Source organism: Taudactylus pleione, unplaced genomic scaffold, assembly GCF_031769625.1.
Source record: "Taudactylus pleione unplaced genomic scaffold, aTauple2 ptg000481l, whole genome shotgun sequence".
NCBI lineage: Eukaryota > Metazoa > Chordata > Amphibia > Anura > Myobatrachidae > Taudactylus > Taudactylus pleione.
Window position 1 is genome coordinate 2,617,752 of NW_028284883.1, and position 72,089 is coordinate 2,689,840.

Consider the following 72,089-nt stretch of genomic DNA (forward strand, 5'->3'; position numbering starts at 1 on the left):
ACACACACACAGCGCATGTCTGCACTGTGCACAATCCCTGCACACAGCGGACCTTTTTACGCTGCATGCAGACGCACAACGCTTACATATAATCATAATTATACACGCACTCACAAAAGGTTCCTGCACATTATGGTTTATATTAAAGTTATTAATTATGATTTAAAATGAAATGTATTTGATATCTATGGTTTAGTACATGATAAGCAGACCATGTTTGGTACCATTCTAAATCACTGTTTATTTGCAGATCTCTGGTTCCATCGGCAAGGAGATTGTAACCTGCGTCTGCAAGTTATGGATTATAGAGAATTAGGTGTTAGAATGTACTTTGTATGTAGTGTCTATTGATTAGTTAAAACACACACAAAGACCCATTGGAGGGCTGAACTACCACTCTACAAACTGACCTATGAACTGCATCGTAACAGAAGAACCAAGAGCAAGAACCAAAGGGATTGTGCCAACTCGTTTCTATTGTACGGTTCACTCTCTGTAGTGTATATATTCAAGCGCTCTATGTCCAGTAGGTAGTCATCATATTCTTTTTGACGGAGGCTTCACGTTTGATGCCGGGAGATCGAGATCCAGAGCGCTTGCGTACGTATCGACTGTACCTTTGAATGTAATAATCCTTTGCGCTCATTGTCTAGATACAAGTGTGTATTACTCTTTTATTGTAATAACTTTTTGTGCTTTGGAACCACACTCAAAGTCTGGAAAGCAATTATTTCTTGTGCAACTTGCAACTCTAAATAGCGATATTTGGGTATAAAGGTTATTAGGAATTCATAGATGGGGGCTCATAGTTGGGAGGCCAAGCTACCATGAGGCCGCACGATAGTGACCGTCTCTCCTTTCACAACAAAGGGTGGAATAAGGCACCATATGCAGGGAAGAACGCATTGTGTTTGAAACCTGCACCATTTAGTTTTGTGAAACCGATATCCGCTATTGTGTGTGTTTTCAAGGAGCGCTGGCTAGAACCTGGGGCAGGGGAGAAAAGTTTTGTTTCTTTCATTGTCTGTCCCGTCGCTAAAGTGCAATTCGCATAATAGCGTATAAGTGTTTCCTGAATTGCTGCCATGTGTTTTCAAACAATAATTCTGATAGTATTTGTCATATTGATAGCGATTACATTGTTTAAGACCTCCGTATCATAATACCATACTAGTGAAAAGTTTATTTTCTGTGCAGAAAACTGAAAAAGTGTGTGTGAGCAGATGCGTGATTGCAACTTGAAAGATAGGGACTGTGTGTCGGGACCTATAGACAAGGTACCATGTGTTGGGCATAAAAGACCTGGTAGGTGTCTGACGAGGCAGCAAGTTATTCGGTATGTACACATAGCAGGGGTATTGCAGCAAGGACAGGGATTTTGTACCTTGAAGAAAACAGGTTTTCAAAATTCGGCCCCCAACTGTAGTCACAGAGCCCATTGATCAGTTAGGTTCACTGGAGACTGTGACTGGACCACACGGTTGGGCAGACCGTGATTGTGGCTTGGGGGGGGTAGTGGATGAAATTACTGAAAAGGGTAAGTGTTATTGAAACACTTAAATTCTAGCAGTGGAAAGTAGTCAAAAAGGGTGAGCTACCAGACAAGGGCTGAAAGGTGTCCAGAAAGACAGTCTAATTGTATAGGGCGTTATTCTGTACCCTGATTGTGCAAGCCATCCATAACGATTAGCTGGCCGGCTGTGTACAATGGGATAGGAGTGCGTGAACTTAGCTCTATTGAATTGTTCCCTGATCCACATACTAGCGAAATGTGCTTAGCGTTTTCCCAGATAGGTGCCAGGCTGATGCTGGGTATGGTGGATGATGTGCTGCTTTTGGAAGGACCGACAGGTTCGGCAAGGCATATAATGTATACTAAATATGGTGTGTATGCTACTGCGTACTGTAATGTATGGGTTAAGATGACCAAGGAGTGTGTAAAACCTTTTCCTAAGATTGGCAGCTTTGATGTGGAGGTATTGAATAATGTTAGGGATGGTATTTGTATGGTAAAATCCCTAAAGAAACATGTTAGGTATAATGACTGTTTGAAACTATGGCAGCATGAGAGGAACACGTGGTTAAGTGGCATGCTCGCACTGCTAAATAGTGTCACGAGCATGATGCAAAAGAGCGGGCATGCAACGCAAAACAGCACTGCGCAGGAACCACCAGGGAGCGCACCCGTGACACAAGTTAGCTTCAGCTTTGCGCAATCAGGGAACGGGAATGCACTGCGATGTAGCGTTGCCCAAGGTATTGCTTTTAGCGCATGCGCACCTCCGCCGCCGTATGCGGCAGCAGGCGATGGTACAGTCGATGCAAAAAAAATAAAAATGTAACAAGTAATATTTATTTTCTCCTGTGCTAAGACAGTTTAAGTTAATGTTTCTAGGGAAGAAAATGAATCCACGGTAAATTCAGCCATGACTGAATTTTTTTTTTTTTTCTAAGGTGGTTATTCATGTTAGGTGGAATGTATTGTATTTTAAGTGTATGCAGTTTTAATCATTGTGCAGTCATCTGTGGTTACAGTAAATGTTGAGATTGGGAATTCAATTCAGAATAATTTACCATACGCTAATAGGAACAGGGTTTTTTTTTTTTTCTTTGAAGTTACTTGGAAGTGTAAACAGTAGATGCTTTTGTTGTGTGCAAGAGGTCCACTTTTGAGTAAACCAAAATTGGGATTCTAAATTACAATAGATAAGTTAACATTCTAAGTTATAAGGTGGCCGTCTCAATAAGAATATCACTCCAGCGATGAATTCTCATAGTATTAATTATAAACTTACTTATGTTTATTTTTCTCTTTTTTTTGAAGAAATGGTAATCAAAAGGTATATTGTATTAACCCTATCTGTGCTGTCTATATCATATAGGCCACCCGGCAGCATATCTGCTGTGAAAATTGGTCATTAAAGTCAAACATGTACAATGCTTGTTTTGATGTACTAGGGGAATTCGTGGGTGATGGCAGCCAATGCAGATATGACTAATTTCTATATATTTGAAGCAAATGAATGTAGCTGGAAATTCATTTTTTTTGTGATGGTATTATTATTTAATTTTACATATCAGAATGTGATATATTTTTAGGGATTGTTCCAATGTGGGGTGTTCTGAGGATGTCACGGACATTATAATTGGCAAGTTTTGGGATGTTTGTTGTGAATAGCCATGGTTTATACCGGAGATGGAGAGCAGCACTAATGTGAATTGTGATTTGTATGGGTTTGCACGCAGTCTTGGAGGATAGGGATCTGTGTGATGTATAGAATTTCTGAGCACACACATGCAATACAGAGGTTTATGGTTTATTTGTGCTAAGATGATCTTGGTTTCCTGTGTAGAGTTTGAATGTACTGTGAATGAGAATTTTTCTGTGTGGAGTTTGCATGTACTGCATAGTTTTCTGTGTATGTAATTATATGTGCTCATCTGTGTGGAGTTTGTATGTACTTCTGAAAATTTCCTTGTAAATACAGCAGTTTATAGATTTATTTTAGGTTAAGAAATTCAGTTCTGAGTATGATTCGAAGGGTTGCGGAGATATGCATGGTACGGTATTTGAGATGATCCGGTTGCTGGATGTGTCTTGTCATGGAAATGGGGGTGGTTATGGCCCTGTGGAGGCTGACAGGTTTGGTTTATGGGAGGCTTTGATTGCTGTACACATGTGGTGCAACAAGGACGACCCGGTGTCTGGGGTCTGTGAAGATGCAGGATATCTGAGATACAGCGGTAAAAGCACTTATTGTTGTTATGTAGGGTATTTGGGTTCAGTTCTAACCCTTACGTCCTATAGAGGCATGTCTTTCATAGTTTGTATACACTCATAATATAGTACAGTTAAGTCAAGGATAGACTGTTGTAGTAATTAATAATATGAACCCGATTTAAGTATAAGGGCAAAAATAGCTATAAGATTCTTAAGAATATCTGAAATATCACGGGTCTCGTAATTTTTTGACGTGATGAATATTGCGGTAATTAGCAATTATTTTTTTTATTGGAGGCATTCTATTGTTATGCACATTTTTGAACAGCTTTTTTATATCAAAGGTGTGTTATATATGGATAAAAGGCTCGGCCAAAGGGTGGAGTCACGTGGGTCGCTCCTATGGATTCCTGGTTGGGACGCATCATGTGTAACAGCTGGGACTCTGTCTAGTTACAGTGGTAGAAGGCATAACTTATAGATAACATATTCTTGAGAATATCTGAGGAAGTTACGGGTTTGTGTATTCAACATGGCTGGAATTGTGGTGGTTAACAATTATTTTTTTCTCATAGAAGGTATTCTGTTATTTAAATATGTCTTTAAAAGATGTCTTGCAGGTTACTTGCTTTGGCAACGTAGTAGGAACTATGAGCAGACCATATGCAATGGTTGCCTGGTAACACCGGAAGTAGCAATTTTGGCGTGGTTAGAAAACCAGGTCTGTAAGACGAGTTCACCAATCCTGAATGGTTTGAGGACATCTCCATGCAACAGGCAGAGGGATATCACACAGATTACTAACACAGTCAATGTACATCATAACATCACACTAAAATGTGAATTTTTCCCTAGTTTAATCAGCTTGCAAAGGGAGGTATATGTGGTTAACCCATTTTTTCAGTTCTGTAACAAATATAGGTGACACCGGTGTGAAGCTTAAAATCAGGTGATGTATTGCTAAGCAGGGTGTGATTAATTAGATCATATGGCAGGTTGGCAATGAGTCCTGTAATAATCGTTCTACATTTTCTGGTAAGCAGTATGGTTGAAAAAGGCTAAACTGCAGGTAAAAATTGATAATTTAATTTAAGATACCACAGAATAATTGTTTTTCTATAGGTAAACCGGTCAGGTGGTAAGTATAGATGGCTATGACTGCGAGAAGCATGATGTTAAGATAGCACTACATGTAATATTATAGATAGCGGGAAACAATATGATATGCATAATGTTGGACATGAGATATTCCTTAGAAGTAGAGATATCATATGAAAAGCAGAGGTAAGGAAATCTAGGTTTGTCATTTCTGCAGTACATAAGGAGACATCTTTATGTTTTCTGATTACAGGTGGATTTAACCTTTATGCTTATAACAATGTTTACGGTATATGCCATAGTTCTCAATACTGTGTACAGGTAAAAGTATAATAATGTATATCGGAGAGAAGGGGGATTCTAAAATCCCCTGGTGGTAATAAGTAAGTATTGCAACCCCTGACCAAATTCATAGGAATTGGAAGATGGATGTACAAGGTTTGGTTTGTAGGATATTGGAAAGATTAATAACTAGACATAATGTGTATATCTCATGAAGTAATGTATGTGTTAAATGACATCGAAGCTGTTATAAGTGGTAACAGTTCATACGGAATGGTTTTAGAGATCTCCAGTGATTGTTGGTAGCAGATACAAACATGAAATCTTTGTGTATATATATCCCTGTAAAACCTAGTTAAATTGTGATGTAAGTATTATGGATAACTAAAGGGTGGAGGTTTCATCAACCAGAACAGGAGGATTGCCATAGATCATACAGATATAGATATGCAGCAAAATGTAAGTTTTCTTCTCAAAAACACCTGTTGTAATTTTGATGTTTTACCTCTTGTGACCAGGAGGGACACCCACAGGTCCTAGGAGGAGGAGTAGTAGAAGGAGAAATATACATCCATTTCCCAGCAGAGGTGGTAAGGCCTGCAATTACTAGGGGTTTTAGATAAGAAAATACATTTAAGGCTGTTTCAAGATTGGTTTTATATTTAAATCAGGTTTCACAGGATAATTTTCTGTTATTGCTAAATAAAATGGGTATATCTATTAACAGTTTGTATGTCTAGAATAGATAAGAATTAGTTACATATTGACATACATGTATGATTTATACTAACAATTCTTTATAGTTCCCCAGAACATCGGAATACAGGTCAAAGTGTATTTAGAATTTCCTAGATTAGGGATAATTGTTTGGAGATTTTCATTAAAAAGTAAGAAAGGAAAAGGCATTGTAGGATCTTGACTGCCACCTAGTGGAGAAAACGAGGTAAAGTTGAGTCTGTAAACACCCGTCAATGTCAATAGGTTGTGTTTTTTGAAAACTCTAATATGGAGCCGACAAAATTCTAAATTGTCACAGTGGGGGGGGAACCACTAATGCTCGTAGAATCTGTTTATCATCCATGTAGGCAAATCAACAGCAGGATATCTGAAGACTACAGACGGATCAGGTGGAAGACATCAGATTGGGTAGGAAAGATGGAGACATTCTAGAGGACTGATAACTCAAATTTCCTATTCTAGATGCTGACAAGGCCCAGCTGCAGACAGATGATATTCTTGGTAGATGACGAAGATAACCGGACGAGACACAGATTGGAAGAATTGAGATCCAGATCATCCAGAAGCGTGCCCTCACCCCATTGGGCAAAGATAACATAATAAGAACAATCATAAGGTTTTTTTTATTTTTAGAACTGTGAAAAATGACATTGTTATGATACTCTCCAAATTGAATTTTATCTTTTACCACCTGTATGATCAACATACATGAACACATATGCTAATATAGTGAAGGATTGCATTACAACCCCGACATTGAATGTGCCTACAGATAATAATATGTGAACAGGCAAAGTCATGTATAATAATAATTATTGTAAATGTTCCATTAAACCTACTAGATAATGTAGTCTCAATTCCCCCCCAACTTCCTTTATAGGTTCGATGAGATCCCACATCCTACCCATGGTCCCGTATGGATCCGCAGATGGCGTATAATGGTTGTTTTACACTCTTTAATTGCATTATCCACGTTCAATGTTCTAAATGGTGTGACTTCAAGAGTCACAACATTTAGAACATTGAATAATACATAATTATGCATGGCTACAAAAGGTTAAGAACAGTGTGCGATAGAGTCTTGTTTGCTATCAATGGGTGTTCTGTCAAAGCTGGATAATTGGCTGAGATAAGATCTTTGAAAATATCTGAAGACGCCATGTTTGCATTGTCTGCACAATGCCATCTGGCGTAGTCAGTATAATATCATTGTGCACAGGTGCTATTTGAGCATTGTGTACATATGCCGTGTTACTGCACACTGTTAAAGTCTTTACATAATAAATGCGCACAAATACACATATATAGTTAAAGACTTTATATATTCAGTGCTGACAGACAAGTTTTGTGGACATGTCTGGGACTAGTAATAGGAATACACAAAGATACTGTGAGGTGCAGATGAGTGTTTTGAATGAGCCATTGTCTTTATGTCTGACTATCATTGTATGCCTAGGGGAACTGGTATTTGCATTCTGGGTAGGCTAGAGAGGCCTTTGATTACATTGTGATTCAATCAAGTGTCTGCTGGCCATCACTGATAACTTAGTTCAGACAGAAGTAATATTAAATCATACCAGTTGCTGTATAATAAAGCTAATATATATATATATATATAAATCTACACACACTTAAGCAATCGCATGTGTATCCACAATGCGTGCACACATATACACAGTTGCTATTGTAAAAATAAACACACACAGCGCATGTCTGCGCTGTACACAACCCCTGCACACAGCACACCTTTTTACACTGCATGTAGACGCACAATGAATACATACATATAATCATAATTATACACGCACTGATAAAAGGTTCCTGCACATTATGGTTTATATTAAAGTTATTAATTATGATGTAAAATTAATGTATTTGATGTACCATTCTAAATCACTGTTTTTTTGCAGATCTCTAGTTCCATCGGCAAGGAGATTGCAACATGCATCTGCAAGTTATGGATTATAGAGAACTAGGTGTTAAAATGTACTTTGTATGTAGTGTCTATTGATTAGTTAAAACACACACAAAGAGCCATTGGAGGGCTGAACTATCACTGTACAAACTGACCTATGAACTGCATCGTAACAGAAGAACCAAGAACCAATGGGATTGTGTCAACTTGTTTCTATTGTACGGTTCACTCTCTGTAGGGTGTATATATTCAAGCGCTCTATGTCCAGTAGGTAATCATCATATTCTTTTTAACAGAGGCTTCACGGTTGATGCCGGGAGATCTGGATCCAGAGTGCTTGCGTACGTATCGACTGTACCTTTGAATGTAATAATCCTTTGCGCTCATTGTCTAGATAAAAGCGTGTATTACTCTTTTATTGTAATAATAACTTTTTGTGCTTTGGAACCACACTCAAAGTCTGGAAAGCAATTATTTCTTGTGCACTTGCAACTCTAAATAGCGATATTTGGGTATAAAGGTTATTAGGAATTCATAGTGGCAAGCCAATTTAAAGGTTTCCAGCAAAAAAGACTGGGATTGTTAGGGAAAATTGTAACTTGCAGGTTAATTGGATAGGAGAAAAAAAAATTCGCTTTTACGCACTTTAACATGCAAAAAAGGGTTCTCAGCTAATTGAATTCACCCATAGAATATATTAAATGAAATGTATTATGTTTGAATATTTTCAGATATTGGGTCTACAGTAATACCCCTTTCACACCACAACAAAAACTTGGGTTATTGCTGGGTCTACCCGGGTTGCAGCTCAGTGTAAAAGGGTCCATGAAAAATAACCTGGGTCAAGTGACCCAACAATCCAACCCAGGTTTCTACCAGGGTTGGACCCAGGATGGAGCCGGGTAATGGTGGTGTAAATGGTGCGACCCGGGTTATCTGACCTGGGTCATGCCTAAAATGAGCTGATTGGTGGTTGTGGAGCAGTCACCTCCCACTTTTTATGACCTCACAGGTGTAGCAGGGCAGACCTGGGTACAGTATGAACAGGGCTGACCTCGGAGTAACCCAGATCGAAGGTGCAGTGTAAATGGGTCTGACCTGGGTTGGAACCATGTCCAAAAACCCAGGTCGGACCTGAGGTTTTGGTGGAAAAGAGGTATAATTCACAGTTGGGAAGAGAGTAAGAAATAGCAAGTACTGTAACTTAGGGCATGATTCAGCAAGGATCGCGATTGCAAAGCTGCACTCTGGCATATACTGTAGTGTGTATTGCACGCAGACAGCTTTGCAACTGTGATCCTTGCAATCAGGGCTGTAGCTAGGGTATTGCGCCCGGTGCCATCGCACAGGGCACCACAGGTCAGGGGGCGCTGTCTGAGCCTGTCAAATTTCTGTTTATTATCATTCTTGCTTGTAGCTTCCTCTTATTTCATCCCCAGCATCTCCTGGCCTCCCCTATCTCTTCCCTGGCCCTTCCCCATGAAGCCATGTCCCTTTTTTGTTGGTGCATTATGTCCCTTTGAAAAATGAGGGGGCGCCAATGCGCTTTCTGGCACAGGGCACCAAAAGTGTAGTTACGGCTCTGCTTGCAATTATGCTAATGCAGCGGGAGGCATCACACATCCTGCTACATTATGTATCCAAACTGCATTGTCCAACGCAGCATCGGATACTCTGCGGACCATCGGCCGACTGGGGACCATATATTAAACTAAGAGGCCAGGAAATCTCTGTCAGCCGATAGAGATCCTGGCTACTTCCCTGAGCAGATTCCCGGTCACGGTAATCTGCGATCAGCAGTGCACTTGCGTGCACTACTGAATTAGGCCCTGTGTTCATGGACAAACCATGTTGCAATGCAAGGGGTGTAAATACATATAGGCATTGGGGCCCACCAGGGATTTCCCCTGTACCCCTCTAGGCCAGTCCAACCCTGCATACAGTGCATATGCAGAAGCAACTTTACACATTCATGTGTTTGTCCTATTCTTAGTTAGACAAGATAGGTCAGAGCTGTAATAAGCACGTTTTGGTAGGAACTGGGTAGTGGTAAAGCAATCGCACGAAACCACCCTGACCTGTGGACCTGTTATGGGTGTGAAGCAAAACCTCTATGTGATTCGGAGTTGTGCCTACAGGGTAGAGAAACCTGTTCCTGGTGGATTTCTTGCACCTAGCACAGGGCTTGAGCAAGTGCAATTACTAAAGATACTGCAGCAAAATACAGTCAATTGAGATGTTGTGACATAATTTTCCATTCCTGTGTGTATGACTCCACCAATCAACACAGTGCATTTCTGCACAGCAAAGCAACTGAGGTAGCAGTCACTGGGCGCGATTCACATTTTAATGTTGGTATTTAGTATATTTATGCAGCTTGAGTGATTGTTAGCCATAGCACATGCAAGTAAGTCACACCGTGCATGCGCAGCGATTGAATTGCGAATATGCTCTCATAGAGGATTCACTCTCAAAGTGATCGAAAGGTAGTTAGTGTTTGAGGAAGTAACGGGAATGATTAGAAAAACACAAGCATGCCATACCATTTAACACTGTCTTCTGGATATCCAAAAAATTAACCCCTTTTTTTATTTTTTCCTTGCAACAGGAGAGCCCTCTGTGTGTCTAGAGCCTCGCTGTGTCTGTGACAGGTCAGACTTAGAAAAAACAGGTTTGGTACTGCACAGAACCATATATTATTACAGCATTAATTTACAACCAACCATATTTAATTTTGTATTTAGAAATTGTGACATAACATGTTGATGGTGGTGCTCCCAAAGCCCAATATATAACATGTACAAAAAACAAAGAGCCAAGATGAGCTAGTTGTTGAGGCACTCTTAAATAAAATTTAATAAAATTTAATCTTTATTAATAATTATTAAAAAGCTGCTGATCTCATTTTAATGGAATAGATGGATACGGCAAAATAAATATTCAAAATAATTCCAGGTAATCGCGCTCCTATAAATTTTAAAATACTTATTCACATCATACAGGAGTTTTGTACCCATGGTGACCCTGAAATCAACATAAACCAAATCAAATGTAATCACTTATGTCCCTGCTATTATACACTTAGTCCCGTTCTGCTCCTAAATATTACCTACAACACCCAATATTCCCTGGTGGTCTCCCATGCAAGCACTAATCAGGCTCAATACTGTATAGCTTCCAAGATCAAACAAGATTGGGCATATTCAGTAAGGTATGGTTGTAGGACTATATAAACAGGAGATTGGGGGTCCTGGTGTAATACAGTTAAGGGCATTATGTAGGACTAACTCAATATGAGAAGTCCGCTTAGATTAACCAATGGACATCAATTTCAAACAAAGTATTGCACCAGCATACTTTGATTAATTAATAAACTGGTTATGTTACCTTCTGAAGTATGTATGTCATATTCATATAGCAATATAAACAGATGATCTAAATGCAGGTATAAGTAATATCAGTCAAATAGTGCCTGGGGATAATCATATCACATGTAAGCGGCATTTATATAGTAATCCTATGATTGTACATGGGTATGCAAATCCCATATGTTTCGGTAGGGATGATGCTAAGAGCACTTTAGCAGACACTAATATATATATATATATATATATATATATATAATAGTACATAGCATAATTTGTATTATTACCATGAAATACAGATGTACATTGAATGAGCCATCACATGTTCACAACACACTACGTGGTAATAAAAAAAGAAAGCAAAATGTATTGCTAGTGTCTGTTCCCCTAAATCACTGGGGCAAAGACTGGCCACCAATCAAGTCCTCATATAGAGATTGTACTAATCTGTATTCCCCTGGAATGTTTAATAAATTGCATACATTGTTGCAGAGTAATATAGTTGTACACAGTGTGTTTTGCTATTTTTACAATGGATACAAGTATGTCTCAAAATCATCGCAGAGTGATAATAAAAAAGAGCCAAATAAGTTATTCAAATCTATTCCCCTGAATAACAGGGGAAAGAAAGCTGGACATAAATCAAGTCCTCGTGTGCAATGAAAATATAACCATGTGAAATAACATCAAATCTACCCCAATTAAAAACAGGGGAGTTTACAGCAGTACATCCACTGTGCTGCCACAATAGTCAGATCATATGTGAGCCTGTGTAATCAGATTAAATGCAAAAAGAAGATAGGAAAAAATCTCGGGCGCTTCAATATCAAGCTGCAGCCTATTCAATAAAGATCTTTCCCCAAAAATCTAAAAGAATATCTTGTGATCTATCACAAGGTATGTACACACACCTAGAACTTACAGTCCTATCAAGCGGTGCAAAACGTATAAAGGTATCTTTAGTTTCAAACAGAATACTTGAAAGCAGAGAAGCGTACCAGTACTCACAAGACTGTAAGTTGTCCTCCACTTATAAAGGTATCTTTTCATTCCTCTATAATCAACAATGGGTATTGCAAAGTTTTTCCATAAAAAGAAATTTATTATAATGACAAATAATGTTAATTAAATAACATAAAAACATTTAAAACATACGTTTTGCACCGCTTGATAGGACTGTGACTTCTAGGTGTGTGTACATACCTTGTGATAGATCAACGATACCATTATAGGAGTGTACCCATCTCTATATTCAGTGAGTTGGGGTACGCCTCATCTTTCTCTTTCTTCAAATTAAGTCTCGAAGAAACATTGTATATCATAAATTGAAAGAACATCTCATATTGACGTCATATATATACACACTTTTTCCCTATATCTGTGGGACCTCTGGTAAAGACAAAGAGAGAACCTTAGGAGTGACGTCTATAACTTATTTATACGGATAAGTATATTTATTCTTTCCACCGTTCACAAAAGTACTATACACAAGCAGCGCCATTTTTTCAATATTTTTTGAACACTGTGTAATTAGATGCCTGCAAGAAAGCATGAGCCATAGGGCAGACAGGTCTCCAAATTATACTATAAGAGATCAGATTGCTGTGTCTCCATTCATGCGGAGTGTAATAAGCTGAACTGACGCGACAGCCAGACAGCAAGTATACATACGTATCAGGGTCACTGCACGGGGGTCTGGTCCATGCACTGACCGGACCTCCTATTGTGTGGAAGGACGGCCGTTTCACCTGGTTGGTGGCTTGATCACCTTTCCATTGTGGGTTCCTGTGCAGACTGTGCTTATAAGCCTGAGAAGAGTTTACTCAGAGAAAGAGGTTAGGGTGTGTCTGCACACATCATTAGGTGTGCTAAAATAGAACAGCTCCTATTTATTTGGACTGACAATATCATACATCTCACCAGAGTATGCTTATAATTATATAATTCTTGCATGTTTACATATGTCAGTTTAGAAAATCATAGTTAAAAAGGTCTCCAAGCACCCAATAAAATTACTTAAACACAATTTAGCAGTATAAGGTTCCCGTGGTTCATAATAAGCAAAAACAAATTGGGGGGTTTATAGAAAAAAGATAAAGAAATAGAACAAATTCATTACTGATAAGTGATGTTCAAAATATTCACTATAATCATATATATGATGTAAGAAAATGTCGCGTATTAACTGGTTATAGAGCAAAGGAATGAAAAAGGTTCTGAAAAGCAGGGTAATCCTGAAAACCTGCCCAGTTTTAAATGTAGATCACCACATGTTTACAAAACGAGAGGATAGATCATTTATATGATGTAAGAAAATGTTGCGTATTAACTGGTTATAGAGCAAAGGAATGAATTTAAGGTTCAGAAAAACAGGGTAATCCTGAAAACCTGAAAAGTTTTAAAGGTAGATCACCACATGTTTGCAAAACAAGAGGATAGTTTTTATAATACTAGAATAGAGAGTAGTGTTTAACATGGATTGCACTAGGCAGACAGAAGTGATAATGTGTCAAAACTCTATGATGAGTGGGACTTAAGCGTGTCCCTATAACACATAATGTCTGGATAACAGGGAACTCTCCAGTGTAAATATATATACTCACACATAAATAACCTACAGTATATATACACGCATATATAACAATGAAGGCTAGAAAAAAGTCCAGATCCAAAAGGACCTATATAATAAAGATATGTTAAACACACTTGTACAGGGATAGTGTCATAAGCGATACCTAGATTGAATATTAATCCGTGTATACTAAAACTCAGAAAAATACAGCAGCATAGCTATAGAAAAGAAAAATGAGTGAGGGGTTATAAGGTTGTGAAACATATTTTGTGATTTAAAACTCTCGTTAATACATATACTGTAGCCACTATTTATGAAAAAAAAGGGGGGGGAATACAAATCCCTAACCATGTGATAAAAGAATATCCTATTATGAGGAAACCACACATGGTCCTTAGTGAAATATGAGTGATGTGTGTGGTGTGATATAATGTGGGGTATCTTGTGAAAGTGTCAAAGAAATAGACAATATGTTTGAAGTAAGATACAGGTATAATTCCTATATACTTCCAACATTTGCAGCGTGTTGTGACCCAGATTGGATAATAATGTGAAAAAAAGAAAGTACTATATGTACAATGAAAAAATCTCCGGATGGCCATCCATTAGAGATCAGAACTTGATCCTCCCAACTGAAGAATTGTGTTAATAAATACAAATGTGACAAGTGTATTGATAAATATTAAAAGGGTGAAAAGTGAAGAATATTAATCCAAAACAAAAAAAGGGGGGAAAAAGTAAAAACCATAAAGAAGTTATATGTATGAGGTTAGAATGGCTTCAAAATTATCAAAAATTGACAGTTTCTAAATTTGTGTACAAAGCAATAAGATATTATTGGCTGAGAGTTATTGAAACTCAGGAATTGAGTATCATGTTATTGCACAATCACTGTTCACCCAAAAGGGCAAATCTTATCCTCTTGATTTTTTATAGAAATACACTGTCGTTAATGTACTCGTTCATGCCTTTTGGAGCAAGATCACCTAACTTAAATGTCCACTCATTCTCTCTCCTCATCAGTTCTTGTCATATCTCCTCTTCGAATACCTAGCTTGACTTTTTCTAGTCCAAAGATGCTTAGATATTTATGGTTCCCTTTATGATGAGTATAGAAATGGCATGCCACAGATGTTAGGGCCTGATTCAGACCCACTCGCAAGCGGCTGTCCGCTCGCAAGTGGGTCAATGTTGTGCACTGTGCATGCGCACGACGGCAGGAGCTCCGTCGTGCGCATGCGCCAGACGCGACGAGCGAAGGAAAGTCCTTCGCTCGTTGTGTCTGATCAAAGGGGGCGTGCTGTCGATGTTGATTGACAGCACGCCCCCTTTGGTGGGCATGCCGGGGGCGTGCCTCCCTGACGGGGGCATTCCCAAGGGAACGCCTACCGTCAGAAGCCGGCCCACTGACATCACTAGTGCCACTGATGTCAGTGGGAGTGATTTTGGCTCTGATAGAGCCAAAATCACTCCCGGCCTTGCGGTTGAAAACCTCAACCGCAGGCTCCTGCTCGCAGCTTCGATGGTCGCTATGGTCACGACCATCGCGGCCATCAAACTGCATGCTCGTATAGGCTGTGGGTGGTGACCCACAGCTATACGAGCGTCCAGGAGGATGCTCCAGAATTATGGAGGGCGGCCCTCATTCAGAGCGTGCGCTCTGCTCAGAGCGTACGGCTCTGAATGAGGGCCTTAGTTTTTTAAACTTAGTCAGATCAGATGGAGCATTCCTGATATTTCCTGCGTATTCTAAAGCTCTTTGTTTAGGTGGTCTGGAGGTCATGCCGACATATTTCATGTCGCAACTGCACATTATGCAGTAGATAGCTCCTGCTGTATCACAATTGATAAAATCCTTCAATTGGATTAATTGACCATAGTTGTCCACTATTTGATCATATTTTGATATATACTGGCATGCCTTACATGATCCGAATGGAAACAATCCTTTTATCAATTTATCTTTTTTTGGATGTCTGATAAAGTGGCTACTCACTAGGGTTTCCTTTAAATTCTTTGATCTACGCCATCCCATGGCGATTTTATTACCTAGTGTCATAGATAAGTCCTGGTCTAGATGTAAAATGGGCCAGTGTTTCTGAATTATGGCTTGGATTTCTCTCCATTCTCTGCAAAATCTTCCAATGAATCTTAACTCCTCTGATTTTGTTTTGGATTTCTTCCGTGAGTCCTCCGAAAATATTAAAGATTCCCTTGGGACAAGTGAGATACTCTTTAGGGCTTTCTTGATGCTCCTCTTGCTGTAATCCCTTTCTTGTTGCCTTTGAGTAAGTTCTATACTTTTTTCTAAGTAGACTTATATTTCTGAGCAGTTACATTTCAAATGAAGGAACTCACCTTTGGGCAAGTTCTCTACTGTGGGAGGAAAATGTGTGCTCATTTGGTGTAGGAGGCTATTAGTTGAACTGTCCTTCCGAAAAAGTTCTGTATGTAGTAAGCCTTCCTCTTATGTAGATTTTCAAGTCCAGGAATGGTACCCAAATTGGACTATAGTGGTGAGTTAATTTCACATTGATAGAATTTGAGTTGAGACTGTTGATAAAACATATAAGTGAGGTCTCATCCCCTTCCCATATCATCAAGATGTCATCGATGTAGCGCCACCATCCTACAACATATTGTGTATGTCGGTCCATGGTCTCACCAAATACTGTTTCCCACTCCCACCTGCCCAAGAAGAGGTTGGCATAAGTGGGGCCACATGCCACCCCCATCGCTGTCCCCCTTGTTTACAGGTAAAAGCGGTCACCAAAGGTGAAGTAATGCCCTTAACTATATCACACCAGGACGCCAAATCTCCTGTTTATATAGTCCTACAACCATACCTTACTGAATATGCCCAATCTTGTTTGATCTTGGAAGCTATACAGTATTGGGCCTGATTAGTACTTGGATGGGAGACCACCAGGGAACATTGGGTGTTGAAGGTAATATTTAGGAGCAGAATGGGACTAAGTGTATAATAGCAGGGACATAAGTAATTACATTTGATTTGGTTTGTGTTGACTTCAGGGTCACCACGGGTACAAAACTCCAGTATGATGTGAATAAGTAATTTAAAAGTTATAGGAGCATGATTACCTGGAATTATTATGAATATTTATTTCGCCGTATCCATCTATTCTATTAAAATGAGGAGATCCGCAGCTTTTTAATAATCAACAATTAAGGTTACATTTTATTAAATTTGATTTAAGAGTGCCCCAACAACTAGCCCTTCTTGGCTCTTTGTTTTTTGTACAGCTTAGACTTACTCAGAAGGCTGATGGCCATTCAATGTTTTCGATGTTTCCAGTTTTGTGCGTGAGTGACGGATGTGAGTTGATTTCAGTGGGTGTCTCTAAGTACTAGGCAGAGAAAGGCTCATTCAAATTATTTTCACAAGCACAAATCTGTGACAGATTGCAGCTGCAATGGAATTTGTATCCACATTTGCATCAGGCCCACTGTCTGCACTTTTACCAAAGCATATTTCTCCTAATATGGTAACCTGCAGCAGATGAGTGAAAGAGACCTAGGTGGACACTTTTAATTAAGTTTGAAACATTACAAATAATTCATGTGTATTATCAGCTCAGTAATACACTCCAACTTGTTCAATAACCAATGAGATTTCCTCATTGTGCAAGAAAATAATTAACAGGTGATACTAATCTTGTACTTTACTCTGAGCTGGACAAATATTTATACAATAAATGCATTTGATAAAGACCATGTAAAGGTCAGTATTGTGTACCGACCTCATAAGCGATGCGTCTCAGCGGGGTGCCGGCATCGGCAAGTGCATACACACTTGCCAATGCTGGGAGTGATGGCGCAAGAGCAGGGTCCAGCAGCATGGCCCCCGCTAACTATGTTGCCCTTTGGACCTGCATGCAGGTCCGATTGACGATGTCACTGACGATGTGTGGGAGCGCACATCGTCAGTGACATTAATGGCACTCACTACATGATGTGCCTGATATGTCATCTGATCCAGCCGTATTGTCTCCCACAATTAGGCCATGCCCCCCTAGTAATGGGACCTGGGCCAGCTCATTACGGCCTGGCTTATGGCAGCTGTTAACTATCCAAATCATAAGGGTGAATAGTTAATCCTGGTATGGATATAGGGGATCATTCAGACCCACTCGCGAGCAGCAGTACGCTCACAAGTGGGTTGATGGTCCCCACTGCGCATGCGCACGATGGAGGGAGCTCCGTCATGCGCATGCTAGAGACACAGCGAGCGAAGGACTTTCCATCGCTCCGGGTCTTGCACCAAAGGGGGCGTGCTGTCGATGTTGATTGACAGCACGCCCCCTTTGGTGGGCGTGCCAGGGGCGTGCCTGCCAGATGGAGGCGTTCCCATGGGAACGCCTACCATCTGAAGCCGGCCCCACTGACATCACTAGTGATGTCAGTGGGAGTGATTTTGGCTCTGATAGAGCCAAAATCACTCCTGGCCTTGCGGTTGAGAAACCCGACCACAGGGTTTTACTCGCAAGTCCGATGGTCGCGATGGTCAAGACCATCGCAACCATCTTGTTGCACGCTCGTATATGCTGTGGGTGGTGACCCACAGCTATACGAGCGTCCTGGAGGACGCTCCACATTAATGGAGGAGGGCCCTGATTCAGAGTGAGTGCTCTGGTCAGAGCGTCCGGCTCTGAATCAGGGCCATAGTTAGCAAGCAGGGTGACAGTGTTCTTTACTAGAAAATCCGGATGTGCAATGCTGGAAATCTGCTCCCCATAGGACTGAACTTAGACGACATAAAAAAATAAATATATTAATGTTCTACACATAATATTCAGAACAAATCTAAAAATGATATCAGAGAAATAGAAAATACACATTACTAATGGTACAATAACATATCATATGTAATGAAATATGTGACAATGAATAATTCAATGTACAGTATGTGCACAAATTGATACAATTTATTAAACTATACATCTGCAATAAGCTGCACATAGTAGTATACCTAATGTGTTCATGAGGATATTCAGCCAAAGTTGGCAAATATTAAACTAGAGGCCAACATCCTTGACACCAGAGCCGGCCCTAACCAATTTGGTGCCCTAGGCAAGATTTTGGCTTGTGGCCCCAGCAGATAATACCAGGCTCTCTCCTCACAGCACCCCTCTCGCCTCACAGCACACTGCTGTAACTAAAGAAAAAAAGAGACAGGTTTTAGGGGAAAGTTCCTTATACCCCCACCTCAGAAGGCATTTTATAGGGCACATTCTCCCCTGACAGCACCCCTCACCCATCACAGCACCCATCACCCAGCACAGTACCCCTCACACCACAGATTATAGCACCCCTCACCCAGCACCCCTCTTGCAGCACATCACCCCTCACACAACACAGATCCCAACACCCCTCTCTTAGCACAGCAACCCTCTCCCAGTAAAGCACCCCTCACCCAGCATAGATCACAGCACATCATCCATCAACCCTCTCCCAGCACAGTAATCCTCACAGCACAGATTACAGCACAACACCCAACACGACTCATCCAGTACAGTATAGATCACATCACAGCACCCATCACCCCCCACAGCACAGATTACAGCACAGCACCCATCACCCCTCACCTAGCACCACAACCCTCACAGCACAGATTACAACACAGCACCCAACTCTCCTCACCCAGTAAAACATCCCTCCACCAGCACAGCATAGATCACAGCACATCATCCATCACCCCTCTCCCAGCACAGTAATCCTCACTCAGCACCCCTCTCACAGCATAGCACCCTTCACAGTGCAGATTACAGCACAACACCCAACACGCCTCACCCAGTACAGTATAGATCACACCACAGCACCCATCACCCCCCACAGCACAGATTACAGCACATCACCCCTCACCTAGCACCACAACCCTCACAGCACAGATTACAACACAGCACCCAACTCACCTCACCCAGTACAGCATCCCTCCACCAGCACAGCACAGATTACAGCACAGCACCCATCTCTTCTCACCCAGCAACACACTCCTCACAGTGTAGATTACAGCACAGCACCCAACACACCTCACCCAGTACAGCACCTCTCACCCAGCACAGCACAGATCACAGCACAGCATCCATCACTAAACACCCCTCTCCCAGCACAGCATCCCTCACAGCATAGATTACAGCACCACAACTGTCACAGCACAGCAACCATCACCCCTCAGCCATCACAGCAGGTCACAGTACAGGCTGACCCACACACCCCACCCATTGCAAATAAGTTTGCAGGGCACTCATTTAGGTTGTTGTAGCACATCTAAGTAGAATGGTAACCGATGGTTGCAGATTGCTCCCTACCCCCTTCTATCCTGGTGAATATCATCATCACTAGTCCACACACTGGGTCCCTTCTTACCAATGTGGATAATGGAGTTCACCCATGCCCATAGCAGTGTCATATCCCCCCTGGGCCCCCACTCTCAATATGTTTCCCCCTACTACCCATAGCAGTGTCATTAGCACCCTGAGCCTTCACTCCCCATGTGTCTCTGCCTCCTGCCCTCCCCCCAATAGCAGTGTCATCAGCCCTGACCTACCAAACCTCCTTGTCTATGCCTCCCCTCCCCCCATAACAGTGTAATCAGCCCCCTGAGTCCCCTTCCCCCATAGCAGTATAATTAGCTCGCTGAGCCCCCACTCCCCATATGTCTTTGTCTCCCATTTCCTATAGCAGTGTCATCAGCCCCCACTCCCCATATTTATCAGCCTCCCCCTAATCCAGCTCTTATATATATCCTGTGTGGCTGGGACAGGATCCGGCAGGTCAACACATGTTGCCTGGCTTCCTCTGCAGCTGCTCAGCCTCAGACAGAAAGTCAAAGTAAACATAGTCCTGCCTGTCTGAGACTGAGCACCGGCTCTGTGTCCTGCTGCTGCAGCCTCCTGACCTCTCCTGGCTGACACGGATTGCGGAGATAGCAATCGGCACCCGAGCCAGCTCAAAGAAAAAGAAAATATGCAGCTGGCCCTAGGCTTGGGATGCCCCTAGACATTCCAGTTGCCCCTAGGCATTTGCCTATAATGCCTATGCCTAGGGCTGGCCCTGCTTGACACCCTACAATTGCCACATATTGACCCAAAGTTTGCACAGATACATATATTATAATAGTCAAACCATCTAAAGAAAGTGGGATTCAATTGAAAAAGGGGGGCTAATAGAGAAAGACCTCAGAATATTAGGTACAGTAGGGTGCCAGATGTATGATCAGGAAATGGGGTGATATCAAGGGAAGAGAAAAACGACTGTATCTATTGCCGAGTCATCCTGTTACTAATCACAAACAGAGAGAGTAACAGATGGAAATGAGCTACAGATATGTCCTCTTGCACCTTTGTCACTTGTGTGTCAAATCACGCTATGCGACTCCATAGGATTGCATGGTGCGAACGCAGTGCGCGGCATGGTGTACTGTGGTGCTTGTCATATGGCGTGATGACTGCGCATGTTTGCAGTGCGAGCGGCAAAGAAGCAAGAGGACACATCTGTAATATTGTGTAATCATGACGTTAATAACAGTGATGAGGGCAATGATGAGAATAAGGACTTCTTGAACTATGTGGATGATTAACACTGTTAGCATTAAACGATAATATACTGTACTTCATATGTCAATACAAGAATTAATTACTGGTCTATCACTGTATCTTCACCCGGTGAACTGTTCCCTTTGGCGAGTGTAAATCTGTAAAGTATTTCTAAGTGTTTTTTTTTTTTTGTTAATCCACCTATAAATTAACATTTTGCCTTAGCTGCATCCAGTATGTTTCTCATGCTTTAAGTATGCAGCAAGATACATTTATCAATGAGATGGTAGCTCTTGCTGGATCCTCCATGTGGTTTATTCTGCTTACTTCACTGCAGATAAATGCTGTGGTTTTATGTTTATATAATTACATACTGTAGTGTGTCTCAGCCCTTAGAAAATAGTGCAAATTTACAAATACTGTATACAATCTCAGTCAATATTTTCACAATCTGCCAGATTGCAGCCCCTTCTTACTGGGTCCAGATGGTCACTGGTCACTACTATTTGCTGGACCATAGCTCTCTCCAACATTGGTCAGTGGCAGCTGTTTTGGTGTCCCACATGGCTGTACTGGTGCATGGTTGCTGACATCTTGGATTCATTTAATTGGTTTGATGCTGAGAGTCTCAGCATCAAACCAATCCCATCTCCAGATCTTAGATCAGCTAAACAGCAGCAACCAATCGTGGATCTGCTGTTTTGGGGTGGGATATATAAATGGCTACGGACACTTCTTCTTTGCCTGGACTTCTTCTAGCACTTTGTGGTCACTAGCTCAATGGCATTTGGTAACTGGATATTCTCAAAGCTCATGTAGTTCCTGTGTTTTCTCCTAGAATCTTCTTGAAGACTTTTCCAGCATATCTGGTGTAGCATTAGGCATCTGGTTCTGGTTATTCTCAGAGCTTCAGTAGTTCCTATAACTATTCCTGGATTTCCCTTGCTGATTATTACCTGTAGAAAAACATATTTGGCCAAACATGTACAAAGAACCTCTATAGAAAACCATTCAAATTAGTAGTTTATTATATATTTTTTTGATATTTATTATTCTTAGTATTTAGAGTGTGCATCAGCTCCCCCCCTTTTTTCTTCATTAGAACTACCGATGTCAGCATATTAGCACCTCTTGTTATGTTGTAATTAGGAGGTGCAGCCCACCCCCTCCTATTTTCCTAAGTATGTGTGATTATTACCCGTGTCTCAGGTGCAGTCTTCCATTTCGCCACACTACGCTTGCAGTTACAGTAAGCAGCATCACTTGTGCATAGTCTTTCTACACTGCTACTGCAGTCCTGCTTTATAACCTGTGCAGAAGCCTGTGCTCATCAGTGTCTTTCCTATACTAGTGTATCTTCTGTTAACTTCTGCAGTGTTTCTTGTTCTAATAATTCTCATTACTATGGGCCACAGTGCTCCTGTGTTCTGGTACTGTTAGCATCCCACCTCACTGCAGTCAGTTCTTCTACTACCTTCAATTACTGCATCCGTTTGAAAGTGAAGTGGAGTGATCCCTCATCAATCGCATCCTTGCTAATCTGAAAGGATGCGACCTGTGAGTTCTATGCCATTAAGCTCATCCCACCTTGCAGCAGTTCCTGGTAAACACCAGGGGGCTCATTAGACTCTGCACCTCCAATCTAGTACAGGTTGAAACTCCCATATCCAAAATGCTTGGGACCAGGGGTATTTTGGATATCAGAATATTACGTATTTTTGAAGATTTGCATACTATAATGAAATATCTAGGGAAAGTGATCCAAATCTAAACACAGAATGCCTTTGTTTCATATATACCTTATCCACAAATTCTGAAAGTAATTTTAAACAATATTTTAATTTTGTGACTTAAATAAAGTTTGTGTACTTTGAACCATCAAAAAGCAAAGGTTTCACTATCTCAGTCATGCTAAAAAAATATTTTGGATCTGGATTCATCTTCTTGTTTTAGTTTTTGCTTTGGATCTGGATTTTTTTCTAAAAAAATATTGGAAAAAAGTAAAAAAAACAAAAAATACAGCTAAAATCATGTAATATTTGCAATCCAAAATCTGAAATTCAGATTTAAAATCTGAATTCTGATCTGCGATAAGATCAGAACCATGGTTCGGATTTCTCCGCATCTCCTCAGGAGATTATAACTGCAACTCAGAACTGTCCAGATTCATGAAATTCAGCTGGATTTGGATTTCTGGAGAATCAAACTGCTTATCTCTAGTTTTAGCAGTATTGATGGTTTTATTCCCATGTCTTCTCTTCACATATTTGCTTAACTGGATACGGTCGCTGGCCAGCCAGCCCCTGCCTACTTCTGACATCTTATATATAAAATTAATTGGTCTATTTGTTTGTTTGTCTGTCCAGTTATACATTTGGACACTCCTGCACCGATTGGGATAAAATCAATATGAGTGGTCCAGTTGGATCCTGGCCAGGTTTTAGGGGGTTTAGGTCCCAGTCGAACCTCCCGTTGGTGTATGCTGGTCAGTACGTTGACCCAGGGAGCCTGCTCTGAGCCTTCTACTAGATGGATTTGGATGAAAACTTCAGAGTGGTAACATTGGATCCCAATAACATACTAGGGGGTTAAGGTCCCAGTCGGAACTCCCATTGGTGTATGCTGAGCATAACTTTGACCCAGGGAGCCTGTTTTGGTCCTTCCACTGGATGGATTTGGATGACATCACATAATAAAACTTAATAACTTTAAATGTATACTCAGGCAATGCTGAGTACTTCAGCTAATCTGAAATATATGAATGGAATGTCCTGTAAACACAGTGCTATCAATGATTCCACAATACCTACAGCTATATTTCCTTTTGACCACAAATGTGGCCAATCCCCTCAGTGTTTACATTTCTCACTGTCACTCTTATTATATGTATTTGTTTGACTTTATACAGTTATTTCACGAGTGCTGTATACTATGTAACTGTAGGTGGTATCAGTCCATCTTCTTCTCCTCAATTCCATCTATGCATGGCTCATGCTTTATAGTCAGGGCTGGATTAATGGCCACATGGCTGAAAATGTTCAAGGGCATACAGTATACTGAGGAGGGGAGTAACTGTGACTAGTGCTGTGTGGGTGTGGCCAGAGCCAGATGTGCATGTACACCCCATACACTATCAGCCCCAATGTCTCAATAAATACATAAAATTGAAGAATTGCATAATTTTGGAAGAATACTACAAATTAAATGTTAAAACTTATTATGAAGGTCCTGTATATGTGGAGGCCTGGAGCTTTATCTCCATTCACCCCATTATTGATCTGGCCCTGCTTGTAGTCTTGAGTTGCTTATGGCACCTTTGCACCCTCTTAGTCCACCATTATATTACAATATGAAGCCATAATGATATTGTACTTTACATTCTTTAGTTACATATCTTGTGTCTGCAAGTGAAGCTTTTTTTCTAAGAATAACAAAGCCTATTTGATCACATGTATTATACTTATAGTTTTTCTAGTGCAAGCATGTTCTAGCAGAAGCGCTGTATTCTGCTATCAATAATAACGAGTGGATGTGATGACTCCTACATGCACTTGTCTGTAAGTCATGTATGTTAGCAGCTGCATACTAACTGCTTACAGTAGGTATATGACCACTTACAGCCTGTCACATTGATGTAATGCTTTTATTGTGAGTACTTGTTCTAATATAAAACTAAAATAAAGCACTGAAAAGATAACCTGTTTAGCTGTAGAATGGTCATGTCTTTTATCACTTTTAAGTTTATTGTTCGTTTGTTTACAATGAGGTTTGGGTACCTCTGTGATGTCTGATCTGGTATGTAACAGACACCTGAGTGTATTTTGTTCCTGCTGCTATTACTAGTTACTATTATTATTATTATTATTATTATCCTTTATTTATATGGTGCCACAAGTGTTCCGCAGTGCCTTACATAGTACGTAGAACTAATAAGTGAACAAGAATCAAGTAACTTACAGTACATTACAGTGCAGGACAAGGACACATTTTCTATACATTTGCTGCAATAGCGATTAAAGCACTCACAATAAGCCCCCGGGAGATGGCAGTGAAATGTTAGGTGCCCTTATGGGGAGTAAGGAGTAGAAGAAAATGTAAAGAGAAGCACATGAGGGAAGAGGTCTCTGCTCAGGAGAGCTTACATTCTAAAGTTGAGTATGTTCTCTTTACTTTCAAGGAACATCACTCAGGTTCTACTTTCCCATCATATCTATGGATGGGAATTGGCCCATGAAATATTGGAGACATTAATAGTTTCAAAAACTGTTTGCATGGCATAGATGATTTGTGGATTATGGGCCTGAGTCAAACCCAGTTGCAAGCACTGTGCGCTCGCAACCGGGTCGATGGTGGGCCAGTGCGCATGCGCACAACAGAGCCGGCTCCGTTGTGCGCATGCTCTAGACCCGGATAGCGATGGGCACTCCGTCGCTCTGGGTCTCGCACCAAAGGGGGCGAGCTGTCGATGTTGAGTGACAGCTCGCCCCCTTTGGTGGGCGGGCCGGTCGGGTGGCTGCCCAAACGGAGGCGTTCCCATGAGAATGCCTGTCATTTGGGGGCGGCCCCACTGACATCACAGTGGAGAGCTTCCGGCTCTGTTAGAGCCGAAAGCTCTCTGGGGCTTGAGGCCACGAGACCCTACCACAAAGGTCTCGTCTCAAGCCCTATGGTCACGATGGTCTTGACCATCGCGACCATCATCATGGCCACTCGCTATAGCTGTGGGTGGTCACAAACAGCTATGCGAGCGGCCAGGAGGCCGTTCTAAAAAAAAAAAAATGCCCTGATTCAGAGCGAGCGCTCTGTCAAAGCGTCCGGCTCTGAATCAGGGCCTATGATTGAGAGAAATAAATTGATAACATTAATGTTGTAATTGGATGTCCCATCTCTACTACAGAAACATTTAAGGGGAATGCCTTCCTCCCAGAACTGTGTGCTTTATACCTCCCAGTGACATAGAGACAATTAGCACATGGTTGGTCTGTTCTGCTGTTTCCTGAACAACTACTGCCTCTCCCGCTTCTGCTGACAGCCATTTATGGTGCCTGAAGCTCCTGCATGATAGAGTAGGTATACAATCATTTTCAGCACCCAGGAGGGGAAAAAGGGGTTCTGGACAAAAGTAAACTCCCCCTAAGAGTGCCCTTGTGGATATATGTGTTAGTAGGAAATCAAAATTCACAACCTACTTAAAATATCACATTTTAGGTATATAATGGAATCGGTATGAAATACCGGTGGCCGCATGGCCGGCAGTTCGATTCCCGGCAGCGGCAGCCCAACAGCGCTGGAAATCCCGACCGTCCTAACTAACCTAAACTAACCCCCCTAATCCTAACCCCCCCTCTAAGTGCCTAACCCTAACCACCCCCTTCCCCGCTGCCTAAACCTAAGTCCCCCGGGTGGGTGCCTAACCCTAAGTCCCCCCCAGGGTGCCTAACCCTAACCCTCACTCCCCCTTGCCTAACCCTAACCCTCCCGGGGGGTGCCTAACCCTAAGTTCCAACCAGGAGCGCTAAACCTAACACTCCCCCCCGCGGCTGTCTGCTCGCGGCACCTGGCATCCCTTTGATCAGGATGCCGGGCGCCTGTCTCCCGGCGTCGGGAAAATGACAGGTGTCTAGATATAGACGCCTGTCATTTAACCACGCCGGAATAAAGCAGTCTGGAAGCCTGCAGCCGGTTTCCCGATTGCATCCCATTTAAATCCACACAATATACAGTTTTATTATATACTTTTACAATTTTGAGTTATTCTAAACGAGGTTTAAATGTCATCTGATAATTAATGGGAACATTTGCAAAGCCAGTCATTCGAGGGGTAATATCATCTTCTGTGAATTGAGTCTCTGAAGTTAGCGTAAAATTCTGCAGGGTGGTTGTGAGGAAGAGAAACAGCTCCATGCGGGCCAGACCTTCACCAAGGCAAATCCGTTTACCTAAAATATAGAGAGCAACCATTTTCTTAACTAACATGTATGAATGTAAAATGAAAGCAGAAATATGATTGGTGCAGTTGTGTTACATAACTAGTACATTAAGATTATTTATATCACCATAGAATAAATGCACTTGTCATTTTGGTTGTTTTACACAGATCCACACATGATTCACAATGCAACAGATTAAATAAAGTTGTATTTATCTTCTGTAAATGACATGGCTTTAATAGTTAATCCCCCACATCCTATGACCTACAGTGTTTTCTCTTGCAAATGTAAACTAGTATTATATAGTAAACTGAAGATTAGTACGTGGAGATTATTTAGTGCCTTATATCTTAGTCATGTGAGATGGACACTGACAACCAGAATATTCCCTTATGGTAATGAAACCCTCAGAGGTGGAAAATATGTGAAACACAAATATTCTGGAAGTCTTTAAGGTCTTGAGCAGATATAGGCAACATTTAGCGTTAGTGCTCATAACCTGCCATATAATTAATCTGTGGTTTCTATACTTCTACTGAAAATAACATTGATGGTGATGGATCTAAAGTAGAATCCTCAGTGGTCTGTCACTGGGCTAGAGCTCGTTATGTGTGTCAGAACCCCTTTGTTGAGTGCTCATCAATATTTAGCTGCATAGAAATAACACGAGACCACCAGTTCTGTCTTCTAATTTTCTCTAGAATATATTTGTCTGGTATACAGATTTCTACAAGTATAGTGATCTTACAGTGTAACATACAGTATGTGATTCTTCAAAGTATAAACACTTATTGTTATGTTTTATCTATATTTCAAAGAGTTAAGCACACTTTAAGGAGTATCTCATGCTGTTATCTTGGGTATATTCCAATCTCTTGAGTCTATGAAGGTCACTAAAGCCTGTCTCTAGCTATTTCAGAATAAATATACTTATGAATAACTTTAAAGGCATACACCATCTTGTTACAAAATGGAGTCTCATGTGGGTAGTTTAAGATCAACTTTCTCAATGGTGAGCCAATGTTCTATTGCGTCCTAACATCTGTATTTTCTGCGGAATCCCATCAGATTTATCTTTTGTGAATCAGCTAATTGTAAACCCCGCCGTGAATCTTATGAAAAAACCTAAACTAACACTTAGTAAATATGTCCACTATCGGTATTTTCAAGGTTCCTGCCATGTAAATTTTCTACATTTTATGCTCAGAGGAAAATTGGAAATTAATAAAAAAATCCCCTGAAAGGGGGAAACAGTTTTTCTGGTTTGCACCATTATAAGTAGTGATGTGCGCCAACCCCCGTGTTTAGGTTTTGGCTTTGGTTTTGGATCTGGATTTGGCTTTGCAAAACCACAGTCAAGTTTTTTGGTTTTGGAACTGAATTTATTTAAAAAAAAATAGATAAAAAGTTTTAAAAACAGCTAAAATCATGTCATTTATGCAATTCAAAACCCGAAATTCGGATTTAAAATCCGAATTCCAAACTGCAAAAAGATCAGAACCGTGACCCGAATTTCCCAGATTCACGAAATTTGGGTGGATTCGGATTTCTGGAGAACCAAACCACACATCTCTAATAATAAGTATCTCAGGGACTGGTTGGGTGGAGAAAAAGCAAAAGTAAGTAAGATTTTCCGTTTTTATTTATAGTAGCTCACATAATTCCACACAAACTTAAGGGTCTGATCCTCAGTCAGATACATCTCTTTTCACAGAAGTAAACAGTGAGTCTTAGTATTCGGTGCACATGCTGAAGCTAATTTTCACATTTTTTATACAGTATCTTTGACCGATTCTGTTGTTCTGTCAGTTCATATATGACTCAGGACATATTAATGTGGGTATGTACAGTTGTGTCCTCTTCCATCTTTGATGGCGAACGTGTGCACGTATTTTGCCATGTAACTTGCCATGTATGCATGTGCCAGGGTACGCCAGGCCACAGTAGCATATGCAACATGCAATCCTATGGATCGTGGATGCAAATGCAGCGTGCATACCCAGTTGCGAGTACATGACTCGCGTCATAAGTGTCGCGATTTGCCACATCAGTGACAAATATACAATAGGACATATCTGTGCCATGAATTTGAAGAATGTAACATTATTTTGATGTTTTAAACGGAGAAGCAATTTTATATATTCCATGGTGTTGCATGATTTTGTTGCCAACAGCTTAGAATGTTGGAAAGTGTGTAGTGATAATAAGTAGCTAATGTACAATGCAAAAAAACTATTTATGTATTTTCTCTTCTATTATGGCCTTGTGTGTTGGAAATTGGCCAACTTTAATATTTTACTTAATTGAGAAAGTTGTGCTTTACCTGTGGAAAATGGCATAAAAGCATCATTCTTCTTAAAGCCCCCAGACTCATCGAGAAAGTGTCCAGGGTTGAATTTGTCTGGTGTGGTGAACTGGCTGGGGTCTCGCAGGACAGAACACAGCAGAGGATAAACATCAGTGCCCTGTATCCAGAAATGAGGGATGACAAAAATAAAGAAACAAATGATCAAAGGTCCTGATTCAGAGATTTGCGCTGCTGCCACCTCTGCTGCAAATTTGTATTCAGCGGCTATGAGCAAATATTTAAAAGTCACAGTCACCAAGACTTGTATTGTTACATCCACCAGCAGCTTCACAAATCCAAATTAATGTGTGTAAAGTCACAGCATTGGTCGCAGATAAGTCTATTATTGAAGCTACGAGGTAACTTAGAATCAGGGCCGCAATCAGGGGGGAAATTCCGGTACCAGAGTCCAGGAACCGGAGAGAAATGGTGGCCCAGGTGGCAGCAGTTTGATTTGTGGTGGGCTACAAGCTAACTGCAGGGAATAGGCACAGGATAGCTAGACATTGTGGGGGAATGACGCAGGGTAGGGAAGACTGGCTGGACTGGAGGGACACATGTCAATGCCATAGTCCATGTACTTGGTTGCAGCTGGCGCACTGACATCCAGCCAGGCATGGAGAAATAGTGCCAATGGAATTTCAAACTCGGTGCCGGCTGCAAGCCAATCAGAGCTTGTGGAATGGCAAATGATCAGGAGTGGCCGCAGCAGCTGCTCCAGGTTGGCTGTCCGCAAGCTGTGATTGGTTCATGGCCGCCACCATATTCAAAATGCCACTGTCATTTTTCTCCAGCACTAACAAGGTACATGTATTATGACATAGTTCCTGACCCTGACATGTGCACCCCCAGTCCAGCCAGTTTCTTTGCCCTGTGCCCCCTTTAAGTTCCAGTCTTCCTGCGCTTTGCCACCCCTCCACAATGTCTAGCCATCCCAAGTCCAACCCTGTCTTTCACTTCCCCTTTGTCTAGCCCTCCCAGCCCTGTGCCTCCCAGGTCCCACCCTCCCTGCCTTGCATCCCTGTCCTGTGACCATTCAGTTGCAGTACTCCCAGCCCTCTCATATACAGATATCACTGGTCTCCAATATACAGTCCCCACCACCCACCTTTCCCCTGTGCCCACCACTTTGAAAATGGTGTATTTAATATAAGAATTAGACACAATATAATATACACTAGCCCGTATAGCTAAACATCAAGTAGATAAAAAATTATAGTAGCACTATTACCAAAATAAATTCCACTATACAAGCACATGTAGAATCAAATAATTCAGCTTAATCTTTTTAGAAGGCAAGAAAGAATATATAGCAATATTGCAATTGCTTCAGAATCACAGTCCATGTACTTAATGCTGTGCATCGGTACATCTTAAGCAGGGGTTAAATATCTGTTGCATGTGTTAATAGCAGCAATGGGATGTAATCAGCTAAATGCTGATGCTATTATCCCGACAAGGGAGTTAAGATAGGCATTGAAATGCAGACTCCTATCTTAATCCCGACGCCGGAAAGTAGATGGACGGATGCCCGAACGAAGTAAGTCCGGGGCACCCATCCTCTTTGCGTGGAGAGGGAGGGTTAGGGTTAGGGCAGTTAGCAGGGCATGCATTAGGTTTTGGGGGAGAGGTTAGGGTTGGGCACTCCTGGGGGGGAGAGTTAGGGTCAGGCGCCACTGCAGGGGTTAGGTTTAGGCACTAAGGGTGGTGGGTTAGGTTTAGGTACTAAGGGGGGAGGGTTAGGTTTAGGCATGAAGGAGGGGGATTTAGGTTTATGAACTAACGGGAATGGTTATTGTGCGGGGTGGGGAGGGTTAGGCTACCAGAAGGGGCTAAGTATACTTATCCGAATCCTGTCGGGATACCAACCATCGGGATGCCGCTGTCGGTATTCTGACAGGAGGCATCCCGACAGCTAGCATATCATACAGATTCCGCAGCAATACGATTCCTGTTTGCAGCAACCCAGGTCACTTTCAGTGAACTGTCTTCCACAACCGGCTCAATGTGCCAAAATAGTGGAGAAGCATTCACAGTATCTCCCTTGGTGAGGAAATCAACAAGAAGCACACCAACACACTGTCACCATGACCTTCTTTGCTGATGGAGTTGTTTTGAATTTCTTTGAAGGTGGGGATGATGCATGTTTTCATGTCAGTAGATGCTTGCTTCATCTCGGGTATCACATGATGCACCCATGTTTCATCGCATGTAACAATAAACTGTAGTAACTATGCTCCCTACTCATGGTACTGCATCAAGTGCATGATAGACAGTGCCATCCTTTTGGTGAACATCTGTGATTTGCTTCAGTACCCAGCATGAACACTTTTTCCTGTCCCTCAGCTGCTCATGAACGATGTTGTGCACAGTACCCACTGATATGTTCAGTTTGTCAGCAATATCACTAACTCAAATGCGTCTGTCCTCCTAAATCAGCCCTTCAATTTGGCACAAATTGTCATCTGTAGGAGACATGCTTGGCGGGCCAAATCGCTGCTGATTTTGAATGTCTGCCCAGCCATTATCAAAAGCAGTGCATCAAACCTAAACCTGTTTCCATGACATGACGTTGTTACCGTACACCTTGACAAATTGGTGATGAATTTCAGCAGCTGATGGGCTCATTAGATGCAGAAATCTGATCATACTATGTTCCTCAATGTTCAACCATGTACTGTATATATATATATAGTATTGTGCAAAAGATTTAGGCAGGTTGGAAAAAAGTAAGAATGCTTTCAAAAGTAGAATTGTTAATAGTTTGTTTTTATCAATTAACAGAATGCAAAGTTAATGAACAGAAAATAAATCTAAATCAAATCAGAATATGGTGTGACCATCCTTTGCCTTCAAAACAGCATTAATTCTTCTAGGTACACTTACACACAGTTTTTGAAAGAACTCTGCAGGGAAGTTCTCCCAAACATCTTGGAGAACTAACCACAGATCTACTGTGGAAGTAGGCTTGCTTAAATCCTTCTGCCTATGACTCTGTGGGTGTCATATCATCACATCCAGGACTCCTTGTTCTTCTTTACACTGAAGACAGTTCTTATTGACATTGGCTATATGTTTGGGGGTCATTATCCTGTGCAGAATAATTTGGAGCATATCAGATGTCTCTCTGAAGGTACTGCATGATGGATAAGTACCTGTCATATTTCTCAGCATTGATGACACCATTAGTTATGACCAAATCCTCAAACTTGCAAGGAACCTCCACCATGCTTCATGGTGGCCTGAAGACACTCATTATTGTACCACTTTCCAGCCCTTTGGTGAACAAACTGCCTTCTGTTACAGTCAAATATTTAACATTTTGACTCATCAGTCCAGAGCACCTGCTGCCATTTTTCTACAACCTAGTTCCTATGTTTTTGTGCATAGTTGAGATGCTTGAACTTGTTTCCACATTGAAGGTATGGATTTTTTACCACAATTCTTCCATGGAGACCACTTCTGGCCAGACTGCTTCGAACAGTAGATTGTGTCACAAGCCACTGCTGCGTCTTATTGGACAACAGTGCTCCTGGCGGCTCTGTTGCTGAGAGACATGGACACCACGCTGCCAATCCATGAAGTCCTCCCATTTGGCTGCTCTGTCATCTCTGCCTGGACAGGATTGGATCCTCCTTTTTTTCTTTCCTGCTTGTGTGTTGCTCAGATGCTGGTGATAGCATATTACACATGTTTCCAGTTCTACAGTGTTTTTTTCTCTCCTTGTGTTACTCCAGTGTCTCCTGTCTCTGCAGCGTCTGAGTGGACTCAGCCAACACACCGCTCCTACCTCTGCTGCACTGTGTCTCCATTCATCTCAGCTGCCATACTACATCCCGGCGGAATCAGCCACACTGCAGCGTCCGAGTACTTTCAGCAACAAGAGCCCGGCTATCTCCGCTGCTCTTGTCTCCAGTCATCTCAGCTGCCGTGCTACATCCCAGCAGCAGCAATCGCACAGTAGCGTCTGAGTGCTCTTTGCCTTACACTTCAGCTACCTCCGCTACTCTGCATCTCCAAACATCCCTGCCAAGTATCTCCAGCCTTCAAGGCTGCAACTTGGCGGCAAGGTCACATTCCTGCCAAGCATCACTGGCCGAGAGGCTACAACTTGGCCACATCTCTGCCAAGCATTTCCAGCCCTCAAGGCTGCAACTTGGCCACAGGGCCACATACATGCAAAACATCAATCAGTCATCCAGGCTGCAATTGGACAATCTTTTCTGTTGACACCATTGCTTCATATAATTCTCAGCACTATTGCCTTCATCAAAGGTGAATCTCATAGAGGATTCATAACAGATGGGTGTACCTAGGTACCACTGGTTTCTGCAAGTTCTGAGCTGATGGCACTGCTGGACATCTTCCGATTTTGAAGGGAAGTAAGCATGATGGACTTTCATATGGTGCACTAAGTTTTCTTGGCCAACACTGCGTCTATGGTCCTCAAAGTTGCCCATTTCTTTGTGCTTCTTCAAAAGAGCTTTAACAGCACAACTTGAAACCCTGCACTGCTTTGACATCTTTGCCTGGGAGAGACCTTACAGATGCAGTTGTCACAAGCCACCGTGCTGCCAATTCTGTGTGGGGTGAACGCCGGGCAAGTGTTCACTGAAGTCTCCCCCTTCCTCCTGTTAGGATCTGTGGTTGCAGCATATTGTTTGCAGTTCCAGCCTTAGTTGCTACTGAGGCTCTTCACTAATTACTGCCTGTCTGTGTGCAGTATCAGATGCACACTAATTGATTCTCCAGTCTGTGGACAGCCCAGCTGCACAATAGTCTATCATTAGGGAGGCTTGCTCTGGTTGGGCCCTGTTTCTGTTAAATTCCAGCCAACCCTTCACTCCATGCCGGTGATAGCATTTCCCGAGTTTGCATTTGGACTCATTCTCCTGTTCGTCAGTCAAGTTCCAGAATCCTGTTTTGCTGTGTTTACCTGCTGCCGTTTTTCCATCCAGGCAGTCCAGCTCGCACGCTGTCTGCTAGTGCTGCTTGTGTCATCCTGGGGCACATGCCAGCATCCGACGGCTAGTGTCAACCCGGTTACATTGGCCGCAACTCAGCATCCAAAGTGCGCAGTCCAGCGCACCATCGCCAGTGTCAACCCAAAGACATTGGCTGCACCTCAGGGTACAAAGTGTGCAGTCTGGTGCACCATCGCTAGTGTCAACCTGGCGACATTGCCCACACCTCAGGGTCCAAAGTGCGCAGTCTGGTGCACCATCGCTAGTGTCAACCTGATGCCATTGCCCGCACCTCAGGGTACAAAGTGTGCAGTCTGGTGCACCATTGCTAGTGTCAACCTGGTGACATTGCCCGCACCTCAGGGTCCAAAGTGCGCAGTCTGGTGCACCATCGCTAGTGTCAACCTGACGACATTGCCCACACCTCAGGGTCCAAAGTGTGCAGTCTGGTGCACCATTGCTAGTGTCAACCTGGCGACATTGGCAGCACCTCAGCATCCAAAGTGCGCCACCATTGCCAGGGCCGCACCTCAGCATCTAAAGCGCGCAATCTGGCACACCACTGCCAGTGTCAACCCGGCAACATTGGTTTCATCTCAGCGTCTAAAGTGCACAATCCAGCACATCACCACCAGTGTCAACCCGGTGACACTGGCCACACCTCCACAACCTTGGGCATATTACACCAGAGACTTACCAGCCCTCAGGGCTGCCTCTACAGCCCAAAGCCTGCATCCAGCCATCAAGGCTGCCTCCACAGCCCAAAGGCTGCATCCCACCCCAAAGGCGGCATACCAGCCCTCAAGGCTGCTCCCACAGCCCAAAGGCTGCATCACATCCTTGGCCCTCGGGCCTCGACTTGTCAAGTCATATCCAGCCAAGATATACTAGCCCTGAAGGCTATTCCCTATAGACATGCCCAAGCCTTAACACTTGTGCCTTGTTGCTGTGCTCAGTCTTGTATGACCTATGACACGAAACTGTATTCTACAATCTCACATTTGCAGCAGAGCTTTTGCTGTTCCTTACCCAGTTTTAAACCTCCTACACAGCTGTTTCTGTTTTAGTTAATGACTGTCTTTCAACCTACAAATGAAAATGATCATTATCACCTGTTTGGTATGATTGACTAATCATACACCTGACTATAATACTACAAAATACCTGATTTTTAAATCTGAGTTCTGAACCGGCAACAGATCCAAACCGGGTCACAAAAGTGATTCCAAACCTTGATCAGGTTCTCCTCTGAAGCCCTAACTTTGGGTGTGTTTGTTCAGATTTCAGAAATCCAGACCTGCACATCTCTAGTAGTAGGAAGTCTTGTATATGCCACAGAGTATCCAACACAAAGTATTGTATACAGGGAAGAAGTAATGACATTGAATTAGAGGGGCAGATCTTGAGCAGAGTGAACAAATCAATGTGGGTGATATTTTTATTGTTGCAGCTCCCTGTAAGGAGGCAGCCCGCTGCACTTCCTTGCAAATGATAGTTTATACAATGTGTGTAAACCTGCTGGTACAGTTCCTGTCATTTTGTATTCGGAATATACCTTATTGTCTGCGTCCTTTTGTTGGAAGTGCTCCAGACTACCCTACATATGTTCTAATCATTTCTAGCCCTGTCATTTATCTGTAGATTTCAGCCTTTGAGCTATCTGGAGTCCATTCACCTCTGCTGCTATTACCACCTGCCAAGTAACTTCATCTCAGCTCTGCTCAGTGGATGTGTTTAATATATGTATCCAATGCTACCCCAGTTTATCCCCATGATCCACCCCTGAAAATCATATTGTCACAACCTGCTACAGGGGATTCAGCATGTATCCATCTCCTCCATCACAAACTGCGATCTCCTGTTAATTTATTTAAGCCCCTACTGTTTGGGACCTGGTGGCATCACAAGTACCGGTGAGTGCATCTATCGCTAAGGGAACAACGGACGGCTGTTATATGCAGATTTACTTCCTAGTATGACTATAGGGGGTAACATAGCAACCAGCCAGATTCTAATTAACATTTAACTAACACCTTCTAGAAGATAATAGCTAAAATCTGATTGGCTGCTATGGGCAATATCACTTCTAAACCTCACTTCTAAAAACTCTCACTTTAGTAAATTTACTCCTAGGGGTCTTATATAAATTATTCTGGGGTATCATACCAATTCCAATTTTCTGTATTCAATATTTAAAACTGCCCCACTTGCCTTTGGAATAGTGAATCCTCTGAATGTGGTGTCTTTGATGACTATGTGGGGAACATTTGTTGGGAGAACATCACTAAACCTCTGGATCTCGTGAATGACAGCGTCCGTGTATGGCATCTTGCTCCGGTCCTCGATGTTCGGACTTCGGTTTTGGCCTATCACACTATCTATTTCCTTCTGCAACTTATCTAGAACAAGTGTAAAAGGTGAAGAATTACATGTTTTATGTGTTTTGGCCTTTCTTGTCAAAGAAAAAAACAGACTAGAAATACACCTGTTTTGGTACAAACATTCTAATATATGACAGATTAAACCCTGTAAGCTAATTACCTGTAGTAAAATTAACAAAGCTATGACATGTTTTAATGTATTTTTCCTATAAATAATTCCTAAAGAAATTACCAATGTACAGTATTTCTAATATTAAATTCTGTTTAGACTTGTAATTGCAGGTATGTGGACATGACCATCATGTTGATTTAGGGCCTGATTCAGATTTGGGAACAAAGTAAAATATAGCAAGTAACTGTGCATCTTGATAAAACCATGCTGCACTGCAAATGGGGCAGATTTAAAATGTGCAGATAGACTTTAATTTAGGAGGGGTATGTCCAAACTGAAATTTTTATTGCAGTGTAAAATAAAGCTGTGCAGTATTTTTGGGCTACATGCCAAAGCAGCTGGTATTTACCCTACATGCAAAAAAAATATGTATTTGCCCCCTTTGTATTGCAACATGGTTTGCTATATCATACTATATTCCAAAATCTGAATCAGGCCTATAGTATTTTAAGAAAAGTAAAATATGCTTTATTTAAATGCATAATTGACTCAGTTATATATAGCTAATAAGGCTGATTATATACCTAGGTCTATTAAAATTCAACCTTTTATAACTTTGAAATGTGTCAATACAGGGAAAGACAAAATAAACATCAAACAAAAACTCAGTGGGACAAATGCCAATTATTAAGGGGACAAAATGTCATTCTGGTCCTAATAATGTCAATTGTATTAGTTATGCTCTATTCCCATACCCTTCACCTCTAAAATAGACTTTATTAAAATCCAGGTAGTCTAGTTCAGTAGTGAAGGTTTGGCCCTAAAGTGTTGTGATTAAAGACTTGCAACTGTGAGAAAACAGATTGATCTATGGAGCCTCAGAGACTGTTCCATTGAAGAAAAAAACACTGGTGCTGCTTAATAAGATTCATTCTTTTTTGCTTTACATGACCAAGCTATGGCCATCTCTGATCATGGTCTGAAGGCATTCATAAAAGAAGCATTCTACTACATCTGTGACTTCAAAGTGTACAGAATAAAAAAAGAAACTATGTACAAGGAGACCCTTAAAGCATGTTATACTGTAATCTTATGCCCAAGATTTCATTAGGAAAATGGCTCTGCAAGCAACTCATTGTTTAACTTCTTCTGCATGCCCCTATGTAGGATGCTTAGCTGGAAAACATTGTACAACTCCATACCTTATAAATGGTATACTTTCCTACAGTACCTGGACATAAGCAAGTTTGTGAGGAAGTACCATTTAGAGAGAGTTAAGCCCATATTGTGGAAATCAAAAGCTATTCATAGGTTCATGAGGAATAAAGACAAAATGCATTTTATTCCATTGCTCCCTGATGACACAGTGAAGACCATCAGATAAATTATGGCCTTCAGTAATCTTACCAATAGGCACAAAGACTTGTTATGGGTGTCAATACAGGGTTTGCTACATGTGCAAACATTGACATTGTTCCAGGTGACTTGACAGTGTGGAGACAACATTTGGGACTGTCTCCCCATACTTTTGGACACCCTTGAAAAATAAATCAGAGACAGTGTACCAGGAACAGCCTTTCATTAAACTTAATCCATAGTTTCTATCAGACATGGGACATCCAGAAGGACCTGAAATGTATGGTCTGTATTAAGGACATTTTGTGGCTTGCCAGGTATTGTCTTGCATTAAAAAGGGAGAAGAAGTCAGAAATGTTGCAGGCTGGTCTGCACTCTGCATTGAGACTTTGGAAAACAGTCCTTAAGAAAGAAGAGCACTAATAACACCTCCCCATCTCCCGTACCCGCCTCCCCAATCAAATGGATGAGTGTAAAATAGTTCCTGGATAGTAAATAATTGAATGTACTGTAGGTGGCTGGTGAAGCGATGAACATGGCATCTGGCATACGGAACACATGCTCTGGTTGCTCCACCCTTGCTACATCCCCATTCTCTTTTAGATATCAGGTTACAGATAACAAGAGGCACGTGTAACAGACTAACAATTCTTATTTCTTCTTAATGATTGTAATCTCCTCTCAAATACATATGTTGTCCGCAGGACCAAAATCTGCTCCACTCAATGTCACAATTCAAATTAGATATAAAAAAGTAGATGGGGCAGATTATTAGAAAAAAATGTCATGAAGAATAGATTAGTAAACATTTATTAAAAGTGGAGTTATATTTAAGTACCCCAATAGTTCATGTGTTATCTTTCAACAAAGAACATACTGACCGTATTAATCACAGTAATAACTAACCAAGCAAATTGCATTACACAATGAGTAATTCACAGATAACTAAATCTCAATCAAAGGCCATTACAAATCAATTTTTAACAGAGTAACTGTGTAGAGTGAGGGCCTGATTCATTACGGATCGCTATTGCGATCGCAGCTGCGATTCAGAACACAGACCCACCGTGAAAATATGCTAATGTTTGCAATTGAAATTCCATCACAGTCCAACATAAGGACGCCCACTTCCCCTTACTCACATCTGTAATACCTTGCAAGTCTGCACAACCATCAGTAACATAGAGTACCATCAGAACCTCATGCACAATTACAACAGGTCTGACTTTACCAGGGGTGTCTTTATAGAGGAGGGGGCCCATGTGTATTCCCCATCAGGGCCCCTCCTCTCACCCCGGCGATCGGCAGCCGACTGACTTGGCTGGCCAGCCACCGCATCATCAGTAGACTCTGGGCTCTAGAGAGCAGTTTGCCGGGGAAATGGCATGGCAGACATATTACCGGCAATTTCCTCACAGCGCATGCGCAAAACACCGGAAAACTGGCCGCAGCGACCATTTTCCGGCGTTTTAAGCAGCACTGAGACCCGACGCGGGACCTCGGAAAGGTAGGTTTTAGATAATATGGGTGCAGGGTGTGCGGCGCAGGCCCTCCCTGGACCCTGGGGCCCGTGTGCATAGCACACCCTGCACCCATTATAGATACGCCCCTGGACCTTACTCAGAATTTGCTAACCTCATCGCATGCAGTGAAAGCTCAAGCTGCGTATGCCATCTCAGTGGCTAATTAATGCACGCCCCTGTAATGGCGTTCAAGTGCACTGACACGCCTGCTTTTCACCGGCCACCCCTTCGTCAACACCCCCAAATGCTCAGTTCCTGTCAATCACTCTGAGATGGGTCACAGTGTGATCGCATTGGAGCCTTTGCACACTGTAATGCATATGCATGCGCATTACGCAACAATCGGCCATCTGCGTGCGTAATCGCATTTGCGTTCCTTGCTGAATCAGGCCCTGAGTTGGAAAATTATAAATTACACAACTTTCAGCTCAATCTCCAAAACATTCTGGATGACATATAACATACAAAACTATTGCTTCATTCACCTTGTATCTCTGGGTATTTCAGAAGAATGAGGATCCCATGTCTTAATGTTGAACTGACTGTCTCTGTCCCAGCAAAGAATAAGTTGAAAACTGTCGCCAGCAAGTTCTTCATGTTAAATTCAGAAATGGAGTTTTCATTTTCCTGATAGGGAAACATTTATTATAAAATGGTAAAAACATTATCAATGGATTTGATGTCATCCAGCTTTCATATCAGTATTAAAATTAGGAAATCTAAACTAAAACAAAATAAAGCTAACACAGTATCACTAAGCAGTGTTTCCAAGAGTCTATGGGGTCTATTTACTAAGCAGTGTTAGGAGACAGAGTGAAAAGTGATAAGAAAGTGATAAGGTGCCAGCCAATCAGCTCCCAACTGTCATTTTTCAAACACAGCCTGTGAGATGACGGGAGCTGATTGGCTGGCACTTATCACAGACTTATCACTTTTCACTCTGTCTCCTAACACTGCTTAGTAACTAGACCCCTATATGACTGATGTAGAAAGTGCAGCAAAATGGTCATGGTACATCTAACAAAATCTTACACAAAGTGGGCATGTTTTGCCAATATGCTGTGTCCAAGTTGCATTTCTCTTTCTCATTGAATGGTCAGCAAATATTCCAGTTTTAATACAGGAAGATGTCACTGATCCTTATAACTGAAATGCGCCCACATTGCAGACATCTTCACTTAAGGTGTACCAAAGGCATTTCTTCTTCAGCATCAATGTAAATGCTAAAACCTCACTCGTATAGAAGACACAACCCCCCCCCCCCCCATTGTATATGCAACAAAAACAAAAATGTTTAAAGCTCACTCATGAAGGTTTGCGGGAACACATCCTGTGTCCTGGAGGTGAAGAGAGCAACAAGTGTTAGCAAAGCGTTCCCATCAATAACAAGAGATTTGCTAGAACATTGGTGCATATGTATTCTCTCACTGTCCTGAATATGTGCAAACTGAATTTGTTCAATTTGCTTTCCAAAAATTGTCATAGAACTCATCCGACATGAGCCCCCGTATGTCAAATTTACATTAGAAATACCTTTTTCATTGCTACCTTAACAAAAACTAGGGTGTTTGTTTATTAGAGCTATGTGGTTCAGTTCCTCAGAAATCCAAATCCACCCGAATTTCGAGAATTCCTGACAGATCCGAGTTGCGGTTCTGATCTTCCCGTGAATCAGAATTTTTATTTTATTTCAGGTTTTGGTTTACATGATTTTAACTGTTTTAAAAAACTTTTTATCATTTTTTAAAAATAAAATACAGATTTAACATCAAAACACTTGAGGGTGGCAAAACCTAAACCAAAACACAAAGATGAATCCAGAACCAAAAACGAAAGCCAAAGCCAAAGCACGGGGTTCAGCACCCATCTTTAGTGTTTGTACTGTATATTACATGGAAGTAGTGATAGTTGCAAAATTATTTCTCCATTTGAGGCTTTTCCATTTGTGTGAGGCAGCCTGCTTACTTTCTTATCCTAATGCTAGTATCTACAAAATCCATCTGCATTTGGACAGGTATGTGGCTAAGAATTAGCGCCTGGATATTAGGAAAAAAGGCAAAAATAAAAATATTCCTAGGTAAATATCTTAAATAATCATTATCTTTAGATATTGTGTAATTTAACATTTCAGCAATATCCTACCAACAAAATAAATTAAAAAATAGGTGCCGTTCACCAAGAAGAAAAACAAATTTTTACTTTTCGTCTGCACTCTCTGGGCCTAATTATCAGGAATCTGAATGTGCCCAGGACCCGCTCTGTGCATGTGCAGAATACAGTGAGTCCTGAGTGATCGCATGCAGGCTCCCCTTATGCCTCTGTCTGATTGACAGGCAGAGGTGTTTACGGGGCGGTGCGGGGGCAGGGATGGCCTGCATTCCTGGAAATGGGGGCCTCATTCCTATTTTCCAGGAGTGGCAATGTCAGGATCTGCATCCATAGACGCAGATTCCTGTTCATGCATGCCGGCCATCCTGCAGAAGCTTAAGCTTACTCTGCTGGCCAGTGCCATTGCGATGACTATCCCATTCTGCAACCTCGATCGCAGCGCTGGGATCGTAGATGCGGAACGAGGTGTCAGACACCTCCTGCTGCATTTGCATTTTAGCAAGGATGGAATTGCCCTCTGTTTGGTACATTCACCTGAGTGCGAAGTACAAAGGGTAAAAGCAACTTGTTTTGAAAAGACAATGTAAGAAGAGGAGAAAGTAACTTAGGGCCTAATTCAGACCCGCTCGTGAGTGAAGGACGCTCGCAAGCGGGTCGATGGTGCCCGAATGCGCACGACGGAGGGAGCTCCGTCGTGTGCATGCGCGAGACCCGGCGAGCGTCGAGGAATCCGTCGCTCGGGGTCTCGCACCACAGGGGGCATGCTGTCGATGGTGAGTGACAGCATGCCCCCTTTGGTGGGCGTGCTGGGGGCGTGGCTGTCAGAGGGAGGCGTTCCTATGGGAACGCCTACCGTCTGGGGCCGGCCCCACTGACATCAGTAGTGATGTCAGTGGGAGTGATTTTGGCTCTGATAGAGCCAAAATCACTCCAGGGCTTGCGGCAGCGAGACCCTACCGCAGGGTCTCGTCGCAAGCCCGATGGTCGCGATGGTCTTGACCATCGCGACCATCATCATAGACGCTCGCTATAGCTGTGGGTGGTAACTCACAGCTATGCGAGCGCCCAAGGGGCCGCTCCATTTTTAGGGAGGAGGGCCCTGATTCAGAGCGAGCGCTCTGGTCAGAGCATTCGTCTCTGAATCAGGCCCTTAGAGTTCAGGATCACCTAGACAAGATAACAAGGAGGATGCAATGATGTCTTTATGTACAGTATGTCAATGTATCAATACAGTGCAGTACTCCAATATTACAAAGAAATGTAGCTTAACAATTGCCAGGTTAAATCAAAGTCATAGCTGGATTTAGGGCCTGATTGAGACCCATTCGCAATTTGCGAACGCTCGCTGGCTAAAAGGGGCCGGCTATTTAAATGAAGCATTCACACTGCGTCACGTCTAAAAGTCCACTAACTAATAGTGAGCGGCGGCAATGGACGTTCGCACCTGTATAAAGATGCCCCTTTGCCACTCACAACACATGTCATCTCCGGCAGTTGAAGGATTAATCGGGAACATCAAGAGGCTGCTCGCAGCGCTAGTGGTAGCTTTTTCCCACCACAACATTGCGAGCAGTTCAGGCTAAAATACACCCAAGTCACGTGTGTAATGTTGCTACTTTGCTAATTATGCACTCCCATTAAACTCCATTCTGACGGTCGGGCACGCCTGCATTCGCACATCCACTCCCCCGTTTACAAGCACTTTCCCCTGTTACCACCCAAAAATGGCACATTTTGTCTGCAGGCTACGGGCGAGCACTTTCCCATCGCATTGACCGGTTCGCGCACGCGCACTGTGGCTTATATACGCATTTTGCAAAAAATCGCTCATTGCGTGCGGCCGCTGCTTTGCGACTGGGTCTCAATCAGGCCCTTAGACCTCAATGGGCCCCAGGAAAAACACCTGTTTGGGCCCTCCTCCCTCAAACTATCCATAGCACTATATTGTCCTTAATACCTTAATCCAAGACTCTAAACTAACCCTAATACCCTACACAAACAGCTAAACTAACCGTAATACCCTATCCATAATACTCTAACACAAACACCTAAACTAACCCTAATACCCTAACACAAAGTGCTACACCAACTCTAATACCCCATCCCTAATACCCTAACCGCTACACCAACCCTAATTCCCTATACCTAATACCCTAACCCAAACCCCAAAACTAACCCTAACTCTTAACCCAAACTGCTACACCAACCCTAATACACTATCCCAAATACACAAACCACTAAAATAATACTAATACTCTAACCCTAAGATTTTCCCTCTTAGTACTATAAAGGTGGATGCCCTCCCCCATTACCCATTACATACAACACATAAGCCTGATCTGAATGAGCGCTAAGGATTAGAAGGTGGCTGCGAGGTGGCATCTGCAGTGAGGGCTATGGTGGACATGCACACTAATGTGTGTGACTGTGCTCAGCTTAGAGCAATGATGGTGATGAGTCATCACCGGATAATGGTGCCACCCCCACCCCCCACCACCACCACTATAGTATTTATCTTTTATGGTAGGTGAGGAGTGGAAGTATATTACAAGTACCATCATCCTGACTTGATGTACTAATAATCTTTTGATTATCATACTGCATATTACAATATACTTGTAATATAAGGCAATCCTGTCCACCCCCAAGATCCCACCTACCATAAAAAAATAAATTCTACATAATTTAATCTATATTAAAGATTAATTGAGAATATTACATTATAGAGTAATATTTACAGAGTACCCTACCCACCTGGCTGCTTTACTTCACTGTGAGCTGGGTCCACACTGTGTTACTCAGACTCAGCCAGTCTGCCTCTGTCTGTCTCTCTGCTCTTTGATGGGTGCTGCCTGCTGCTGGTGGCACTGGCAAGCCTAGCAGTGGCTGCTGTGCTGGGGTAGGGGCGGGCTGTGGATGGTGACCCTCCTCCCATACTATGCACAGCCTGTGACAGACAGTGCAGACAGCTGCGCCGCAGTATGACTTTGGGAGTGCGGGTGCACTGGTCTATGTAATATCATGACATCACGCTATACTTGCGCAGTGCTCCTCTAGGACAGTTTAGACTGGCTGGTTTTCTTGGGTGAGCCTCATGGTAAAATCCAGCCTTGATCACCAATCTTACCCATAGTGTGTTCATGGGATTAAAGAACACTCACCATGGTCTGACATTTGTAAGTATTTCGTTTTCCACCAGAAATCTCTCTCTTTGTTTTCACTCAAAGTCCCAACCTACTCAATTTCTCCTCTGGTCTATTACTTTATATGGTTCTTTGTACTAAGCCTCAGAGAGAGCTAAAGTAGATGGAGATAATGTACCAACTAATCAGCTCTTAACTATCACTTTACAGGCTGTGTTTGAAAAATGACCCTTGGGAGCTGATTGGTTGAAACTTTTTTTCCATACACTTTATCTCTTTCCAGCACTTAGTACATAGCCCCCATAATCTTAAAACCTTTGATCCACTAATACACAAAGTAGGGCATACTGACTTGTTGAAACCTTCCTAGTAGTCCATTGTTGTGCAGTGCCACGATGTCTATTGGCTACTTATTTAGAACAATAGGACATGACAGATATTAATTAAAGGGCCAGTGTATATAAATGAGAGGTTCCTCCCCACATTGACCTGGTCCATGATTTTATGATCTAAATGATGATTTTAGGAGTATTGTCTTTCTGCTCCTTATAATCCTCTTAGGCAGCTGGGGTACAGAATATTTATATATGGTTATAGCAAAGTTTGTGGAAACAGTTGTTTGGCTCAACCTGGCAGGGCCAGTACCATTAGGAGCCGCGCCCTGTGCTGACCGAGGTGTAGGTGCCCGTATTCTGAGTGCATGTCGGAGCTGCGTGTGGCCACAGAGGGGTGTGACCTAATTAGCATAGGCCACACCCACTAAATGGCATTATTTGGGGGCGTGTCCGCATGGCACACCTACCATGTAACGTCACGCTGCGCACAGCATCTATTCAGCTTCTATGTGATCCGGCACTGCGGTGGGGGTGCCCAACCTCCTGACCACGCACCAGAAAAGCGGGACTGTCCCACTGAAATCGGGATGTTGGGTGGGGTGCGCCCTCTATGGAGTGGCGTCCCTGTTTGACCGCACTGGTCGAGCATGCCTCGAGCCGGCCCTGCAACCTGGTGACATATTACCATATTGTATGACCCTCATAATCCCCACATGAGTCACATACTCGCCACCCATAAAGCCTACTTAGCCTGATGACAACAGCACATAGTAAAAGAAAGACAGTGCGATCCACAACTCTGGACAGAACATACCCCTTTATATATCCAGGGCTGTTAAAAGGGGATGGATTATCTTTCAATATGTTCCCAATCATGCTAACCTTCTTTTTGATTAAGCCACATCTTCTTTATAGTACAGACAGACCTACCATTTTGCATAATTACTCAACCTACCTTCCTGTAACTAGTTTTGTGCACTGTAATATACTTGCAGTTATGACTGGTTGCTCCCTTATTTAGGATTATACCATTAATGTCTGCAACTAATATTCTTATTTTAGCCAAAATATCCAGACTGTAAAACTGCAGTAAAGTGTTGACATTATTATAAAGAGTCTATAAACACCTGTTGCATTTTGATGATGAAGCAATCAATAAAGTCTCTGGGTGAACTTGGGTCCACTGTTGCCTGGTTCATTTTCACTCTCTCAGATACAAACTCCAGCAGTTTCTCAACGACTGCATTGTGTTTCTTGTGTGGTCCAGGAATATAGGACATTATTGTAGGAATTATTTCCTGCAACTGAATAGAAAGAGTATACATTGCTTTGTACAATCCTTTACAGAGTTGACACTAAACGGTAATTGTACTAAGTATTGTGTTGGTCCAACATTGCAATTACAGGTGTGTACGGCCATTTTTTAAAACTCAGAAATTTACTAAAGGCAAACACGGGTGTGATTTCATGATTCTCTCTGCAAAACACAGGTGAACTCAAAAAAAAAAAAAAATACACCAATCGGCCAAACTTGCAAGGACTTCAACAGACAAGAATACAACTCAGGAATTTACCAAGAATCATGATTATAATCACTGGTGTAAATTAAGGAAACTAGATTTTCAAATAGATCCCCTCCTGAGCAGCTTTTCTGCACAAACATACACAGATCAGTGTTATACGTATATATTTCTGTCCATTTTTAAGCATAGAAAGTGTTAAAATAAAAAAATGTTGTGGGCCCCCTGCTCAAGCATAACCAACGCCAGCCCATTGAGCTGGTGCTGGTTCAAAAAAATATTAGACACAGAAAATGTAGGGGTCCCATGTATTTCATGAAACAGCACTGGACTCTTGGCCCTGGTGCTGTTTGTTAAAATATGGTAAAAAAATGGTGTGGGGTCTCCCATATTTTTATGACCAGGCTCCACTAGCTGGGGTGTAATGCCACAGCCAGGGGACTGTTTCACAGGGTCCTCCAGCCAAATAATTCTCACCCCACTCTAGTCAGTCCGAGGAGTCGAGGGGAGGTGAGTAACCCCCCAATAAAGGGTTTCCCTTCTACTGGATACCTCAGGTCGGGGCCGAAGTCCAGTGCTATGCTCCACACCCCTGGCTGGTGGGTGTGGAGTTCATGGGATAAATGATGTTGTATAAACTAATATTTTTTTTTTCAAGTGGTCTACACAGTAGGTCCCAGCAAGCATCCCCTACATGGTAGCATTTGTGTTAAGTACCAACTTAAGGTCCCACTGGTGCCTGTAGTCCTTCTGTAAAAGAAATGTTAAAATAAACACAGTACACACACTGTTGAAAGTAAAATTTCATTACAACACTCACACTATGGGCATGATTCAGAGCCGCTCGTAAGCGGCCGCTCGTTCGCTCCGAGCGATGTTCGCACATCTGCGCATGCGTATGGGTTTTGTAACGCATGCATGAACCAGTCATTGCGGTTAAAAATCGTGTGCTCGCAAAATAGCCAAAGCCTGCTAATTTGAGTGACAGAAAGAGGCGTTTGTGGGTGGTAACAGGGGAAGGTGCTTGAAAATAGGGAGTGCAGATCTGAACGCAGGCGTGCCAAACGGTCAACACGGGCATTTTAAGGGTGTGCATAATTAACAAAGCAGCGTCATCGACCACGTCAGTTGGGTGTCTTTTAGCCAGAACTGCTCACATGATTGCGGTAGGAAAATCCAACCACAAGCACTGCGAGCAGTTCATACGCCTTTCGATGTACTCGATTAATCAAATAAATAGCGGAGATGACGTAGTATGCGAGCGGCCAGGGGGCGTTTTTTCAAAAATAGTGAGCGCATGTTTCGTTCGCTCGTTCAGACATAGAGGCGTCAACAGACCGCAAACAGCGAGCGCTTAATTTAAATAGCCAGCCCCTTTTTCTGAACGAGCGGCCGCAAATAGCGTCCAGCTCTGAATCAGGCCCTATGTCCCTACTATTTGGTCCTCTTGACCAGTAGAATCCCACTGTTTGGGAAATAAAATAATTCAAGTAACCCTTGATGCAGGTCGATCCTCTTATCCAGTATCATCCTGAGCAATAAAAATAACAGACCGAAAAATCACGAGCCATACTGCTGTTTCCCACAAGTGACAGGACCCACAAGGTTTCCTGCACTTTTAGGGCTGCCAGCTAATCAATGGCCATTACTATAGTAAGCGGCTGCTGATTGGCTGTAAGTGGACTAGCTATCAATCAACAGCCAGGTCAGAGGTGTCACTTACCTGGTTGACACCCAGTATGGCTGGACTGAGTTACTTTGTGCGCCGCAGGTGCGTGCTCATAAAAGTGGGTGTGGCATCACAGAAAGGGGGCATGGCCACACCCTGCAAAACCACTCCCCCTTGTGTGCCGATGTTGGGGGCATTATCACCTCCCATTCTCGGCACACAGCGGGCTTCCTCAGTGCTCCTTCATCTGCTAGGGCAGCCCACAGTCTCTCCCCTGCCCCTCTCCGTGCCCTAGCTTCACGGTGAGACTATCCGACAGTGTGACACCAAAATAGCAGAGCAGCTCTGCTATTTTGGTGTCACCCCCTCAGATGGTGTCATCCAGTGTGGCCCGCACCCCCCTAGTGATGACAGTGAGCCAAGCTGCTGCTTGGCTAACAGACATGCCAATCAGCTTGGTTCTGTTTCATGAAATACAGGGGACCCCTTTGTTTTTTTTTACCCCTGTAGTTTGTGAACCAGCACCTGCTTAAAGAGCCGGATGTTGGTTATACTCGGTAAGGGGGGGGGGGGGGGGTACCACACGAAATTCTTGTCTTTAAAATGGAACACTTTCTTTGCTTAACAGTATATAAACAGTATATAAAAATTCAGCCTGCACATATTTTACCCATATGTTCAGGATGCAATGGTGGTTGTGTTTGACTGCAGGGATCACAGGGAACACGGGTAGGAAACATAGGGCCTGATTCAGAGCCAGACGCTCTGACCAGAGCGCTCGCTCTGAATCAGGGCCCTCCTCCATGAAAATGGAACGGCCTCCTGGCCACTCGCATAGCTGTGGGTGACCACCCACAGCATATGCGAGCGGCCAAAAAGATGGTCGTGATGGTCTTGACCATCGTGACCATCGGACTTGCGATGGAGACCCTGCGGTAGGGTCTCCCTGCCACAAACCCTGGAGTGATTTTGGCTCTATCAGAGCGGGTCTGAATGACCCCCATAATCCCATACACCATTGAAAAACTTGATTCCGCAAAACACAATTCTTGGTAAAGTTGAGTGTTCCTGCAATGCTGTGCGTGTTTAAACTCAGGCAATCTAAGACCAGACACGATTCTTAGTAAATTTACCCCGGAGGATCAAATAGAAACAAGTAATGTCACATTATGAAATTAAATTTCAGGTTTTTAATTATACTTCCAGAATTTTTGACAATTCTGAGAGATGACATATTAGAGGTTCCTGAACAGGATTTCCTGCAGAGAATCAACCCACAGATGGAGATCTTCAGATCCTCAGTACATGGTTGCTGAGCGTTATTTATTCACACAATAGAGAAGCAATGTGTAGGACATGGATATATACTGTAGGCATATTTTGACCAAGTGAACCATGTTTCTCTAAATTTAATTTGAAGGAGAACACATACTGGTGAAGATGTTAATATCTTATAGTGACAGGGATGAGCCTAGTAGATATGAATGAACAACATAAAAAAGATGCAACATGCAATAACATTATGGGGAAGTTGTCACACTAGGTCCTCCTCTTATTCTTTAAAGCATCCATGATCCTACTTCCAAAGTGTTTACAGAAGACCCGTCATCTACACATGATGGGCTGCGCATAATACTTTTTTGCTGAATACTTTTCATGAGATTATGAGCCTGATACAGAGATGGAGGCAGTGCTGATGGTTGCGGTGTTGAGCGATTATTTTTGTACTGGACATGCATATGAGTCACACTGAGCAGGTACCAAGTATCATTACCGTCAGCAGTCACACTGAGCACTTGGATGCAGAGTGAAGTGAGGGAGCATTTGTGGGAGGTAATGTGAGATGACTGCTTCAGGGCCATGTATGTGCCTTCAAATTCATACACAGTGGTTAAGGCTCTGACAACTTTCTTTCGTAATACATTCTGAGTGACCATAGGGTTACTCAGAACATCAATGCTGCAACCTACAGTATGTATGACCGATATTGCTTCCTTGTACACAAGTGTTGGGTTTGAGACACCGCTAGTGGGTATGGAATCTATGCATCCATCTCTGAATCAAAGATGGATGCATAGATGTGAGAACGCAGCCTCTCAGGTTTCTGAAATCATGGACCTTTCTGAGGCACATCACAATTAATATTCAGGAGGCATGACCAAAGCTGCATTTTCATAAATATTGGTTCAACCAACAAAACAGCTTCCTTTACTTTGTGTATGCGGCATGTGCTGCCTCTATGGGCTATGTGCTCTACATTCCAAGCAAATAAGTGAGACACAACATTATTGAACCAAAATACTGAACTACTTTACAATACTTCCCGGCTCAATTACTGTGATCTGTAGATGAAGGACTATGATCAGTACCTGGTATCTCCCTGAATTCATCTGGGGTCGAGCTTTTAGCTTTGTGGCTCCATCTCTATGGAACTCGCTTCCCTGCACAGTTTGAGAGGCCTCCACTCTAGAATCCTTCAAAAACAGACTCAAGATCCATGCATTTTACTAATGTTCCTTCACTAATGTTTCTCTTTTCTGTTAAGCTTATTTTGTGTTTTAAATGCAAATGTAAAGCACTTATTAGGAGAAAAGTGCTATATAAATATTATTACTATTATTATTATTATTAAATTAATTATTATTATTATTACCTGTCCCCAGGTGGAGCTTATCAGTCGGAAACTCTCATTAAACAAGTTAAGCAACTTCAGAAACTTCATGTCTTCATAATCAAAGCGGCTCCCAAAGACAACGGAACAGATGACATTGGAGACAGCTTGAACAAGAATATTCTTGGGGTCTGTAGACTTTTCTGTTGGTGAAATATTTGGTAAGTGATTTAAATGATTTCACTTATAGCTAAGTACTTAATTGTTGTGCAAACAACCTCACAATCAAGAACTTATATATATGAGAATAATACATATATATATATATATATATATATATATATATATATATATATATATATGTAGATAGATAGATAGAAGTCTTACAAGGTAACTCTCTGTTAAACTTGAATTACAGTACCATCTAAACTTTTACCTTTTAGCACTGGGGCCCTCCTGCCACAGACACCCAATCACATGGCATCCTCCAACAATATTATGCACTAGGGTCTATATTGGGCTCTTATGTAACTGTTTATTTTTATATATTTTCATGTTACAAAATTACCTATTTTATTGTAATATGTCTTTTCTTGAACCATACAAATAAAAAGCATGGAAAATAAAATAATTGTTATTATACTAACACAGTGGAATCAGTCAAGGGCCGACGGCCTCAGCAGCCAAATTTACTACCTTACACTAATGCCATTATCCTTAGGAGCATTTCAAATTATTGTATATTGGGTACTCTTAGGTTGAAAAGCTACAGGAGGAAAGCATATTAGTTTATTATAACCTGTAGAGGCTGTATTAGGTGCATTTATGAAGTCTTTATCAAGGTTAGTACTGAAGCACATGGGAATACCTACGTTTGTAGCTTCTGAGCTCCTCCACTAAGCACTGTGCTTCTTCCTTGATCCTTTCCTCAATGCTTTTCTTCCCCATGCCGAAATTCCTCAGCGTGCTAAGTGAGAAGCGACGAAGTTGCTTCCAACGATCCCCATTGCTAAACACAACTCCTATACGGCCAGGCATGTGACAAGTTATTACAATACATGAAATACAATAGATTTTGTACAATATTAATTGCAATTATTTTTTATTCTAGTTTTATTGCAGTGACAGGTAAGCAGGTGATCCATTTTGGATATTGTACAATTTAGCCTCTTTTAAAGGGCTACACATGGAAATATAGGGCCTGATTCAGAGCCACTCGTAAGCGGCCGCTCGTTCGCTCTGAGCGATGTTTGCCCAACTGCGCATGCATATGGATCATTATACGCATGCGCGAACCAGTCAGTGCGGCCGAAATTCATGTGCTCACAAAATAGCGAATGCCTGATAATTTGAGAGACAGAATGAGGCGTATGTGGGTGGTAACAGGGGAAGGTGCTTGAAAACGGGGAGTGGAGATCCGAACGCAGGCGTGCTTAAAGGTCAAAACGGGCGTTTTATGGGTGTGCATAATTAAAACAGCAGCGTCATTGACCACGTCACTGGGTTATTTAATAGCCAGAACTGCTCGCAAAATTGTGGTAGCAAAAACCAACCACAAGAATAGCGAGCAGTTCATACGCTGGTCGATGTACTCGATTAATCTAATAAATAGCGGACATGACGTAGGATGCGAGCGGCCAGGGGGCGTAGTTTCCCAAAAAACAACCGCAAGTTTTGTTCGCTCGTTCAGACCTAGAGGCGTGAACAGACCGCAAACAGCGAATGGTTCATTTGAATAGCCACCCCTATTTTCAGGACGAGCGAGCGCTAATTGCGTCCGGCTCTGAATCAGGCCCATAGTTTTGTACAGGTTGCAATGTGAGCACTTTAAGTCACAATATTGCTTTCTGTCATGTACACAAAGACAGAACTCCTGGGGGAAATGGAGTCACTGGCCTCTGGGCGCCTGCCATCAGGTGGGCACTAGGGGTGCACAGATAAATCCATAAATAACTGCTGCCAGCGACAGTTATAGATTAATCTTTTTGTGGGGCCCGAGGAGCTGCTGTTTAGTCATCAAGCACCACCAGTGTTGGCTGGTGCAATAATGTTTTTTTTGTTTATTGTGAGTCACAATAAATAAAAAAAAATATTGTACCAACTGCTGGCGGTGCTTGAAGAGATATGCAATGCAGCAGTCAGAGGACAACGGCATGTAGAGGAGCAGGCAAGGGCAGCCAGAAGACCCCGGAAAAGGTAAGTGGAGATGGTAGGATGCTTGGACAGCAGCTGAAGAGACAGACGGGGCTGGCTGAAGAGACAGTGGGGATTCGCAGGAAAGAAAATGGTGGCTTACTGGAGAGACTGAGGGGTGCTGGAATTGGAGATACTAGACTTGCTGACTGTGAAGACACTGGGCACTGCTAGGAAAATAGTGGGGGCTGCCTGAAAAGACATAGGGGGTCTGGCTGGAGAGACAGTGGGGTTTGCAGTATAGAAAGTGGGGGCTGGCTGGAGAGAAAGAGGGGGCTTGCTGTATAGAGAGGGGGGCTGGCCAGAGAGACAGAAGGGTTCTGAGTGTGGAGACACCTGGGGTCTGGCAGGAGATACAGTGTGGGCTGTCTGAAGAGACATAGGAGGATGGCTGGAGAGCCAGTGGGGACTGGCTGGGGAGATAGTGGGGACTGACTTTGAGAAACAGAAGGGGGCTGGCTGAAGAGACAGAAGTGGCTGGCAGGAAAGACAGTGGGAAGCTGGCTGGAGAGACAGAGGGGTGTGGACTGGAGACACATTGGGGTTGCTGGCTGGGGAGACACTGGGGGTGCTGGCTGGAGAGCGAGACAGTGGCTGAATGGAGCTAGAGGGACATAAAAGAAAAGAAAGTGTAAGCACTAGTCAGTAAAATATATCTTTAATTACCTAAAAAAATACTAACAATAAAAAAACAAACACATAATCCTAAAACACCTAATAGGCATACAGTAATATTGCACTGATAATACCTCTATTAAGGCTAATATGTTCAGCTAATTAGCTCAATATTAAATCCTCACCAAATATTTAGCACAATGATATTTACAACACTGTAAGTGTAAACCAGTGTATTAAAATTGTAACAAGCTCAGATAATCACCAATACTTAAACTTCTGACTGGCAACAATGTTATGTTTTGCATGGTAGAAAAAATAAATTGCAACAATTGTAATATTTTCAATTTAGGAATGTAGAGGTTAAAATCTGTTTAACGAGAGTATATATTGTATCCTTTTATGGAAAAAAATTGTCACAGTGTTTTTGTAACATAGTACTGTATCCTTATGCCTAGAGATTATTCAAACAGGCATAATCAGTAAATTTAGACTGGAATAATGGGCTGCAGTTTGGATAGCTTGTAAAAAGAAAAAGTCAGAGTGAATAGGTTACAATTTCAGACTTGTAAATAGCAAGGCTGTGGATTTTTTAGGCATGGGTGGTGGGGAGAGTTAACTTCAAACAACATGCGTGCATCGTAAATATCAACCCAAAACTCAATCCCGGTGTTGTCCCTTATGTAACTTTGAATTTAGATTTTAGTTCAAAGACCACATGCTTTTACCCAGTTTCCTCGATGATCTATTATCCGGCAATGCAGATACTGGAAGCAGTGTTTAAGTTGAATAGGGGAACCTTCTGAAGAAACCGTCGATGGGCTAGAGAGGCAGAGAAATGCGTAATTAGTGTCCATCTGTGGAGATGCTTGAACATACGTGGGTTGGCGTTGTATCGGTGTGGTTCCCCTATTCAACTTAGTGAAAACTTCTTAGTGAAATTTCTCACTATGGCGATGCCCTGGGGTGGCTCAGCTTCACCGATTTAGGGGTGTCCTGCACTCTGGATTTGAACCCTAGTATGTTAAGGACCTACCGTACAGAAGTTACCTGGATATTGTGGGTAGGCACATAACCTTGGCCATGATTATGCTAAAAACCTCTATTGATTGCAAAATTTTATTGCACAATGTATATATAATCAGTAATTTGGAGTTGTGCACCTGTTTCTGTGATAACATTGTTGTTGCCTAGCAGAAGTATTGGTGATTATCTGCGCTTGTTACAATTTTAATACACTGGTATACACTTACAGTGTTGTACATATTTATGTGCTAAATAATTGGTGAGGATTTAATATTGAGCTAATTAGGTGTACATATCAGCCTTATCAGAGGTATTATCAGTGCAATTTTACTGTATGTCTATTAGGTGTTTTAGGGTTCTGTGTGTGTTTTTTTATTGTTATAATTTTTTTAGGTAATTAAAGATATATTTTCCTGACTAGCGCCTAACACTTTCTTTTTTTATGTCATATCTATTTTTTAGGTATTCAGTATTCCCCTTTATGTGGAGGGGCAGCTGTCAGATAGCTGGATAATTAGCATTTTACACTGTTTGATATATTTCATATCCATAAGGTTAGCGTCTTTTTTTTGTTTTTGCAGCTAGAGGTACACTGGGGGCTGTAGCAAGCCATAATCCACTAGGGAAAGATGAGTAAACAGTCCCTATATCATCAAATAAGCTTTCACAGATGTGCCTTCATACACCAAACCTCAATTCTCCATTCAGCATGACAGTCAGTGAGGCTTACTGGAGAGATAGAGGGGTGCTAGTTGGAGAGACACTGGGGGTGCTGGCTGGCAGACACTGAAGGCTGGCAGAAGAAACAGTGAAAGCTAACTGAACAGACAGAGAGTGGCTGGCTGGAGAGACAGTGGGGGCTGACTAGAGATACAGAGGGGGCTGGCTGTAGAGAGAGGTGGGCTGACCATATAAAGAGAGGGGTGCTGTATGGAGATACACTGGGGAGGTCCTGACTGTGAAGACACTAAAGGCTGGAAGGAGAAACATTGGAGGCTGACTGGAGAGACAGAGGGGGTCTGGTTGGAAAGACAGTGGTGGCTAGCAGGAGAGACAGTGGGGACTAACTGAAGAAACAGAGAGGGGGCTGGCTGGAAAGAAAGAAGGGTCTGGCTGGAGAGACAGTGGAATGCTGGCTGGAGAGTCAGATGGGGGTTTGCTGGAGACACACTGGGGGCGCTGGCTGGAGACACACTGGGAGTGTTGGCTGGAGAGACACAGGGGCCTGACTGGAGAGAGTGAAGGTGGCTGACTGGAGCTAGAGCAACACAGGGGGCTATAGCAAACTGGAAGCCACTGGGGGAAGAGTTGGCACCACCATCTATTTTGCCCCTGGGCACCTGGCATGAACGTATGCCCTTTCATGCACTACATGACAATATGAGTCAATAAGGCAAATAATGCCAATGGAGTGTAATATTTTGAATGGATGGTGTTATTTCGGTTGAGCTTTTAAATCACTTTTTTGGCTGACAGGAACAAGAGTTTTAAAGAATGGTGAAGTAGACAAGTAGACAAGTATCAACAAATAAGCTTCAACAGATATGTCCTCATACACCAAACCTCAATACCCCATGCTTCATGAGATGCCTGGTGCGATTGAACTGCACCAAGCAGTGTAGCTTAGCCATTTTTCTTTAAACTTGAATCATTTTGGCACCACAGATGCAGTGAAACACCACTCAATCTGTACCAGAGACTCCGGGCCACAAGTTCAACTGGACAGGAATTTGTTTTAAAAACAGTATGTACAAAGTCGCAGATGAAGCACAACAGAACTCGGTATGAAAAAAGCCACCACAGCTGCATTGTAGAACTTTGTCTATAGATTCAGACCCATTTGCACACAGATGTATAAGTGTCACATATTAAATTAATCAGTACAGTCTTGTTAAGTAGTTTTGTTGCATCCAGTTGTTTAATTTGTGTGAATAAGATGAACATTCGAGAGAAAAGATGCGCAGCACAAACCGAGTTGCTTGGGATCTGGTGCACCGAGAAAGGCTGTTTGGCACGACTGTGGAAATAGTGTATGAGGATACATCTGTAGCTGATATTTTATAGAATGTACTTGATAGTTCTAGCTAAAATCTGATTGGTTGCTATTGGTAACTTTTCAACTTGTCCACTTCCCCACTTTTGAACTGATATTACCAACTGAACTAAATCAAAGATAATAATATAGGGATAAATAATTTTTTAATTGATGGAAGCAAATATGCTTGTTTTGGCTTTGTAGATTGGTTATCAGGTTTCTGTGCACTGCATGTATGTATCCATTTAAAAGACCATGTAAGGAGAGCAGGAGGGACAGGCTTAAAACCAGCAAAGTAACCAAATGAGTTGATTAGTAACATTGAGTTCTGTAAAAACAACTGAAAGAGAACCACAATACACTCAGAAGCTTATTCAGACCCGGTCGTTAGCTCTACGAGCTCGCGACCAGGTCGATGTTGCTCCAGTGCACGATCGAGCCGGCTCCGTCGTGCGCATGCGCGAGACCCGGCTAACGACGGATGATGCGTCATTAGGGGTCTCATAGCAGATGGGGCGAGCTGTCGATGTTGAGTGACTGCTCGCCCCATTTGCTGGGCGTGCCGGGGGCGTGCCCGGCCAAATGGAGACGTTCCAGTCGGAACGCTTGCCATTTGGGGGCGGCCCCACTGACATCATCAGTGATGTCAGTGGGGAGCTTCCTGCTCAAACAGAGCAGGAAGCTCCCTGGGGCTTAAGGTTGACGAGACCCTACCCTAAGGTCTCGTCGTAAGCCCCGATGGTCGCGATGGTCTTGATCATCGCGACCATCACCCTTAGCGGTCGTTAGAGCTGTGGGTGTTAACCCACAGTCTAACGACCGACATGGAGGCGGCCGTTCAGGATGCAAATGGCCGCCCTGTTTCAGAACGACCGCTTGCATCCTACGACCGCCTCTGAATGAGGCCCTCAGTACTAACCCAAGTCACTAAAAATAAGAACAACCCAAGATGAAATTGCTCTCTATGTTAGCCTTTTCCTGATTTGTTTATACTCAAAAATACAAATAACATAACAAATGTAACTTTTTTTAAATACCATTATACTACAATAAGTTATAGACAAATTTCCCACCAAATCCACCAATTCTGTCAAACGATGGCATTCTCCCTCTGCCACTGAACTCCTCCCCTTGGTCAATGAGGGCCTCTTTCACTGCCATGTAGCCATTGAGGACAATCACTGGTCGCTGTCCAAAGTAGACTGTGAACACAGCACCATACTGAGCCCCCATCTACATGGAGAAAAGGTTAAAGGGATGTAGCATGTAAGATAGAAGTGAACATTGTGCTTATTAGAATATCTAATATAATTAATTAAATGCCAGTCCTGTTGTATTGTGTATACTGAAGATCTGCTTACACAGTGTTTCTGCTCCTTAACACTTACATACATGTAATGAAAATAATTAGAAATTAATGTGTACAGGAAATTAACCTTTATACAGTACAGGACATTAAACCTTTTATATGAAGTCCTGTTAACAAGTCTCTTTGTCTGATGCGCTTGGTCCACCAAAGACTGCAATAGTTCATTACTAGTCTTATATATAGTACTGCAACTTGCTTTATTCTACCAGGCATGCAAGCAAATCCAATGTCATGTGTATTTCTCATCCTATAGAAATTGAAAATACAAAGGATATAGGCATCAATTTGCATGGTGGACTTTTAGAGTAAGTAGCAATATTAAACATAGTATATGTCACGACCATGTCTAGTTTTCACCTTTTGCCTGTTGACTTACCACTGCCAGCTGTCTCCATGGATCTGTGTGTAATTTGCCTGGAGGATCTGTTCTGATCATGCTGCTGCATTCCATCCACAGTGATTATTTCACCTGGGTCCTTTCCTGTCTGTGAACACTGCTAGCCCTAATTGGAATCACAGGTGTAGTTCTGACAGTGCTGCAGAGATGAGTACTCCCTCTGCATGTTGTGCCTTCCACCACTAAGAATGCTACTGCCAGACCACCTGTCCGTATCCTCCAATTGCTGCCAGGATATATATATCCTCCCTTGATAGCATTCTGGGCCTGAACATCTCATTACTTCCGTGGTGTATGGTTCATGCTGTTCTGTGTTCTAGTGTATCCCTGACTCCTGCTGACAGCAACCCCTGGTGCATCCAGCAAACCTGCTACAGCAACCCATGGTGCAATCCAGAAAATCTGCTACAGCAACCCCTGGTGCAATCCAGAAAACCTGCTACAGCAATCCCCGTCAATCCAGATGTCCTGCTAGCATCTGCTAATAGTGAGTTCCTGTGCTGCTGACCTTATTCCTGTGCTCTGCTAGCCCTACTCCTGGTTGGTCCCTGGCACCCTTGCAAACCTGCATCGTGCTTCATGCTGTGGATCAACTCCTGCTCCTTCTACCTACCCACTCCCTCCCTGAACCTAAAATCCCAAACCTACCCATTCCTTCCTGAACCTGTTATTTCCAATTACCCTATCCAGCCTGCACCTGAGTTCCAGCCTTTGTCACACCATTTCTGGATTACCCTGTTTAGCCCTCATCTCTGCATTACCTGATTTCCCTTCAGCCAGTGTCACGTTATTCCAGTCCAGAGTCAAGTTCCAAGTTCTTCAGTTCAATCCACGTTATTCCAGTCCAGAGTCAAGTTCCAAGTTCACCAGTTCAACTCAACAAGTCTTCCTGCCGGTCCCAGTCTGGTTCCTCCAAGTTCCTGTCATTCATCATCAAAGGCAGTTCTCACTGCTACATAAATCTTGCAATAGAGCTATCTACGTCATCTGTGGTTCCAGTCTTGTCAGTCTCCGTTGAATCCCACTCATCACCTGAGACAGGTAACTCACAGTCACCATTCATTACAGAATATTCAGGCCCAACGATGGTGGCGGATCAAGCACCTATTAAGGGATTAGATGCTTTCCGTTACCTGGTCGCTCACTTGGATTCACAGGAGGCCGTACAGCATCAAGTACTACAGCTTTTGCAAATCCTGAATAATGGGCTAGATGGTACTCAAATCACACCTGAACCTCTAACTACCTTCCATCAACTGCTGGAGCAGCTACAGACTTTACTCATCAAAATTTTTCAGATCATTCCTGAGTTTCTTAGAGCTAATCCTGTGTTAACTAAAATCTCAGCCTTGGAATCCCTAGGAAACAAGGATTCTTCCGAACCAAGTAATGTCAGACATCGTAGTTACCCACGCCCCAAGCTCTCTGTGGCCGATACGCCAGCGGCGCAAAGATTTACAGCTCTGTCTCTATTGTGGGGGTTCAGACCACTTCATTAAAGACTGTTCCCTTTGCAACTACAGCAGTGGTTCCAAGTGTCAACGTCTCAGTGCCCGTTCTGGTCCCAGCCCAGATTCTGCCCGTTCTGGTCCCAGCCCAGATTCTACCCCTTTCCGGTCCCAGCCCGGATTCTGCCCATTCCGGTCCCAGCCTGGATTCTGCCCGTTCTGGTCCCAGCCCAGACTCTGCTTGTCCCAGCAGGGGACTCCAGTTGGCAACCCCAGGAGGGTTCTCCAGAGCCTCAGCCCCAGGAGGGGTTTCAAGCCTCGTACCCCAGCAAGGGGTCTCAAGTCTGGCACCCCAGGAGGGGGTCTCAAGTTTGGCACCGCAGGAGGGGGTCTCAAGTCTGGCACCGCAGGAGGGGGTTTCAAGTCCCATTCCCCAGAAGGGGATCTCAAGTCTGGCACCCCAGCAAGGGGTCTCAAGTCTGGCACCCCAGAAAGGGGTCTCAAGTCTTGCACCCCAGCAAGGCGTTTCAAGTCTGGCACCCCAGCAAGGGGTCTCAAGTCTGGTACCCCAGGAGGGGGTCTCAAGTCTCGCATCTCAGGAGGGGGTCTCAGGTCTCATGCCCCAGGAGGGGGTTCCAAGTCTCATACCCCAGGAGCGGGTTTCAGATTCCAGTCCCGAGAGAGGAGTGTCGTGTACTACTATTCCTGATCATGGTTCCTGTTCACCATCTCCTACAAATATTGTTCCAGAAAATTACAATCTCTGTAGTCTATTCTCAGCTTTGATTGTTGATGCTACTATCTCTAGTTCCTCTGGACCCCTCCCAGTCCCATCAGTTGGTCCGAATACCGAACATCTGTCAGCTTCAGTTGTTTTGACTCCTCATCAATCGGAGCATCATCTAGTCTCTTCCAGCCCTGCACCTGAATGTGCTCCACAGTCCTTGAACACACAGGATTCATCCGATACTCCACCATGCATTTATTTTTATGGGGACTTATCTCAATACTATGCTTTATTGAAACAATTGTTTGCTATGATGAATTCTTCTTTGCCATGTGGATTCAAGCCTAATAATATTGTAGAGTTTATTATCCCATCTTTTCAAGGTATAGCTAGGGACTGAGTTGCCCCTATTTACGCCTCCAATGATCCAATGCTTCTAAATATAAAAACTTTCAGTGAAGCTGTTGTCAATGAATTTGGTCATTACCCTGTAAACCAAAATTCTAGCAAAGTTCTAAGTTCCAAAATATTGTCCAAAAAGTCTGTTTGTGCTACCAAGAATTTGTCCTCCACTCCCCTGAAGTCTGAACTAGGTCAAGTTTTCAAGGGCCAGCATGCTGAATTCCAGGCATCCCAAGAAAACCGCACTACTGAATCTATAACCCTGAACATGACTTGTGCGCACACCTTGTCCTACTGTACCTCCCAAAATTCTGATCCTGTCCTTCCCAGTCACATATTTCCACAGGAGTTACCAGAGATCCCATGTCCGTTGGTTGGCACAAAACGTTCTCGCAGCAAAAAGAAGAATCGGCGAAGGTCTTGAACTAACTCCTTTGTAAACTTTCCAATCCAAGTACCCCAACAAATTGAGAATTGGGAAGATGTCCGGAGTCCACCCATAAAGAGTGGGGTACTGTCACGACCATGTCTATTTTTCACCTTTTGCCTGTTGACTTACCACTGCCAGATGTCTCCATGGATCTGTGTGTGTAATTTGCCTGGAGGATCTGTTCTGATCATGCTGCTGCATTCCTTCCACAGTGATTATTTCACCTGGGTCCTTTCCTGTCTGTGAACTCTGCTAGCCCTAATTGGAATCACAGGTGTAGTTCTGACTCAGTGCTGCAGAGATGAATACTCCCTCTGCATGTTGTGCCTTCCACCACTCAGAATGCTACTGCCAGACCACCTGTCCATAGTCTACAATTGCTGCCAGACCCAGGAAATATATATCCTCCCTTGATAGCATTCTGGGCCTGAACATCTCATTACTTCCGTGGTGTATGCTTTGTGCTGTTCTGTGTTCTAGTGTATCCCTTACTCCTGCTGACAGCAACCCCTGGTGCATCCAGAAAACCTGGTACAGTAATCCCTGGTGCAATCCAGAAAACCTGGTACAGCAACCCCTGGTACAATCCAGAAAACCTGGTACAGCAACCCCTGGTACAATCCAGAAAACCTGCTACAGCAGCTCCTGGTGCATCCAGAAAACCTGCTACAGCAATCCCTGTCAATCCAGATGTCCTGCTAGCATCAGCTAATAGTGAGTTCCTGTGCTCCTGACCTTAGTCCTGTGCTCTGCTAGCCCTACTCCTGGTTGGTCCCTGGCACCCTTGCAAACCTGCATCATGCTTCCTGCTGTGGATCAACTCCTGCTCCTTCTACCTACCCAATCCCTCCCTGAACCTAAAATCACAAACCTACCCATTCCTTCCTGAACCTGTTATTTCCAATTACCCTATCCAGCCTGCACCTGAGTTCCAGCCTTTGTTACACCATTTCCAGATTGCCCTGTTTAGCCCTCATCTCTGCATTACCTGATTTCCCTTCAGCCAGTGTCACGTTATTCCAGTCCAGAGTCAAGTTCCAAGTTCATCAGTTCAATCCACGCTATTCCAGTCCAGAGTCAAGTTCCAAGTTCACCAGTTCAACTCAACAAGTCTTCCTGCCGGTCCCAGTCCGGTTCCTCCAAGTTCCTGTCATTCATCATCAAAGGCAGTTCTCACTGCTACATAAATCTTGCAATAGAGCTATCTACGTCATCTGTGGTTCCAGTCATGCCGATCTCCATTGAATCCCACTCATCACCTGAGACAGGTAACTCACAGACACCATTCGTGACAGTATACATGAAAGCAGTACCCAATGCCGGCATCCTGACCTGGTTACAATCCTGACTCCTCTAGGTAAGTAAGCCTAACATAACCCTACCCTTAACTCTAACCCGCCCACCCCAAAGCCTAAATCTAACCTCCCCCTAGTGCCTAAACCAAACCCTCCACCTTGCAGCCTAAACCTATCCCTCCACCTAGTGCCTGACCCTAACCCTTAACCTTATCCCTTCCCCTAACCAAAGTACTTACCTTTGGGAACCTGGAGTAAGGGATGCCAGCGCCGGTATTCTGATAAGTGTCTGGATCCCGGAGTCGGCATTCTGAATGCCCGTATCCTATTGGTTGGGATTATGATCGCATCCTCCTATTAACTCAGTTAACTTTACCCAATAGTTTTTCAGTCTCAAGTTGAGATCCCCTTTCATTTTCACTTTAAGTCCCAATTGACTTTACCTTGCCTGTACATACCGCATTATTTAACATCTGCATCACTTGAAGAGATTAAGGGTACCCAATACTTCTGTTCTTGTTTATGCCCGGTATTTAAAAGAGCAATGTTTTTACTAGCTGTGTCTTGCTAGTACCAGCACAGCTCTTTTAAATATTGGGCATAAACAAGAACAGATTTATCGGGTTTTACAACCTGACACTGTGTAAATAAATCCATAGATATAATGCAAGTCATGTCTATAACATCCGCTAATATAATATGCTTTGGGGCTCAGTTTCTAGAAATTCCATAACATTGTAATCCCATAAAAATTGTAAATCTGTCACTTCTATGGATCTCAAAAAAGTATTAATCTTATAGAATCATTGAAAACAGGAACTATCGCACAGGTTCATATCGACAACCCCCAGTAATTTTATATAATTTGATATATTGTTTAATAATTATATAAATGTACGGGGTGTGCTACCTGCTACCAATTTACATACATGAGGAGGAAAAAGGGGTAGTATGTTGGTGCGCTAGTCGAATTACAGTTTAATTAGCATATAAAAAGTAACTTTTATTAGGTATTATTTAAAATTCAACTTCCCTTTAATTGATAAGGTGGCGAAGTATTAAAAATTATAGATTGAGAAAAGAAACAAGGAATTAAAATGATATGCCAGGGGTCTAATCACACCATCAAAAAGGCTTGTTATGATTGTGTAATATCTAAACAGTGTTTGTCATATCATCTATTAATAGCCTGGATATAATATAAATGTGTATCCATACCTTCCCTTATTCTTACAATTAGTAAGCTTCCAGTGTTTGAAGTAGGTTTATACTCTATACTGTCCTGTCCTTTCAGCGATTGAGTTACTTGATAGAACTATAGATGGCAAATTATCCTCAATAAACTCTCAAAATACAGTGGCGTCAAATCACACAGTCATACACTCCTGGATTGATAATTATATCCCTCAGTATCATCATCACAATGTGTTAGAGCATGAAATAGGACTGTAATTTGTCCTTTAGTGTCACATGTAAATCTCCTCCAATGAGGCAAGCTGTATTCTCATATGGAGTCAATGTTTAAACATAGCTTTGGGATATTTTAATACACAATAGATAAATCCCATATGAATATCGTGAATCTTTCCTATATTGCAGTTGTATAAATATCATCCCAGTCGTTTGTATGACAGGTTAATTTTAAGACAAATCACTCCTCCTGCTTGGTTGTTACTGTGGTGTGAGTTAATAAACTGTGTTCAGTTGATTAATGAGAACTATCAATTATCATGTTCTGATTGCAACATCTTCAGGGAATAGTAGTAAATCATATAGACTAATCGTTTATTATTACACACTTATAAGTTCAATGTGTATGCTGTCAGTTCAATAATAAGGATATATGCAAAGTGACACTGATAAAGTATCAAACATTAATCTGTTACACATGTATTTTGCTTATAGTGGTTGTAAATGACAATACATACTTCTTTGTGTTCATAGTTAGGCACGTATGACCAGTTGTAGCATATTACTTCAGAGGGAGTGTGTAAAGTCTGACTGATGTTTGATGTATATATATGATGGTCAATGAAGGTTGTCACACTTTCATTTGCCACTGATAATTGATTTTCACAGAATACTGTTACTAAAGCTAATATTGCTTGAAGTAGTGTGCTCATTCATGGATTTTTGTAATACATAGGGGCATATTCAATTGGGCGTGAGGTTTAGCAAGGTAAAAAACCTCGCTCCCCTTGTGCCCAATTTTGGAACACCACGGGGATGCGTGCTCCTGATACCCATGGTATCCAAATAAAAAAAAGTGATTGCAGGGTTTTCAGCTCTGAAAACCCTGCACCGCGTAAAAAAAACAAAACAATCTTTACTTACCCGCCCGGGGGTCTCCGATGGTCTCCGCGGCTCCCGGTGGCCTCCCCTCTATCTTCACACAGGAGAGGGGGCTGCTGGGATTCCCGGGGGCTGCTGGGAGGCTGTGGGAGGGGCAAGGGCTGCTGGGAGATGTAGTTCTCCCAGCACCCATTCTGGGGGGGAGCACACAGACACTGGGTGGGCACACACACCAAGGGCCACACACACACAGCATTCATACACACACACACACACACACTCACACATTGACATACTTACCCTGCAGCAGAGGACCCGGCTTCCGACGCTGGAAGCTGAAGATGATGCAGAAGACAGTGCTGCCGACAGTAAGTAATTAAGGACTAATTAAGCTAATTGGAAACTTCCAATTGCTTAATTAGTCCTAAGGGGGGGGTGCCACCGGGGTCCCTGACAAGTCCCACTGATTTTTCTTAAAATTAACCACTCTAGGAAAAAAATCACACTTGCTCTGGGGTTGCGTGAAAAAAAACCTCCTGACAGTCAAAAAAGAAAAAACCCTGCACCTAATTGAATTTCAAAAATCTTGCCCCTTCAGGAAACACCTCGCAGGTGCAGGATTTTTGCAGTTCACGCACCCAATTGAATATGCCCTATAGTATCATGATATGACATTAGTTACTTGTGGTACTGTACATTCAATTGAGCCAGTTAAGTAGTCAGCTGTAATCACATTGGTAACATGGACTCCTTGTGTGTCTGTGGCACAATGCTATAGCCTGCTCAGCAGAGACTGTCTATGTTCATTATACTATAGTCTCTACTAGCATTTGCCACATGTATACAGTTGAAGTGTAGCTACTTGAAAATCATTACCTGGCATTCAGACATAATTAGTAGAGCTGTTGAGGTGGCATGGTAATGTCTAAATCCCCTTCACGGAGAGGACCCTGACGTCATCAGCCAGTATCCAGCATAATTCCCTACCATCCAAGTGGGCATAGAGGGGGAATATAACCTTGTTGCGAGCATAGCAAGCCACCGAGCCTGAGAGGGGACAACTTTCTTCTTTAGGTAGGGACAACTTTTTTCTTTAGGTGGCCTTAATGGGCATGGAACTGAACTTCTGCCCTCACTCACGTCACTTCCAGGTCCCTAACATGAAAGGGAAATAAGCTCTACCAAAGTAGCATAGGTTATGAGAAACCCCTGGCATCGTTCTGATGTGCATTTCGCCTAAAGCTCAATCATGGAAACAACCCGTTGGTCTGTTTTATCAGGTTTATATATGCTCACATTTCTTGTTCTACTGTTGTCTGGCCAATCGGAGCTCCATAATCACTGAGATTCACAGGTACTTAGATCTAGGGGTGCTAGCCGATTGCTGCACCAGACATAAGCAATGGATAACAGATGGTTTGGAGTACTTTTGTCTCTATGGTGATGTAAATAATGTGATTGCAAAGAGGATCTATGAGGTAGTAAATAGACTACTATATTAAAACTAGCTACTAAGATACTTATTCATGGAACATTGCCAATATAATCCCTAGAATCAATTTCATTAGTGAAGTATCTGTTCTTTATAAGACAGATCCTCATTATTAGACATATGTAGAGACAGACTGAAATTATATAAATAATTCATAAGATAAAGATAGATATTAATGAAAATATATAAAGATTAAAGAATAATGTAATCCGTAATAATGTGCCTAATCTCATACTAAAGTAATGCTGATGTAATACAGTACATTTTATTTGATCTCAACCTTAATTGGATGGAATAATAATAATAGACATGTGAAACCAACCCAGTTCACAGTAATAAGTAGTATACAAAAATTAACACATGTAAGTGTAAAATGCCATACCCATCAAATTGTGAAAAAATATATAAAAATCCCTCTGTTGTATAGTGAAAATAACAGTGTGAAATTTTAGGAGAGAGAAAGATAACAAAGGAAAAAGGAAAAATTAAGACTCTCCCTGACAGTGATATGAAAAAGTGATCTCTAACATAGGGGGAATTAAATATTATTAAATAAAGTATATGAATAAATAACTGTAAATAAAATAGAGTATTAGAGATTTCCCATAGTTATCATATATAAATAAATGATGTTGTTGTTGGGCTAGTATAATGTAGAGTGTGGTATATTCTTTACATATAGAAATATTCCCTCACCAAGATTATTAAATAAAGAATAATATTAGAGTGAGGTTGCTATATAGCAAATTAATAATTATTTAGATTTATTTTTCATATATTTGATGGTGCCACCTACTAATTAGAGTGTATAGACCAAAACTTTTTCAAGAAGAAAAATAATCAGTTTCCATTGGTGCACTCACATCCTCTCATAACATAAAAATATAAAAAACACATTTTTATTAGGTATGCCTTAAAAGGACCAAAATCCTGTGGTCTCAATATATTCAGTGCCAAGATCCCACTCTATTATAATATATTGAAATAAATATTTTTTATTATTATTCCTTATTATATAAATTGTATATCCTTAAATAAGGTTAACAAGCAAAATATATTAAAATCATAGATATTGGCCCTGATTCAGAGCCGGACGCTCTTTCAGAGCGCTTGCTCTGAATCAGGGTGACTTTATTTTTTTTTTGAGCCGGCCTCCTGGCCGCTCGCTAAGCTGTGGGTGACCACCCACAGCTTTTGTGAGAGGCCAGGTGATGGTCACGATGGTCGTGACCATCGGGCTTGCAATGAGACCCTTGTGGTAGGGTCTCGTCTGCCGCAAACCCCTCGTGATGTCAGTAGGGCCGCCCCCAAACGGCAGGCGTTCCTTTGGGAACACCTCCGTTTGGCCACCCCCCCCCACCCGCCTACCAAATGGGGCGAGCTGTCGATCAACATTGACAGCCACCCCTTTTGGATGTGAGCGCCGAAGTGAGTGATTTCTCGCCCATAGGATGTTAAAGAAAATAAATTTTGCAGTGAATAAAGAGTTATTAAAACCAATGCTGTACGCTGTCTTTATTTATGAATTTGTTATAATAAAGTCACTGTATGTTTTCAAAAGATGTATCTCTTTTAGAATTAGAAACATTCACTGTATAGTTTAAAAGATACAAAAGTGTCAATTAGAGGCTGTCAGCCAGAGATATAGTTAATTTAGTCGTTGTTATTCAGTCCAGGCTGCATGCTTGTGCATTATGCTGTAAAAGGGAGATTTCTTTATAGAATTATAACGCTGATTTATATTTCTTCTTCAATATTAAAGCAAGCAACAGAAGCTTCACATGTGAGCTCTGTTAGCTATTAGTGCTATTAATTATTTACATGTATCAGTCATAACAAGGTGTTTAAAGATAACCCTCCGTAGCAGCAAATGCTGGGAGCATTTAATTTAACATCTGTGTAGTTTGTTCATTAGATGCAATAGGCCACTTCTATTATTCTCTGGAAGGATTGAAATATGATACAACTCCCTATTTTGCTTGGCTTATATTAACGCATACATGCCTACTATCCCCAAAATCGGGTGCCGCTCCGAACCTCCGGAACAGTAGGCATATGACCCGGGAAGAAATCCCCCCTCCCGCCAGCCTGATGTAATAGATAAAAATATTTACCTGCAGCGGAGGGGTGGGGAGGATGATGACGCGATTTGCGCTAAATCGCATCATAGTGGCCCCACCCCTGGCAACATAATGCCGAAATTACAGGCATTATGTTGCCAGGGGCGGGGCCGCAATCGTGATGTCATGCCCCCGGCCCGCCCTCAATTTTTTGCCATGCCCCCCAGCTGTACCGAGCTGGCTGCTTCTCCCGGAGGAGGCAGCCAGAAACTCGGCAAGCCTGTATTAACGTCAATTCAGTGGATGTCAGCCGCGTGTTTAATTGTAAGTCTTAAGGCCCCCATACATCAGAGATTGATTGCAGCAATCGTGCAATTTGCAAACGAGTGTGTATAAAAATCTTTCCCTTTTTCAATCGATTGCAGATTGCAGAATTGCCACAATCGATTGAAAAAGGGAAAGATTTTTATACACAATTGATTGCAAATTGCACGATTGCTGCAATCAATCTCTGATGTATGGGGGCCTTCAGTGCTTCAGAGCATGACAAATTGTGCTTCTAGCTACGTCCCTCCTTACAATGGTTAAGTAGCTCCACAGTCTTATCTGCAGGTATCCCTGGGAGTTGCTAGTGCTGGCTATTACAGTGTTATACAAACACAGCTTCTGTTCAGCTCTCCCTGCAATCTCCTACTGATAGTTTCCTAATTACAGCATGTCAGTGTAACAAGATCTGCACATTTCCACTACATTAGTGCTTTAGGCTTTTGACAAAATACTCTGTATTACGGATAGCATTTCCACAGAGTCATACAATTTTCACACACATTTCAAATAGACATAAATCAGTGCATTTATATTTAGACAGCGCACAGCCACAGATAGTCACTACAGATTAGAACCTACCACTAAACCATCAGTTAAAGGCTTTTTTAGTTGTGGACATTGCAAAGCATGCCAATACACATTTAAAACAAAAAAATCTCTAGATAAGTACAATCATGTATGGCAGATTCAAGACATCTTGAATTTCAATTCACAAAATGTTATTTACTGCCTATTATGCCCCTGTAACCTACGATACATGGTTTATAACTGGCAGACTCTTTAAGCAATTATTATTGGAGCATGCACGCAGCATCCGTAGCACTGACTCCGACCAGAAGAAATTCAAAACATTACCAACAGTGGCTAAACACTTTTTACTACACCATCAAGGAAATCCATATCTTCTTAAGGCCTTTATCATTGTGAAAGTCAAAGCAGACAATAGAGGAGATTTAATGGAACACCTCCTCAGACGTGAGGCACGGCTCATATTTTTGATGGAAAGCATTTATCCTTTGGGTCTCAATGAGAAGAATAAATATTCTGCCTTCCTCTGATACTACTAGATGATTTTTGTACCTTTCATTCTTGTAGAAATGGAATTGTCCATTTGATCTCAGAAATAATGAGTAGGAAGAATATACTACACTCTACATTAGACTAGCCCAACAGCAAAATCATTTATTTATATGTGATAGCTATGGGAAATCTTTAGTAATCTAGTTTATTTTCAGTTATTTATTCATATATTGTATTTAATATGTCAAAGCTGGATAATTCGCTGAGACAGAATCTGTTTAAAATTAAATCTGCACTATGCCATTTTGTGAATGGCCACAAGATACCATTTTGCTATTGGCCGCCCAGCGCCATTTTTGCAAATCTCACACCGCACACTTTCATAAAAAGGTTCCCTAGCATTAAGGTTAATATTTAAGGTTTTATTCATTATCATTAATGTTGTGAAATACATGTTATTTGATATCTAAGGTTTAGTGCATGATAAGCAGACCATGTTTGGTGTCATTCTAAACCACTGTGTCTTTGCAGATTTCTGGTTCCATTGGGGAAGAAATAGCAACATGTGTCTGCAAGTTATGGATCATAGAGAGTTAAGGGTTGAAATGTTTCCTGTAATGCAGCCAGTCTAATTTGTTATGCAGCAGGAAAATGGACACAAAGAGCTGTTGGAGGATGGAATGTGACCATACGAATTGACCTATGAACTGTACTGTAACAGAAGAACCAAAAGAAGAACCAATGGAATCATGCCAAACTGTTCTATTGTATTGCCTATCCCAGTAAGAGTATATATGCAGGCTCTCTGAAACTAGATGCTAGTCTTCTTGCTTTGCTGTTGACAGATGTTTCATCTTTGATGCCGGGACCTGGATTCAGAGCACGTGCATATGTAATGACTGTACCTGTATAATTTGTTTGCGCTAATTGTATTTAGATCACAGCGTGTAACCATCTGTTTTTATGTTGAATAATAACTTTTTGTGCTTTGGAACCACAATGAAAGTCTGAAAGCAATTATTTCTTGTGCGACTCATAACGCTAAACAGCGACAATTTTAGAGTGTATAGATAGGTAGGAATTGATAAATAATATTTAATTCCACCTATGTTAGAGATCACATTTTATATCACTTTCAATGAGAGTCTTCATTTTTCCTTATTTATCCTTCTCTCTCCTAAAATTTAACACTGTTATTTTCACTACACAACAGAGGGATTTTTATATATTTTTTCACACTTTGATAGGTATGGCACTTTACACTTATGTATTCATTTTTGTATATTAATTTTTACACTTCCTCTCACTACACAACAGAAGAAATATCACATTAGTGTATTTTGTTTTTACAACTTAATTATCATGAAACTTTCTTTTTATTTACATTTTTATTTACTCTAAAACACATTCTATATGTTTTTTTCTAAATTAGGGGTTATATGAAATCCTGACAGTACATTATAATTGTTGTACTGTCTATTTATTGTATCACTTGGTGAACTTGGTTAGCTTCACATGTATATTATTATTATTCCATCCAACTAAGCTTGAGATCAAATTATATCTATTACATCAGCATTAATTGAGTATGAGGGTAGGCTCATTAATATGGAGTGCATTATTTTTTAATCTTTATATATTTTCATATTAATATCTATCTTTATCTTATTAATTAGTTATATAATTTCAGTCTCTCTCTGTATACTGGAGGTCT

General features: G+C 42.2%; 1 protein-coding gene and 2 pseudogenes across 1 annotated transcript; 1 reads left to right on the top strand and 2 right to left on the bottom strand.

Moving 5' to 3' along the window:
- Positions 1–10,860: 10,860 nt before the first annotated feature.
- On the bottom strand, positions 10,861–10,979 carry LOC148502849 (5S ribosomal RNA; annotated as a pseudogene).
- Positions 10,980–16,523: 5,544 nt separating this feature from the next.
- Positions 16,524–16,642, top strand: LOC148502850 (5S ribosomal RNA; annotated as a pseudogene).
- A 10,353-nt stretch (positions 16,643–26,995) lies between these two features.
- Positions 26,996–58,640, bottom strand: LOC148502851 (cytochrome P450 2G1-like). Its single transcript, XM_088449320.1, has 9 exons — positions 58,578–58,640; positions 58,190–58,349; positions 52,120–52,269; positions 51,290–51,450; positions 46,575–46,751; positions 40,346–40,487; positions 36,700–36,887; positions 29,501–29,642; positions 26,996–27,186 (listed from the first exon to the last, which is right to left on the bottom strand). The coding sequence occupies exons 2-9, from the start codon at positions 58,347–58,349 to the stop codon at positions 26,999–27,001; spliced, it is 1,308 nt and encodes a 435-aa protein (XP_088305446.1). The 5' UTR covers positions 58,578–58,640; the 3' UTR covers positions 26,996–26,998.
- Between the last annotated feature and the right edge of the window lie 13,449 nt (positions 58,641–72,089).

Excerpts from the sequence above, each read along its gene's own strand:
- LOC148502851 (XM_088449320.1), bottom strand. The coding sequence starts at position 58,349 with ATGGGGGCTCAGTATGGTGCTGTGTTCACAGTCTACTTTGGACAGCGA. Across the intron at positions 52,270-58,189 it reads TGACAGAATTGGTGGATTTG|GAGTTGTGTTTAGCAATGGG; the intron begins GTGGGAAATTTG and ends CTGGCCGTATAG. Across the intron at positions 27,187-29,500 it reads TTTTATGCCATTTTCCACAG|GTAAACGGATTTGCCTTGGT; the intron begins GTAAAGCACAAC and ends TCTATATTTTAG.